The following is a 61,720-nucleotide window of genomic DNA, read 5'->3' as shown; positions in this document are numbered from 1 at the left end:
CGCATTGTATCACCTTACAATTACAATGAAGTATTCTACTTTATTCATAGAATAATGTATGTGATATACTCAGAGATCAGTTGGTGATTATTTCACTTTTATGCTGATTTTGCCTTGAAGATATGGACATATCGATATGATATGGGATCACAAGAAGAAAGTATTTGTATTTAATGTAACTGAGTTGTTTTTCCACCCTTAATACTGGAGATAAAATTGAATATAATATCGTATTCCCCGTGAAAAAGTCCTTAAGAAAGTTTTTATCGTTCGAAGATATATCGAAAATAAAAAGACGCCATCTAGTCTAGAAGTACCAGAAACAGCCAAAATCAAGCGATTTCGGATACCCTGTACGATAAAAGAATTATTTTCTAACTGGTGTGTTGAAATGAAAAATAAATGATGCTTGTTGTGGGGACAAATAATATATTCTACAAAAATTTGATATACCCTAGTTTGGAGATATTCGCTTTCGATGAAATCCCTCACACTACTGAAATTTTTTGCATAGAGATATAATATTCCACAATTTTTTATTCACCATAGAGATGAACAAAATATAATGTCTAATTTTTTCAAAATTTAATTTTATCAATTTGACACGTTTCGATGCTACTCACAATCGCGTTGTTCGGGAGTATACTGCTAGTCGCAGTCGATTTACGAACATAGGCGCCCGCAGGGGGGGGCCAGGAGGGGCCATGGCCCCCCCTGAGATTCTGATCGCCTTATTCTTTTTCAGCACAACACCTTCAATATTATCCTTTGTTTTGTGGAACTCATTGGTCAGCAAGATATAAATCTTTGCGAGTTTTCGCTGATAACTTTGAATCTATATTCAAAAAGAAATTTCAATGAATTCTTCAACAACAAAATGAGCTGCTCAGGTATGAGCTGCAATAAACTCTTTCACTTTTGTGGTTTGTTTAACGGTAGCAAGTTAATATTCAAATATATTGGAACCAATAGCAAATACAATACAAGATGTTTTTATCAATTTTGTAGATGTTCAACGTCACATAAATTTAAATATAGATATATGTGGAAAATATCGTTCCGATGATGCATGCTTCACAGTAATTTTTTCCAAAGCATCATCTATCGCTCAGAGTCTCAATATAGAGATTGGAAAAAAACGAATTTGCGGTAGACAACTGTACATAGGCTTGTGCGTAGAGTGGTTCCTAACGGTTGTGAACTGCAGAGCAAGCGCAAATGAATTTTCGTCCCCCTAAAATGGAATTGCGCTTGCTCTGTACAGTTCACAACCGTTGTGAACTCTACGAACAAACCTCATATCTAATTATGAAGCATCTTCAGCTGAAGCGTACTTCGAAAAATCTATATTCATCCAATATTTAGATCATCTCATTTCAGCCCTTGAAAAGAGATTCTCAAAAGAATATGAAATGATTTTTTCTTTGTTCAATATTTTGCCCAAGAATTCAAAATTACTAGATAATGAATCTTTCGCATCTAAGGTCGGCCATATTTATAACATGAAGATTTTATGGAGCTCGATACAGCCGTTCGGTCTTGACGATCATTTAATTGATTCCATCTTTTTGGAAATTTTTCTATAGACACCGTTAGAGTAATTTTTCTCTCAATAAATCTAACGTAGATGGAAATGTGATACATACTCTGAGAGAGCAACTCCTCTAGTTGAAAATCTGAAGATTTTATGCAGTTCGTTGCAGCCGTTCGGTCTTGACGATCATTTATTTGATTCCATCTTTTTGGAAATTTTTCGATAGTCACCGTTAGAGTAATTTTTCTTTCAATAAAACTAACCGTAAATGGAAATGTGATACATATTCTGAAAGAGCAACTCCTCAAGTTGAAAATCTGAAAATTTTATGGAGCTCGATGCAGCCGTTTGGTCTTGACGATCATTTAATTTGTTCCATCTTTTTGGAAATTTTTCGATAGTCACCGTTAGAGAAATTTTTCTTTCAATAAAACTAACCGTAGATGATATTTTGCCCCCCTGAGAAAAATTTCTGCGGGCGCCCATGTTTACGAAGTATATTCATTTAAATTCAGTGGAATCATGAACATCTGGTTTCCCCGTCTAAGCTTCCGTCCAAGCCAGAAATTCGAGAGTTGAAAGTTGAAAGCGTATATCGAAACAAGAGTACAACCCTGGCCAAACAAGCTGCGCCCCAAACTACACTTTCTGGTATCTTCTTGTCATGTAGCCGAGGGCGAAATTAAAAATACAGATATACGTTGCTAATCAGTAGGAATGATCACTTTGAGGATGGAAAAAGACTTGATTCGTACTAGAATTTTCCGTTCTACAACTTTTCTACGAAACTTTTTTTGATAAACCTCCTCATTTTCGAGAAAAACGTGACTTTCAAAACATTTTCACGAATTTTTCATAGTTCCTGATAATTCTGACCATGTATTTCTTTCACCGTCACAATCATGATATCAAAAATGCAGCTCATTCCGAGAAAAGTGATTTCAGAGCTCTGTTTACTGAACTATATGGGATGTAAGGTTTGTTAAAATCGTCTTGTAACTTGTAAATACTTATTAACTGAACTCTACTATTTTATTATGTGTGCTTCGTTTTTATTTAATAAATAATATGTATATATTTCAACCATCAAGTTTTTCTTATAAGAAAAATATTCTGAGCGAAAAGATCGTCATTATTTTGCTCAGATTTTCTTTGGAACAGTCCAGATATGTAGTTTCCTCAATCTGGATGTCGTAAATGAACAATATAGAGCAATCCGAACAGTTTGAGGTAATTGTCGAACAGGGTTTATGAAGATATGAAAGATTTATGCAGTAAAATTTTTAAAATTTTATTTACAATATACAGCATGTGTTGATATCTACAATAAATATAAGTATATATATATATATATATATATACATTAATATGAACTTTGCAAAGAATTCCCTCCAACTTTTTCAATGTGTTTCAAAGTAGTTGACTAAATTTCCATTGAATTTATATTGAATTTTAGTGTAATATAAATGCAATGACTAAAACACTAGATGCATCTTGGTCACTGCGTGCGATCTCACTTTTAGCTACCGAATTTTTTCTTCATCAATGCTTTTCTTCGTTTGTGCTCTTCCTCTAGTCTCATATCTTCAAGATCTTCCATTATACCCAATTTTGTACTGATTTGCTCTTCTTTCATCTGCTGTGAAAATGAGGACTCCATAATATCATCATCTTCTTCATCGACTTCCACATATTTTGACTTGTTATAACCAAATATTTCTCTGATATATTTAGAGTAATCCTCTTCTTCTTCGGGACCATCATCAATGAAGTCATCCATTTCAGAATCATAATCTTCATCATCATCATCATCGATCATTCTTCGTTTTTTCATTTGCATTTGCATTTTATTAGACATGGGTTTTCTCCTCACATCAGCTGGAGGAAATTGTTTTGGTCTTAGATCATTTGGTGGGAACTGTTTTGGTTTAGACAATTCTCTTTGTAGCATTTCTTTCTCCTTAATCTTATCTAACATTTTTTTGTCAGAGGGGCCTCTGCTGTTCACACTGATTTCTTTAGGATGCCTTTTAATGTCCTTTGAAGGCAAGCTATTCTTAGTTCCATTATTGCTTTTGGTGGCAATTTTTGTAGATTTTTCTGTATAATTTGATACAGATTTTCCCGAATCTTTCATGGGATTATTGGAGGCACTTGGGACTGGTTTTTTAGTGTCAACTGGGGCCTTTGTTATGATATTCATTTTTCCAGCTGATGGATGTTTAGGACCCCAATCAATTTTTTTCCTAATTTCTGGTTCAGGATTTTACATTTTATTATCAGCCTTATTAGAACTTGTTCGGGCTGTTGCTAATATTGACTGATTTGGCACTTTTGCTATTTTCGATTTGGCAGTTTCTGCTTCTTTATTAATTTTCTGTTTGGGCTCGCTTGGGTCAGGCTTAAGTCTTTCTTGTTTTCTTTCCTGCAACACCCTCATCCTTTCCATTTCTCTTCTCTGTTTCTTGGTAAGGGGACTTTCATCTTCTTTGCTTTTCTTCTCAATAACTATGGGTTCGAATTGTTTCTTTTCTGCTAGCTTGAGGAGCTCTGAAACAATGAAATCAATATTAGTTATAGCAAATATGACTTATACTAAAACATTATTTTTTTCTTATATACTAATCTACAAAACAGGTTATATGATGAAACAAACGAGGCCTTTCTTTAGAAAGATCACTTACATTCCAGATATTTGAAAAGATGAAAAAGTTTCCAATATCGTTCAGGAATGTCTAGAAAAAAAAATTTATATCAAAAAAATTAAAGTTAATATTACATCAATGAAATGGCAGATTGAAAAAAATCTTTGACTATGCCACTGCAGTCTACATAAAAAAGTGCCTGTAAAATGTTACATATGTTTTTCAATATCATTGAAACTTTACAAAATAGGGGCACAAACTTAAGGAGCAGAAAAATGAGTTTTCAAAGGAAGATAAAGGGATGCGGTCTTTGCCATTATCCATCATCTGCAAATCGATGGCAAAAACCTGCCATCCATTTTGGTGATGCCATCTATATTTTTCTAGCTCTCATGCTTTCAGATTCAATATTATCGATTTTTTTCCACCCTTTGCCCCACTTCTTAATATAGAGATAAAAGTTGAAATGACTTACCATTGAAATTCATCGGTGGAGGCATTTTAGGTTTATCAATCTTTGGTTTCTTAGCATCAGGTCTCTCATCAGCCATTCTCGATGGGGTAGACGGGAAGTTGTCATCTGGAGATGAGATGTCTTCTGGATTCTTATGTTTGCGTTTCCTCCTATGAGGCATCATTGCTTCTTCTTTCTCCTTTTCTAAAGCAGCTTGAACTCTATCTTTAGTTGAGCTCAGATTGGTATTAACTTTCTTTTTTTCTAACAAGAACTTTGGTGTCTTGTCTGGCATCTTACTATACTTTTCCATCATTTTATTATAAAAAACAGATGCTTCTTGTGAAACATATCCATAATCATCTTCATCAGGTTGTGCAAGTCCAACTAGAGTAACGGCAGTATTGTCAGAACCCACTGCATCTTGAATAACAGATTGATATGCAGATTTGGTCCGCTTAAAAAAAAACCGAATCTTGTTATCTCAAGTTAATTTGGTTCTACATCGTAGTATAGTTGAAAATGCACCTATGAACCTTTTCTTTACTTAATGTGTTTCAAAGTAGTTGACTAAATTTCCATTGAATTTATATTGAATTTTAGTGTAATATAAATGCAATGACTAAAACACTAGATGCATCTTGGTCACTGCGTGCGATCTCACTTTTAGCTACCGAATTTTTTCTTCATCAATGCTTTTCTTCGTTTGTGCTCTTCCTCTAGTCTCATATCTTCAAGATCTTCCATTATACCCAATTTTGTACTGATTTGCTCTTCTTTCATCTGCTGTGAAAATGAGGACTCCATAATATCATCATCTTCTTCATCGACTTCCACATATTTTGACTTGTTATAACCAAATATTTCTCTGATATATTTAGAGTAATCCTCTTCTTCTTCGGGACCATCATCAATGAAGTCATCCATTTCAGAATCATAATCTTCATCATCATCATCATCGATTATTCTTCGTTTTTTCATTTGCATTTTATTAGACATGGGTTTTCTCCTCACATCAGCTGGAGGAAATTGTTTTGGCCTTACATCATTTGGTGGGAACTGTTTTGGTTTAGACAATTATCTTTGTGGCATTTCTTTCTCCTTAATCTTATCTAGCATTTTTTTGTCAGAGGGGCCTCTGCTGTTCACACTGATTTCTTTAGGATACCTTTTTATGTCCTTTGAAGGTAAGCCATTCTTAGTTGTTCCATTATTGCTTTTGGTGGCAATTTTTGTAGATTTTTCTGTATAATTTGATACAGATTTTCCCAAATCTTTCATGGGATTATTGGAGGCACTTGGGACTGGTTTTTTAGTGTCAACTGGGGCCTTTGTTATGCTGTTCATTTTTCCAGCTGATGGATGTTTAGGACCCCAATCAATTTTTTTCCTAATTTCTGGTTCAGGATTTTGCATTTTATTATCAGCCTTATTAGAACTTGTTCGGGCTGTTGCTAATATTGACTGATTTGGCACTTTTGCTATTTTCGATTTGGCAGTTTCTGCTTCTTTATTAATTTTCTGTTTGGGCTCGCTTGGGTCAGGCTTAAGTCTTTCTTGTTTTCTTTCCTGCAACACCCTCATCCTTTCCATTTCTCTTCTCTGTTTCTTGGTAAGGGGACTTTCATCTTCTTTGCTTTTCTTCTCAATAACTATGGGTTCGAATTGTTTCTTTTCTGCTAGTTTGAGGAGCTCTGAAACAATGAAATCAATATTAGTTATAGCAAATATGACTTATACTAAAACATTATTTTTTTCTTATATACTAATCTACAAAACAGGTTATATGATGAAACAAACGAGGCCTTTCTTTAGAAAGATCACTTACATTCCAGATATTTGAAAAGATGAAAAAGTTTCCAATATGGTTCAGGAATGTCTAGAAAAAAAAATTTATATCAAAAAAATTAAAGTTAATATTACATCAATGAAATGGCAGATTGAAAAAAATCTTTGACTATGCCACTGCAGTCTACATAAAAAAGTGCCTGTAAAATGTTACATATGTTTTCCAATATCATTGAAACTTTACAAAATAGGGGCACAAACTTAAGGAGCAGAAAAATGAGTTTTCAAAGGAAGATAAAGGGATGCGGTCTTTGCCATTATCCATCATCTGCAAATCGATGGCAAAAACCTGCCATGCATTTTGGTGATGCCATCTATATTTTTCTAGCTCTCATGCTTTCAGATTCAATATTATCGATTTTTTTCCACCCTTTGCCCCACTTCTTAATATAGAGATAAAAGTTGAAATGACTTACCATTGAAATTCATCGGTGGAGGCATTTTAGGTTTATCAATCTTTGGTTTCTTAGCATCAGGTCTCTCATCAGCCATTCTCGATGGGGTAGACGGGAAGTTGTCATCTGGAGATGAGATGTCTTCTGGATTCTTATGTTTGCGTTTCCTCCTATGAGGCATCATTGCTTCTTCTTTCTCCTTTTCTAAAGCAGCTTTAACTCTATCTTTAGTTGAGCTCAGATTGGTATTAACTTTCTTTTTTTCTAACAAGAACTTTGGTGTCTTGTCTGGCATCTTACTATACTTTTCCATCATTTTATTATAAAAAACAGATGCTTCTTGTGAAACATATCCATAATCATCTTCATCAGGTTGTGCAAGTCCAACTAGAGTAACAGCAGTTTTGTCAGAATCCACTGCATCTTGAATAACAGATTTGGTCCGCTTCAACATGACATTCACACGCTTGACAGCCTTTTTATCCTGTAAAAGATTCATAACGAATTAGATATAAGCACAGTCAGGGGAAACTGAGAATAATTAAAAAAAAACCGAATCTTGTTATCTCGAGTTAATTTGGTTCTACATCGTAGTATAATTGAAAATGCACCTATGAACCTTTTCTTTACTTAGTTTACAGAGAAAAATTCTCCTCTCCTGATTCAAACATGTCTGCTTAAGAAAAGCTTTAACATGCCAACTGATAGGAACACTGTAACCTAGCCAACACCTCATAAATCTTTCCCTATGATCAACAAAACATTAATGTAAGGAATTTTATTTATGTATCAAGTTATAGCTTAGCAGGAAGAACTAGGTCGTTGACCCTTTGAAATTTTGTTATTAATTTATTCAACTAAATAAATGTTCATCACTACTACTACAAGTTTAAAAGTGAAAACAAAATGGCAAAAACAAATTTGAAATCACAGTATTCACAGAGGTGCTGTAATTAGGGCACCATACACATCTACATTTCAAAACATTAATATTCATTAAAAATTCAAACCAAATGAATGAGAGAAAATCATGTACTAACCTTCGATCTCAAAGCTAATAACTCTTCTTTTTTTCTTTGAGCTTCAAGCCTTTTTTGTCTCTCTTCTTCCTCCTTCTTTTCCAGAAACTTCCTTACATTGAGTGATAACCGTGATTTATCTTTCTGCTCCTTTTTTGGTGGAGCAAACTTTGTGCTATAATATTTAATCGGCTGCAAAATTAAAAAGATATTTAGTATGAGATATTTAGCTCCTTTAAAGGGAGAATAAACAATATGTTAATCTGTAATCACATACCTCCTTCATAACTTCTTTATTCTTTTGAGCATTGTATAACAACGTTCCAAAATCCATCTTGACCGTAATTTTATAATACCAGAGGAAAACTGAAACTAAGTTTGGCCCAGAATAATTCAGAATATAAATATTCAATCACTCTGTTATGTGTGTTCAACACTGTGGTTAATCACGAACTGTCAACACAAACACAAGAAAGTTTACAAACTGACAACTGACGTGACCACAGAACATAGATTATCTGTGGACGTGACAATTTTGCAGTGTTGCCAAACGAGTGCCAAACTCAACTCCCTATTGAGTTCTTCTTCAACCTTATTTTTAGGCCATATTTTTTTAATCCTCTGTTAATTTATTTATTAATATTATTATATTACTGTTTTTTCACAAGAAGTGAAATGTCCTAAGTAATCTGAGGTAACACCATAGACATATTAAACACATGTGTTTAATAGGTCTATTGCTAAAATTCACGGTATAAAAAAATAATCATGATGATAGCGTGAGTCGTAGAGGCTGGAATTATTTTCGAAGTAGAATTTATCTAGTAAGCGGATGTAATTTTGATATGACAACTGACTAGTTCTGATTAACTTTGATTCGGTTACAATTATTTGTTGATTATCTTGAGATTTTTGTCACATAATGATGATTGTGTGATAAACGCAGGAATGTTCGATATGCACTTTGTTTACGGTCTTTTTTTTCTGAATGAAAAACCGTGAATTTTCGCAAGAAACTACAAGAGACCTTATTTGTTAAGAATGGATCAAGCTATCCAAAATCAATTTTTTTATTGTGAAATGTGTATATGGAAAAAAGTTTCTTGTGGAACAATGTTTTGGGGTGGCTTTCAATCATAGAGGAACAGCACCGAAAACTTCCCCGCATAAAATATCTGCTTAATTTATTCATTCTTGTCAGTTTTTCGATTCTCAAGAAAAAAAACAAAAATTGCTTTTCGGGTGCCACCTTTAGGGAGCTGTAACTGAGCGGGAGGCTCAGAGAAAAAAAAATTTTACATTGAAGATCCATCCTATTTTTTGACAGAGAGTTTAATTTTTCGCAACTATTCCTACGCAACATGTATATATTTGCTACTTGTTTTTTTATTTGCTGTTTGTTTTTATATTTGATGATATTGTTGTTATCAACACTGCATGACTAATCCTATGTTGTGTAGATATCTATGGTGTGCCATACTTATTGATTTATAATGATAATAAATTCGATAATATTGAAATATTGTCAGATATGTTTTTACAGCGAAAATTAAACTGCAAATCACAAATATTCCTTATAACAGCTGACAAAATGGACCAGTTCATATTTTGAACTGTTTTATCGATATTCGATATCAACGCAAAACAAAATGAAACGAGTATCATTGGACTTCCTTTGGTAGAACCAAAGATTAGATATAGATACCTATATATATATATATATATTATATATAACCTTATATACCTTATATATACATATATATAAAATCTTTGGGTAGAACGAGGATAAAACGAAGCAAATAACATGGTGGCGCCGCCACGAAACTGATCCCATATCCCCGATTTTCTGAAATGTTGATGCTTGCAAAAAGTGACAAGTGCACACATCAGTGTTTTAGACATCTTAGCTGTGATTTAAGTTGATCCTCGATTAACTTGACAAAATTGAACGAAAATGTCAAAATTAATCTAGGATTGACTTTAATCCCAAACTAAGCAACAGGGCCTAAGTTTCAAACATATAGCTCATATTACAATTATAAAGATATACCTATTTTATATCACCTTACTGAATTTCAAATATAAAATTATAGCCCCCCCCCTCAAAATGATTCATGAAACCGCCACTGGAAATAGTGGTATTTACCTGAGCAACAAGAGGTACAACCATTAACCATTGTTATAGGTAATTGTAGGGATTAGGGATTGTGCCTGTATTGAATTTTATTTATATTTAACAACTGTAAAACGTATTCGATTTTCTTCGATTTCTCCGAATTCTCCGTTTCTTTTACAATGGGATTAAGTATGCCGCCGACAAACCGTCCCCGTCTGGAACTTTCACAAATTTCTTTTCTTCAATTTGATATTTTATTGTCTCGGGTCCTTCCTTATCGCAGTTATGACCCATGGGTGTAAACCCATGTTTTCAAAGGCAAATGGTACACATGAAATGCTTATTTTCGTTCCCCAAAATAATAGAAAATGCATGAGATTTTCGGTCAGAGAAATGAATAAAACCATTTAATCGGAAGGCAACAATAAAATATTTTTGTTTATCTTGTTGTCAAAGACCAATAATAGTAGATATCTACAGATGAAACATTTGTTTTCGTTCCTCAAAATAAAAGAAGGATTTTCGGTCACAGGCACAAAAAACAAAAAAAAACCACAACACAAAGATCCTCTCTAATCTGAATTTATCCTTATTATTGTATTCATTGCCTTTAGGCCTATTATAATATATTATTATAATAGGTCTATAGATCATTGTTTATTCTCAATACCAACCTGACTTCCGCAACACAAAATCTTATGAGCTATTAACAACTTAAATTATATTTTCCATAGCCACCCTTGATGTCAATAATTCTTGAATTGACTATAGTAATTTCCTACCTCAGATGATCAAACTCTCAAACTGACTTTCGCAGAAATGTCAATAAATTTTAGTATATTTTGACTGTAAAACCACAGTTCTTTAGAAGGCTGTGGTAAAACGTACCACTTTAATTGAGTGTAGATTTGAATACCTAAATATTACTAAATACCTACGTTTGAACAATAGAAGCACTTGGAGCATATCGATATATGTTGTTTCCTTTGTAAACTGGTTTTACAAAGATTAGAGAGGATCTTTGTGTTGTGGTTTTTTTTGTTTCTTGTGCCTGTGACCGAAAATCCTTCTTTTATTTTGAGGAACGAAAACAAATGTTTCATCTGTAGATATCTACTATTATTGGTCTTTGACAACAAGATAAACAAAAATATTTTATTGTTGCCTTCCGATTCGATGGTTTTATTTGTTTCTCTGACCGAAAATCTCATGCATTTTCTATTATTTTGGGGAACGAAAATAAGCATTTCATGTGTACCATTTGCCTTTGAAAACATGGGTTTACACCCATGGGTCATAACTGCGATAAGGAAGGACCCGAGACAATAAAATATCAAATTGAAGAAAAGAAATTTGTGAAAGTTCCAGACGGGGACGGTGTGTCGGCGGCATACTTAATTCCATTGTAAAAGAAACGGAGAATTCGGAGAAATCGAAGAAAATCGAATACGTTTTACAGTTGTTAAATATAAATAAAATTCAATACAGGCACAATCCCTAATCCCTACAATTACCTATAACAATGGTTAATGGTTGTACCTCTTGTTGCTCAGGTAAATACCACTATTTCCAGTGGCGGTTTCATGAATCATTTTGAGGGGGGGGGGGGCTAAGCAACAGGGCCCAAGTTTCAAACATATAGGTAGCTCATATTACAATTATAAAGATATACCTATTTTATATCACCTTACTGAATTTCAAATATAAAATTATAGCCCCCCCCCTCAAAATGATTCATGAAACCGCCACTGGAAATAGTGGTATTTACCTGAGCAACAAGAGGTACAACCATTAACCATTGTTATAGGTAATTGTAGGGATTAGGGATTGTGCCTGTATTGAATTTTATTTATATTTAACAACTGTAAAACGTATTCGATTTTCTTCGATCTCTCCGAATTCTCCGTTTCTTTTACAATGGAATTAAGTATGCCGCCGACAAACCGTCCCCGTCTGGAACTTTCACAAATTTCTTTTCTTCAATTTGATATTTTATTGTCTCGGGTCCTTCCTTATCGCAGTTATGACCCATGGGTGTAAACCCATGTTTTCAAAGGCAAATGGTACACATGAAATGCTTATTTTCGTTCCCCAAAATAATAGAAAATGCATGAGATTTTCGGTCAGAGAAACAAATAAAACCATCGAATCGGAAGGCAACAATAAAATATTTTTGTTTATCTTGTTGTCAAAGACCAATAATAGTAGATATCTACAGATGAAACATTTGTTTTCGTTCCTCAAAATAAAAGAAGGATTTTCGGTCACAGGCACAAGAAACAAAAAAAACCACAACACAAAGATCCTCTCTAATCTTTGTAAAACCAGTTTACAAAGGAAACAACATATATCGATATGCTCCAAGTGCTTCTATTGTTCAAACGTAGGTATTTAGTAATATTTAGGTATTCAAATCTACACTCAATTAAAGTGGTACGTTTTACCACAGCCTTCTAAAGAACTGTGGTTTTACAGTCAAAATATACTAAAATTTATTGACATTTCTGCGAAAGTCAGTTTGAGAGTTTGATCATCTGAGGTAGGAAATTACTATAGTCAATTCAAGAATTATTGACATCAAGGGTGGCTATGGAAAATATAATTTAAGTTGTTAATAGCTCATAAGATTTTGTGTTGCGGAAGTCAGGTTGGTATTGAGAATAAACAATGATCTATAGACCTATTATAATAATATATTATAATAGGCCTAAAGGCAATGAATACAATAATAAGGATAAATTCAGATTAGAGAGGATCTTTGTGTTGTGGTTTTTTTTTGTTTTTTGTGCCTGTGACCGAAAATCCTTCTTTTATTTTGAGGAACGAAAACAAATGTTTCATCTGTAGATATCTACTATTATTGGTCTTTGACAACAAGATAAACAAAAATATTTTATTGTTGCCTTCCGATTAAATGGTTTTATTTATTTCTCTGACCGAAAATCTCATGCATTTTCTATTATTTTGGGGAACGAAAATAAGCATTTCATGTGTACCATTTGCCTTTGAAAACATGGGTTTACACCCATGGGTCATAACTGCGATAAGGAAGGACCCGAGACAATAAAATATCAAATTGAAGAAAAGAAATTTGTGAAAGTTCCAGACGGGGACGGTTTGTCGGCGGCATACTTAATCCCATTGTAAAAGAAACGGAGAATTCGGAGAAATCGAAGAAAATCGAATACGTTTTACAGTTGTTAAATATAAATAAAATTCAATACAGGCACAATCCCTAATCCCTACAATTACCTATAACAATGGTTAATGGTTGTACCTCTTGTTGCTCAGGTAAATACCACTATTTCCAGTGGCGGTTTCATGAATCATTTTGAGGGGGGGGGCTATAATTTTATATTTGAAATTCAGTAAGGTGATATAAAATAGGTATATCTTTATAATTGTAATATGAGCTATATGTTTGAAACTTAGGCCCTGTTGCTTAGTTTGGGATTAAAGTCAATCCTAGATTAATTTTGACATTTTCGTTCAATTTTGTCAAGTTAATCGAGGATCAACTTAAATCACAGCTAAGATGTCTAAAACACTGATGTGTGCACTTGTCACTTTTTGCAAGCATCAACATTTCAGAAAATCGGGGATATGGGATCAGTTTCGTGGCGGCGCCACCATGTTATTTGCTTCGTTTTATCCTCGTTCTACCCAAAGATTTTATATATATGTATATATAAGGTATATAAGGTTATATATAATATATATATATATATAGGTATCTATATCTAATCTTTGGTTCTACCAAAGGAAGTCCAATGATACTCGTTTCATTTTGTTTTGCGTTGATATCGAATATCGATAAAACAGTTCAAAATATGAACTGGTCCATTTTGTCAGCTGTTATAAGGAATATTTGTGATTTGCAGTTTAATTTTCGCTGTAAAAACATATCTGACAATATTTCAATATTATCGAATTTATTATCATTATAAATCAATAAGTATGGCACACCATAGATATCTACACAACATAGGATTAGTCATGCAGTGTTGATAACAACAATATCATCAAATATAAAAACAAACAGCAAATAAAAAAACAAGTAGCAAATATATACATGTTGCGTAGGAATAGTTGCGAAAAATTAAACTCTCTGTCAAAAAATAGGATGGATCTTCAATGTAAAATTTTTTTTTCTCTGAGCCTCCCGCTCAGTTACAGCTCCCTAAAGGTGGCACCCGAAAAGCAATTTTTGTTTTTTTTCTTGAGAATCGAAAAACTGACAAGAATGAATAAATTAAGCAGATATTTTATGCGGGGAAGTTTTCGGTGCTGTTCCTCTATGATTGAAAGCCACCCCAAAACATTGTTCCACAAGAAACTTTTTTCCATATACACATTTCACAATAAAAAAATTGATTTTGGATAGCTTGATCCATTCTTAACAAATAAGGTCTCTTGTAGTTTCTTGCGAAAATTCACGGTTTTTCATTCAGAAAAAAAAGACCGTAAACAAAGTGCATATCGAACATTCCTGCGTTTATCACACAATCATCATTATGTGACAAAAATCTCAAGATAATCAACAAATAATTGTAACCGAATCAAAGTTAATCAGAACTAGTCAGTTGTCATATCAAAATTACATCCGCTTACTAGATAAATTCTACTTCGAAAATAATTCCAGCCTCTACGACTCACGCTATCATCATGATTATTTTTTTATACCGTGAATTTTAGCAATAGACCTATTAAACACATGTGTTTAATATGTCTATGGTGTTACCTCAGATTACTTAGGACATTTCACTTCTTGTGAAAAAACAGTAATATAATAATATTAATAAATAAATTAACAGAGGATTAAAAAAATATGGCCTAAAAATAAGGTTGAAGAAGAACTCAATAGGGAGTTGAGTTTGGCACTCGTTTGGCAACACTGCAAAATTGTCACGTCCACAGATAATCTATGTTCTGTGGTCACGTCAGTTGTCAGTTTGTAAACTTTCTTGTGTTTGTGTTGACAGTTCGTGATTAACCACAGTGTTGAACACACATAACAGAGTGATTGAATATTTATATTCTGAATTATTCTGGGCCAAACTTAGTTTCAGTTTTCCTCTGGTATTATAAAATTACGGTCAAGATGGATTTTGGAACGTTGTTATACAATGCTCAAAAGAATAAAGAAGTTATGAAGGAGGTATGTGATTACAGATTAACATATTGTTTATTCTCCCTTTAAAGGAGCTAAATATCTCATACTAAATATCTTTTTAATTTTGCAGCCGATTAAATATTATAGCACAAAGTTTGCTCCACCAAAAAAGGAGCAGAAAGATAAATCACGGTTATCACTCAATGTAAGGAAGTTTCTGGAAAAGAAGGAGGAAGAAGAGAGACAAAAAAGGCTTGAAGCTCAAAGAAAAAAAGAAGAGTTATTAGCTTTGAGATCGAAGGTTAGTACATGATTTTCTCTCATTCATTTGGTTTGAATTTATAATGAATATTAATGTTTTGAAATGTAGATGTGTATGGTGCCCTAATTACAGCACCTCTGTGAATACTGTGATTTCAAATTTGTTTTTGCCATTTTGTTTTCACTTTTAAACTTGTAGTAGTAGTGATGAACATTTATTTAGTTGAATAAATTAATAACAAAATTTCAAAGGGTCAACGACCTAGTTCTTCCTGCTAAGCTATAACTTGATACATAAATAAAATTCCTTACATTAATGTTTTGTTGATCATAGGGAAAGATTTATGAGGTGTTGGCTAGGTTACAGTGTTCCTATCAGTTGGCATGTTAAAGCTTTTCTTAAGCAGACATGTTTGAATCAGGAGAGGAGAATTTTTCTCTGTAAACTAAGTAAAGAAAAGGTTCATAGGTGCATTTTCAATTATACTACGATGTAGAACCAAATTAACTCGAGATAACAAGATTCGGTTTTTTTTTAATTATTCTCAGTTTCCCCTGACTGTGCTTATATCTAATTCGTTATGAATCTTTTACAGGATAAAAAGGCTGTCAAGCGTGTGAATGTCATGTTGAAGCGGACCAAATCTGTTATTCAAGATGCAGTGGATTCTGACAAAACTGCTGTTACTCTAGTTGGACTTGCACAACCTGATGAAGATGATTATGGATATGTTTCACAAGAAGCATCTGTTTTTTATAATAAAATGATGGAAAAGTATAGTAAGATGCCAGACAAGACACCAAAGTTCTTGTTAGAAAAAAAGAAAGTTAACACCAATCTGAGCTCAACTAAAGATAGAGTTAAAGCTGCTTTAGAAAAGGAGAAAGAAGAAGCAATGATGCCTCATAGGAGGAAACGCAAACATAAGAATCCAGAAGACATCTCATCTCCAGATGACAACTTCCCGTCTACCCCATCGAGAATGGCTGATGAGAGACCTGATGCTAAGAAACCAAAGATTGATAAACCTAAAATGCCTCCACCGATGAATTTCAATGGTAAGTCATTTCAACTTTTATCTCTATATTAAGAAGTGGGGCAAAGGGTGGAAAAAAATCGATAATATTGAATCTGAAAGCATGAGAGCTAGAAAAATATAGATGGCATCACCAAAATGCATGGCAGGTTTTTGCCATCGATTTGCAGATGATGGATAATGGCAAAGACCGCATCCCTTTATCTTCCTTTGAAAACTCATTTTTCTGCTCCTTAAGTTTGTGCCCCTATTTTGTAAAGTTTCAATGATATTGGAAAACATATGTAACATTTTACAGGCACTTTTTTATGTAGACTGCAGTGGCATAGTCAAAGATTTTTTTCAATCTGCCATTTCATTGATGTAATATTAACTTTAATTTTTTTGATATAAATTTTTTTTTCTAGACATTCCTGAACCATATTGGAAACTTTTTCATCTTTTCAAATATCTGGAATGTAAGTGATCTTTCTAAAGAAAGGCCTCGTTTGTTTCATCATATAACCTGTTTTGTAGATTAGTATATAAGAAAAAAATAATGTTTTAGTATAAGTCATATTTGCTATAACTAATATTGATTTCATTGTTTCAGAGCTCCTCAAACTAGCAGAAAAGAAACAATTCGAACCCATAGTTATTGAGAAGAAAAGCAAAGAAGATGAAAGTCCCCTTACCAAGAAACAGAGAAGAGAAATGGAAAGGATGAGGGTGTGGCAGGAAAGAAAACAAGAAAGACTTAAGCCTGACCCAAGCGAGCCCAAACAGAAAATTAATAAAGAAGCAGAAACTGCCAAATCGAAAATAGCAAAAGTGCCAAATCAGTCAATATTAGCAACAGCCCGAACAAGTTCTAATAAGGCTGATAATAAAATGCAAAATCCTGAACCAGAAATTAGGAAAAAAATTGATTGGGGTCCTAAACATCCATCAGCTGGAAAAATGAACAGCATAACAAAGGCCCCAGTTGACACTAAAAAACCAGTCCCAAGTGCCTCCAATAATCCCATGAAAGATTTGGGAAAATCTGTATCAAATTATACAGAAAAATCTACAAAAATTGCCACCAAAAGCAATAATGGAACAACTAAGAATGGCTTACCTTCAAAGGACATAAAAAGGTATCCTAAAGAAATCAGTGTGAACAGCAGAGGCCCCTCTGACAAAAAAATGTTAGATAAGATTAAGGAGAAAGAAATGCTACAAAGAGAATTGTCTAAACCAAAACAGTTCCCACCAAATGATGTAAGGCCAAAACAATTTCCTCCAGCTGATGTGAGGAGAAAACCCATGTCTAATAAAATGCAAATGAAAAAACGAAGAATAATCGATGATGATGATGATGAAGATTATGATTCTGAAATGGATGACTTCATTGATGATGGTCCCGAAGAAGAAGAGGATTACTCTAAATATATCAGAGAAATATTTGGTTATAACAAGTCAAAATATGTGGAAGTCGATGAAGAAGATGATGATATTATGGAGTCCTCATTTTCACAGCAGATGAAAGAAGAGCAAATCAGTACAAAATTGGGTATAATGGAAGATCTTGAAGATATGAGACTAGAGGAAGAGCACAAACGAAGAAAAGCATTGATGAAGAAAAAATTCGGTAGCTAAAAGTGAGATCGCACGCAGTGACCAAGATGCATCTAGTGTTTTAGTCATTGCATTTATATTACACTAAAATTCAATATAAATTCAATGGAAATTTAGTCAACTACTTTGAAACACATTGAAAAAGTTGGAGGGAATTCTTTGCAAAGTTCATATTAATGTATATATATATATATATATATATATATATATATACTTGTATTTATTGTAGATATTAACACATGCTGTATATTGTAAATAAAATTTTACTGCATAAATCTTTCATATCTTTATAAACCCTGTTCGACAATTACCTCAAACTGTTCGGATTGCTCTATATTGTTCCTTTACGACATCCAGATTGAGGAAACTACATATCTGGACTGTTCCAAAGAAAATCTGAGCAATATAATGACGATCTTTTCGCTCAGAATATTTCTATCTATGGGATGTAAAGTTTGTTAAAATCGTCTTGTAACTTGTAAATACTTATTAGCTGAACGCTACTTTTTTATTTGTGTGCTTAGTTTTTATTTAATAAATAATGTGTATATATTTCAACCATCAAGTTTTTCTTATGGGATACAAATAACAAAAAAACAACATAAGACAGAATACCAGAAGCTCTCTACTGTTTGCTTATTTCAGGATATTTTCATAAATCTTGATAATACAAACAATCTGTGGTCACATAAGTAAAATATCTGTCTGGTCTTGGATGCTATTGCCGAACGCAGTAATAGTAAATTCCATATGGGTTTAACACTTTGAATATTGATCATAACAAGAAGAAATAACTCAATTATAAAAATTTATATACAGTACATTACGATCAATTCCACACTCTATGATGCAGTACATGAGTCTTTTTTTTCCTCTGTCAGCCTTATAAGATTCGATCTAAGCTCCTGGCTGATTTCATCAGCTTCAGGTTTCTCTGAAAGAACCCAAGAGTCACTAGTACTTTCCAATTTATCTCGACAAATTGGACATGTATGATGTTCTGAACTCCTAGAAAAATATGAGTTCATACAAATAAATTAAAAGGCCTATTTCTTACCATTCTTCTATACATTGTGAGCAAAAGCTGTGAGCACAAGGTAATGTAAGCTCTACTTTCCTTTCTAAGCAAATTGTACATTCTGAAGACATAACAGGATCATTGTCAGCATGAGATACTATCTTTTCATAAGTGATACAGGCCTTTTCACTGAAATTTTTATTCATTCAATTGTTGACTTGGTAAATGGATAATATAAAACAAATACATAGTTCTAGCATTAGATGACACTTTGAAATACCTTTGATCTTTAGCAGCATTTTGATATTTTAATGAATAAAATATTTTCATTAATTCAACCAAAGATAATGTTCTGTAATTTTTTACTTCACTTGAATCTGGATCAATTTTAATACAAGCAATTTCAACCACAGCTTTCCATAATATACATTGATCAGATCCTTGCCGCACTGCAAATATCATTTGCTTTCCTTCATTATCAAAATAGTCTCTAGAACTGATACGACATAGTATAAGGAAATCTGACTGAGTAAATTACCTACAAGGAATTCAATTCTGAAATAATTTCTTGAAACTTTTCCCGGTCCATTTCTTTTATTTCTTTAGCTATTAAAGCATTAGGTTCTTTATTGAATAATTCCGAATAAATATTAGGTAACAGCGATTGAATATTTGAGCTGTTTATTTGCCCCATATTTTTCTTGATCCTCTTTATTTTCAAAGACTTTACATGTTTTTCACTAATTTTTAAGTTTTTCCGACTTCTAAATTAAACCAAAAAATTGTCTCAACCATAGAGAACATATCAATGTATGTTTTTGTTTTTTTATTCTCAAAAATTCCCGTCCTCCAATGTACCTTCCACCAATTCTACCGTAAAAATTCAGCTACTTGTGTGTTTAATCTTTAATCAAAGGTAGAACGGGTGAATACGAAAGAAATTAATTTTTTGTTTTTGAGACTTTTTAGCTCTGTGGTTCGAAACAAAGTTTGAAATGTCAATTTTGTTGAAGGTTGAAGGAATGATGGTCGTTACTTGTTTCAGAATTTGTCAAAATGCGGTAATGAGGAAATTATGTTGTAAATTCTCTCTGAAATCTGAAGTTTCTTATTTAAACGAAATGGATTAGCTTCCAAAATATGGTAATTAATAAACAAGATATCGTATTAATAAACCTTCCATTAATATCATGGTCATGTTAACCATAAATAATCATTTTGATGAATTTATGAAAATTTTCTTCTAGGGTGCGAATATTTCTCAGTTGGAAAGAGATATAGGTTCTGAACAATTTCCTTCAAATGAGCGTTACTTTGGTCTCGTAAATGTATAGTAAAATATTTTTTTTGCATTCTGAATCTGAAACTGATTTTTTTACAGTTTGGTAATACATGTTATAGTAATTCTGTTCTACAAGCCTTATACTTTTGCAAACCATTCAGAGATAAAGTTCTTGAATACAAAGCTAAGAACAAGAGAACTAAGGAAACTCTCCTTACATGTTTAGCAGATTTATTTTACAGTATTGCAACTCATAAGAAGAAAGTGGGTTCTATTGCCCCCAAAAAGTTTATAGCTAGGCTAAGGAAGGAGAAAGGTAAGAAAGTTATACTGCAAAATTAAAATTATAATTGTATGTGAATATTACTTTTGACCTTATGAAAACATCAAATAATAATAGTTGTTTCTAATTTAAATCTAACTGGCTGTACCCTGATTTTAAAATTCTTCCAGAGGAATTTGATAATTATATGCAACAAGATGCACATGAGTTCCTCAATTTTTTAGTAAATCATATTAGTGAGATAATTTTAGGTGAGTTGATTCAACTTAACATAAATATTCTTCTTAACCAATTACTTTTCAGCTGAACGTCAACAAAATTCTACTTCTAATAATATTAATAAAACAAAAGGTATAGGTGAGAATGGGACAAATCATTTACCACAAGAACCTACATGGGTTCATGAAATATTTCAGGTATTCTTTTTCTTTTTGATGGGAACTTCATTATTAAAAGCATTATTTTATTAATTTCCTTTTATAGGGTATTTTAACAAGTGAAACTAGATGTCTGAACTGTGAGAATGTAAGCAGCATTGATGAAGACTTTTTTGATTTGCAAGTAGATATTGAACAAAATACAAGTATTACACACTGTCTACGATGCTTCAGTAATACAGAGACCTTGTGTAGTGATAATAAGTTCAAGTGTGACAACTGCAGTAGTTACCAAGAAGCCCAGAAAAGAATGCGAGTTAAAAAATTACCAATGATACTTGCTTTACATCTCAAGAGGTTCAAATATATGGAACAGTATAACAGACATATTAAAGTATCTCATAGGGTAGTTTTTCCTTTAGAACTGCGACTCTTCAATACAGTGAGTACAATTTTGAAACAAATATTTCACAGTTGATATTCGATCAAGTTTGGATGATTATTTGTTATTGAAAAGTTTTTATTTCAAGAATTGCAAGAACTGAAATATCTGGGAAACTGTTGATTTTTGATCAGGAAATTGGCTCAAACAACAGCAAATCGTCGGCTTAAGGAACAAATGGCCTAATGCCAAAATCTGAAATTGTTCAGGAGATACAAAAACTTCCCAGAAGCATGAAAAGTAATTGAGCAAAATTAGTTTTCAAATTATTTTATTTTTCCTGTTGCTAGAACATAGGGAATGATTGGTGTAATATTTAGCATGTGATCGTGTAATTTTTGTGGGGAGTTAGGCCAATTGCGTGTTGTTATAGAATAAGCGAGAGATAGGCCAGTTTCGACTTGCGTTTTTCAAGGGCAAATTTCAACATTTCAGTTTATGGCGTGTTTGCGCCGACGCGGTTATTTTCAAAGAACATGACCAAGTTGAATTGTTAGTTTGAGTTAAAATTGGAGTTAGGCCATTTGAATCTTAAGGGTGCATCTCCAAGGTTCAAGTTTAATTTGACCTGTATTTTAATGATGAAATGGTACGGCACTTTGAAGCAGTTATGAATCAGGAAATGAATAGTATTGATGATAATAGAATGATCGGATGATCAACAAAAACTTTCAATTGCTCAAAAAAAAAATAAAACTTGACCAACTAAACAAGAAAAGACCAGTATTTCCTGATTAAACAAGAGATGAGAAGGCCAGAGCCAATTCCATTTTGTTAAATTTTTAACTTGATTGACTTATTTGATATTGCTGCCATCAGATTGGATCACTACTATCTAGAAAGCAATGAGTGTTGAAAAGCTGTGAACAATAATGAATGTTTCAAATTAAATTTATTCCAAAAATTATTACAGACGGTAACAATAATAGTCATGTAAGAAAATACTAAAAGGAAAACAGTAACAAGAATAAATTAATTATAGATTTTTACTTCCCGAAAATATCTGACATGATTTCCTCAATCGAGTAGTAACATTTTGACGTAAAAAAATGACAGAGGCGTTTTTTAAAACTGTTCGTCTGTTTCATTTCTCCCGGACGTCGATTATATAATTCAATTGCTAAGTAATTAGTAGCTTTCTGACTTTTTCTCATTCTGTAGTACGGCATACACAGATCTTGTCTGTAACATGTGGCATATTGGTGGAATTCACCACTTTCCATGTATTTATGCTTATTGTCATGCAGATGCAGGAGACAAGCATAAATGAATTGGGTGTAAAACGTCAGAATTATGAACTTTCGGAAATAGTCTTTGCAGGAGTTGGTGCTGTTCATTCCCCCGATGTTTACACACCATATAAGCTAAAGAACTAAATTGTTCCACTTTGCATTGCATGTATGAAGTAGCAGTACCGAAAGTATTTCCCATAAGGTCCTTCAACCCGTTCTCAACAAGTACAAAAAGTTACAATACTCAATTAAATTATAATTGATATAATATACCTACATATATAATGTGTACATAAAGTAACATAACTTGCTAATATTTCGATTCCTATTAGTTTCAAAAAAAAAAATGTTTAGAGTGTTTTAGAGTGAAACAATAGACTTGGATACTGTCAAATAAAAGAAGGAAGACAAGTTGAACATCTAAGTAAATAAGATTAATGTTATTCGTTGCTGTTAATTATTTTGAATAAAAACATTCCCGTAAATTATTTCTCGATAAGTCTAAAATAAATAAGGTTAGAATTATGCAGTCACAGTTGTACTATTAAACAAATTTGTTTATAAGTTATTTTGGAGTGATGGTGCACTCTGTATACTTTAAAACATTATTTTTGTAAACCTAACAGAAATCAAAATATTAGCAAACTACATACTTCATGTACTCACAGTATCATAAATATAAATAATATATTGAATGGATGATATATGTAAAAGAAAGGAATGCACATCAACAGTTTTGATTGAGAATATTGTATTGTCCAATATTTTTTTCACACCCATAGTGTTCATCTATTAAAAATTACTGTAAAACTTGTTTTCATCTGGCACTATCTTAGACAAAATGAGTTTCGCATCAATATTATAAGAAATTAATTTAGAATATCTAAGCTAATAAACGAGACTTTTAAGACATTCATGAACTGTTTTAGGCATCTGCAGATTCTCTGCAAGTTGTAGGGTTTTTTATACCTTGTGTCTATGTCACAGAACAAGGAGTTCATTTATATGCAACTGTCGATTTTTTTTTTATTAATTAATGATATTACTGAAAAGTAATTTTCATTTCAGTCAGATGATGCTTTGAATCCAGATCGATTGTATGATCTAGTGGCAGTTGTAATACATTGTGGTAGCGGACCCAACCGTGGCCACTACATAAGTATAGTGAAGAGTCACGGCTTCTGGTTGTTGTTTGATGATGATCAAGTTGATGTAAGTATCTTTACTCAGTTTTTTAAAATTTGTAGCCCAATATCAGATGGATTAAAAAAATAATATTATGTAGCCAGTCGAAAATTTCCTTAAAATAACATCCCATGGAAGTTTTCAACGTCTTCAACGGATTATTTTCTTCAGGAAAATAATATACATATTAACTTCCTAACTTGTTTCCATTTCAAAGCATAATTGGAGATTTTAAAGAAATGCAAATAAACAATTAATTTGGCTGCCCCTGATTCTTTCCTGCGTGAAAAAATAGGAGTTGATAAATGGTTGTGGCAACGTCTTTTTTTAAAGGCATTTCAAGGGTACGAACCTTACTCCCTTTTAGTTACAAAATCTTCAGAAAATTATTCCATGGCCAACCAACTTCTTTTATGAAAGTGAATAGAGTACAGCTACATTTTTTTTGTAATTTATTCAATGTGTATATGGCTCTGGTTAGTGGAAATAGGAAAAATATGAAATGACATTTGCGACTTTGAACGGTTAAATGGTTTAGTCCTTATTACAGTGACTATATAGAGTCACTGTAGTCCTTATTAGCTAACACTGCCACCTGGCTCATTTCAAGTTTCATATATTTTTCAAATGAAACACTTTTCCATCGGAGTGGGGGTTGTGTTTCTCTGATGAGTTCAAATAATATGGAAACCATGGTTAGGTTAGGTTATATTATACGGAAACCATGGTTAGCATCTACTCTTCTTTGATGGGAACAAACATCAATAACTTCTCAAGACCAATGACATAATCACTAAATCATTTGAATCAAAATTTTGGCAATTAACAATGAGAATTGACTGTCTGTATGGTATGGATTTCAAGGGGTGTGTTCATAAACTTACTCCGAGAGTAGAGTATGAGTATGGTCATACTCAGCGAGCATACTCTGAGGAACTAAAAGTACGTTTGTGAAAGCTTCGAGTAATCAGAGCTTACTCAGAGTAAGTTTGTGAACGCAAGCAAGAAAATAAATCTATTTTAACCTTTATATGCTGTAATGAAGTCCAGTTTTCTGAGGAAAATTGGAATTCATTTTAGTGCATTTCTTTCGTTTTAAATTTCCGTCTTTGAAAATATTTTAATTCTCGAATATTCCGTACGTTCATTCCGATAGGCAGAGTAAATGTAAAAAACCGCTTATCTGTGTTTCGCGTTGTTTTTCTTACATGCCGTTGAAGATTTCGACGTTTTTCATCTGTTGATATGCGATAAACCGGAGCTGACGACGTTTTTCATTCTTGTCGCATTCTGGAATTTTCAGATTTTTACCGTGAGAGGGGATTTGCCTATAAAAGCAAATTTTCCCCCGCGACGGTCACTTTTACTTTTACTTCAGTTCTTCGACTTACCTTTTAACTTTGCTCGGTTACTTCAGTATTTCGACTTTCGATTTTTCGCCCTTAAATTTTTCAGTTTTAACGTGGTGACTTCTGTTTTAAATTCAGTTCTCTTACTTCAGTTAGTTTTCCGTATTTTCTGAATTTCGCCGTTTAAGCAGTATTTTTTTTTTGTGTTGCATCAGTGCTATTTAGAATTAATTTTTTAGTTTTCTTTTCTTTCCTTTGAGTTTCCGCGAGTGCTTGAAACGAAGGAGGTAGGTCCCCGTCTGTACCGTTCAGTTTGTTTGTTAGACCTACGCCGTTACTTCTTTAACTTTGACACTGCTGTACTGTATCGCTTTCTGTTGTATTTTATCGTTCTTTACCCTGTTTCGCGAGTCTGACTTTTCCCTTCGCTATCAGTCATGGCGCGTAAGCCCTTGGGGTACTCAAGGGAAAGTCCCGTCAACCCTCCTGTCCGCGTTCCGCGTCATAAGTGTTGAATCCGAAATCGCTTCTTTTCTGTCAGTCATGGCGCGTTATAGCCCTTGGGGCAGAGAATAAGAGATACCGCTCGTAGTCAGTGAAATCCCGTAGTTGCGCTAAAAAAAATAGACTTTTTCTTCGCTATCAGTCATGGTGCGTTATAGCCCTTGGGGTAGCGAATAAAAGTCTCGCACAGATCCGCCCTTGTTGTGTTTCATTTCCGGAGAAATACAACTACATACCGATACCGTATAGCAAGTCCTTAGCATTCGTTCCGTCAGTTCTGGTTGGCGCATTTTTGTTGAACCTTTGATTTTTCACTACACCCGGTATAAATTCCATAAAGTGCTCGTGACCGGATAGGATTTCCCGAATGTGTTTTCGCTTATAGAGTCGCTCATATTTCGTGCCCACACATATCTCCCTTGTACATGTAATTAGTTTCCGAAGGTGTCAATGAACTTTTGCATAATTCGATTTTGACTTCTTCGTTGTCGCTACCACCCTAGACAACAGCGAGCTCTGTCTCCGGCTAGCAGCTACTCTGGTAGGTTTGCTATTCTTCCTATTGAAAAGAATTGCTGGCGCTCGAGATTAGGTTTCTCCGAGTAACCACGTTACAATGCTCATTGTATGCAAATATATACATGGTGTTTCATGCAAAGTCTCCACTAGAGAACCGAATGAGATTTTTGTTCTGAAAATTTGTTGATCGCAATGAATGTGCAGGATCTGTTCAACTAAAATATTCTCATCTCACTGAGATGAATTTCCCCATACCCAAATCTCAAGGTTCTGGAGATAAATTCATATGTCTCAAATCTGACCTAAACATAGTCTTGAGATTCTGTTTCATATCAGAGAATCTCTAGATTCTACTCACTGTCTAAGTTATTCGGAATGTTTCTTGGGGAAGTTAAAAAATTGACTAGATGAAAAAGTTGATTTTTAAAATGAAATTCTCTATTTTAATGGACCGTTAGATGGGACGCAAAAATCTGTATCATACAATCACACTAGACTAGCTTTACGTCAAAATTAAAATAATAAATTAATATATCAAAAACCTCGAGGAAGAAGTTCAAATAAACCAAAAATTTAGTGAGAATCAAAAAATGTAATAAATTATATGGTGTCAAACTTAGTTTGGTCAACTTCTGGTGTAACCGGAAGTACATCGAAACGAGTATATTTGAGTTGAATAAATCCCTGTCAATCATTATGATACACAAATTTTCAGAGAAAATTTTTATTTGGTTCTCTAGATACTTCTAGTTGACACTTTGCGTGAAACATCCTGTCTTTAAGTAAGTGATTTTGAAGAATGTTCAATAAATGATAATGTATGTTGTACCAGAAAATCGACGCATCAACTATCGAAGATTTTTATGGCCTAACGTCGGATACCCAAAAATCATCAGAAACAGGATATATATTATTTTATCAGTCAAGAGAGAGCTTATGAAGCATGTTCTGTGCCTTCCAGAGACTAGGAGCAAAGTACAGGATCTCATCAGTTCTAAAGAAATCGCAAAATATGGATATGAACTTAACAAAATAAGTGATTTCCTAGTTTTGCAAATGAAAAATAATTCTTGATGATTTCTTCCAATTTTGTCTATACTTTTTATATTCGAGGGGTAATTCCATTTATGTTGAATTTTTAGCCAAATAATTTTACTATTTTTAAAAAGAATAGGGATTTATGAAATTTTCATTCCAATTACCAATTTAATATATATCGAATTTTTAAAAGCACATTGTTTAACGAAATGTACATATTTCAAAATATTAACTATTGTTGCTCTTATTAGGAAAGTGAAATATAAAAATTTTTCATTGTACATCATTCCTCATATTATGAAGAATACTTGCGAAATTATTTTTTTCATTATCTTATTCTCCGAGAGGATTAGCTATCAGCTGTGTCAAATTGTATTTTGATGGTATTAATTATGTGCTTTTGAAATTGGTCTATCTATTCTTTTTCATCAACTTGTGAATAGTCATTCTGTTACATTCTTGTAAATATTAGTCAGAATATTTAGTGAATTTTACCGAATTTCTGCATACAAAGTATTTGAGTAAAAGTTTATTTGAAAACAGTTGATTTAATCATGCTCAGAATCATTTTTGGGTTGAAAAAAGGTTATTGATCTTACATAAATTCTTCCTCCCAGTCGTTCAAAGAGCCTGTCAAAATATATATGATTTTTTCTTGAAATATGTTGGAAAAATTTTCTCTAAATGTTTCTTATTTTTGCATTCGAAATAGCATTGGATGATGAAACATTTCTTTGCATTGTCTGTGATAAGTTTTGAGGAATTATTAATTTATTTTATGTGTGAGCATGGAAAAAGTAAACATCAGGTCATTACGTGAATTCTGTTCAAGGCATTTGTCATCAATTTGTTATTTTTTTTCCTTCAGATGTCACATATAACACCCACTTATTTTAATTACATTTTCCAGTAAGTTGCCTGAATAATATCGAATCAGTACCATATAAATTTTTTATATGGATTATTATAAAGAGAAATTGCAATAAATATATGAGATATGGTTTATGCCTTGTATATAATGTACATTGTTATTTGTATATGTAATGTATTGTAATAGAGCAGTAAAATTCACTTTATGAACAGTTTGTTACTTCTTTTCTCTATATATATATAATTTCGAATACACGAGAGAGTTATGATTGGATATATACTGCTAAGATGATTTTATTTTTATTGTGTAAATAAATGTTAGATTTAATAAAAAAGGATATAGATTTTTTTCTTTGATATTTGACAAGAAAGGAAGAGGAAAGAAAAGAGATGGCCGACCAGCTAAGATCTCAAGTAAGACCTACAGGAAGAGCAAAGATTGAATAATTTTATCGAATTTAATAAGACAAGTGCCTGTGATAACTATCATTTGCTGTTGTGGAAGTAATTCTTTACAAAATCGGCTATAATTAACGAGTGAATTAAAAATGTCATTTAAATATTGTTTCATGCGGGAATTGTCAACTACGGCGACGAAGCCTAGGCCAGCAAACAGGTGAGTACTTACTTTCATAAAAGTATGAGGTCAACGGAAAAATGCACTCGTAATATGCACCTTGGCAAAAAATTGTCTTTTGTCTTGAGCTTTAAGATATATTATTTCTATTCCAGATGATCTCAGCTACTTGCCTTTCAACATAAAAAAGATGAAATTTTCGGGAACTATTTTTTAAGCCATGTTGTGCGATTTTCACTGTGATCCTGATGAAAAATTTTTTGTAAATTAAAAAAAAGCTGAATTTTGCTCGGAGTTTCCATCAAAAACTTCCTTAATTGAAATGGGAACCCATAATTTTTTTTTCAATTAGGATTGTACTACTCACAGGAGACAAGTTTTTTTCCTGAGCTTTTGTATCATGCACCAACTTGTATGGTACATAACACAGAGAATCCCATAAAGTTTATAGTGTTCACTGCTAATATTCATACACATGATATGTTGTTGGATATCAAATGTATTGCTAATATTCAAGAGAACATTCATCGAAATATTCAACGAATAATGAATGAGAAACGCAGCAATCTTATTATCAAAAAAATTCAATATTGGAAATGGTAAGCATTACGTCAATGAAGATTAGTTGAATCTTGAATGAATGATGAGTGCAATCGTGTAGTTGATAGAAAAAATAGACCCTCGATAAAGAATTATCGAGTTCAATGATTCGTTACCAAAGGTACCTCTCAATGAAGAGTCTAATTTTCGGAAAAGGCTAGGAAACTAACGATGGCGAAAATATCGATATTACAGATTTGTCGCATTTTTATGCAAAGCCGGAATATTCAAAAAATGACGTTAGGAGAGAGATTTAAGCGAATGGGTTTTTACCCGATGCCCCGAATTACACAGACAATGTAATACATACATAATAATGGGATGTTTCGGTTCACTTTCGCACCAGAAAACAACCGGATGATACTTTCGGGTTTCGGCGTCGCTTATCGCCGTCTCGCTGATAAATCCATAAATTAACTACATAATCCACATTGAAATATGGATTAGCACTGGAGCTTTCATACCATCAGGTTTTATCTGTACACTTCAGTTGTTATTCCTCTTTTAAAGATTTTTACATTTGCTAAATTCAAGAATGTGGAATTTTTGAAGCTTGTTTATTCTTTCTTCTGATCTGATATTTGCTGGGCAAGCTTAGAAAATTCGTCTCTCATTTGCCATTTTCGCGACTCAAGATGTAGCGGTTCGCTCACAGATAGCAATTTACTAACACACTAAATGCTTATTTTCCCCTTATATCTCTCACTCAGTGCTTACGAAATTAGCATACACCGATTATGAATAAGCATGAAAATTTTGTGAATTGAGGCGCACATGGCACGAATCCGCGCATTCTCATATGTACGACAATGAAAACAGAAAAACAAATTTTTCATCAAATGCCTGTGTCATGCATTTGTTAGATCAAGTCAAAAATACACTTCATAACAACTATGAAGAATGCACATTTAGCCCTAAAATTAAAGTTTACCTGAAATAAACATAAGTAGATATAGAGAAAGAAATTTCGCAAATTGTATCATGAAATGTCTGAGTTAATAGAACGATTTAAGAATGTTTGAAAATTGTCATATTTGGGAAAATATGCAGTTGGAAATACCAATTGAGTATTCTAATACAAATAGATAATTTGATGGATATAATAAGCAAAGGTGATTCGTCAAATGAAAAGGTTTGGGAACTGAAACACAGAATAATTTAGAAACTTTTTATTACTAAAATTGCATTTTAAGCAATAAATTCATAAGGAATTGGTGCTAAACAAACTGCTGGTACTTTACCGCTGACAATGTGACTTGGTCTGGGTTGTTCAGGTTGTCTTCTTAGATTTACATGCACTTTCTTCTCCTTAGCTTCTCTCCTCAACTTCTCATTGGTTTTTACTCTCGTCAAGAAATCTTCTCGGCATTTTGAATGGTTCACATGTTCAATACGGATGTTAATTCTTTTAGGGATGATTTTTCCTCTGACCCTTTTGTTGACGATAACGCCAAGTGCGTGTGGAGTAACATTGAAAACACGACCAGTTCTTCCATGGTATGCTTTGTGGGGCATACCCTTTTGGACGGCACCATTTCCTTTAATGTCTACAATGTCTCCTACTTTGTAGACTTTCATATATGTAGACAAAGGAATGACTCCATGTTTCTTGAATTTCCTAGAGAACAAATCTCTAGTTCCTCTACGGTAACCCTTAGAGTTAGTCATATTTGCTGAAACATAACACGTGTATTAATATAGGTTAACAATGGCCATCACATCAACTATTAGTGTATTCAATAGAATGAAACAAATAAATAAAATGAACACTAATATCTTACAGATTACAGTTTTATAATATTACAAATTACGGAAAGTAAGATAACTGACTATTACCTGCTTCAACTACACTAGCTTTCAGCGAAAGGAAGAATTGACAGAAATATGGCGGATTCTTGATATTCCATCCACAGAAATATCGTCATCACTAAAATTATACTTTTTTCACGGTATAATTATTAATAATTAAACACGATTGCAATTTATCAACAAATTTAATATCAGGATGTGATAATGAAGAACGATTTATAAAGATAAATTGACAGTTTATCCAATGATCGACGTATAAATTTTAAATAACCCGCAACTCTGGTTAAGTGATACTTATATTATTCGAATTAAATCATTGGATCCTAATATGAAAAAAATGGTTTTCTTTAAAGAAAAGTATTTTTTGCCTTCTGTTGAAAACCAAGAATGTTTTCTTGGCAATTCAAAGCTTTCTGTGGAAAGTATTTTATTTTTATGGTTTTCAATTTCGAACATAGAGGAGAAGAAAATATAATTTCTTGTTGTCATTGTCATAACTTTTATTGATATACTTGTGTCATAATTCTTATTGACCTTATTGGTATTCTATTTAATATTTTAATATATTTAAATGGTATAGAAAGCAGAATGTTACATCGAATCGAATCGCACCAAATTGAAGTTTAACATTTGTTGATTCACTACCTTATATGATGGATAACAATCATCAAGAGCAGGTATTTCAATTTTAGATTGAAAGAATTTGTGAACTTAGATCTCCCTATTTTTGGTAGATGGGCCTGCCACAGGTAACACCAATTCCAGAGAATATCCCTGAGAGTTTACCCCAGATCACTTGTATTATAATGGGATCTTCTGTTGATAACATACCACCACCAAAACCTGATTTTTATGCACCACCGCCATATGAAATAGTGACAAACCCCACTAAGTTGCCTACCTATGAAGAGGTTCAAAGAGAGAAACATTTGGAGGGACAACATATGCCAATTAATATCAACACACCAACTATTACTGTAAGTCAGGTTTAAATATAGGACTAATTCTAATGTTTTCTAATATATTCTTGGACACCGCACTTGCATTGGCAGGACTGACTATTCCAGTGGCAGGTAATAATCTGTAAATAGTTCTTTCATTTCAACTTACTACCTGTACAATGCATTCTAATTGAATAGTAAACATACATAAGTATTGAAAATGTGAAAAAAATCTGTATATATACTGTTCATTCTTGCTTACATTTGTCAAATATCAAGAAGAGATAAAAATTAAAGTTCAACATACAATAATTATTAGAGATGTGAATGAAATGCAAGTTGAGATGCTGGATCAAATATAGGTCAGCATGTGTGCATTTTACATCTAGATTGTGCCATAGACTTTCAGAACTATTCAGATAGAACTTACTCAATAATGATCATTTTTGTCTGCCATCTTCAAATTTGAGCTGAAAATGGTCTTAACTGATTGTGTTTGATTCAGTGATTGAGATTAAGAATTTGTGGTCAAATCCAATTATATCTGTCGGTCCTGCCAGGCGTTCCTAAACAGTCTTGACCTGTCGCTATTCAAGGGGACCTTATTTTAACTCATCTTAAAACCTATAAGAGCCGCTAACCTCTATGCTAAATTCAGTACTGAAATTCAATATTAATTTTGAGCTGTGTATATTCCAACTTTCTGTGCTGATTACAGAATTGAATTGAGCAAAGGGGCAAGCGGCTCTTATGCTAAAATTTCATTCCAAATCTGTGTTCAAGATTAGGCTAAGAACACTTTCTGTGGGAATTTAGAAGTTGGTGGGTCATGTTCTGACTTTACGCTTCCTTGTCTTTATTGATGGTTTATTATGACTTTAGCCTTGTGGCTTCCACACTCCTCTCCAGAGGAACACTTATCTCAGATATTAAAAAGATTGAGCTCTGTTGGTGCCCTTTCCCGGTTTTCAGTCTCATGGTGGTGGTCGATTCTGGGCTGCTTATCAACCCCCTGATGTCGATCGGGATATAATTATAATTGCTATTATTATTTGAACTGGGGTCGTTGTGGCTTGGTAAGCATTTCGGGAACTGCTACCATGTAGATCTTTTGTTCTCTACCCTACTCATTAATTGATGGTTTGGTTGCCAGCATTTCTGATTTTAATGATATTCAGCATGCATTTGCTGAGATTAATTTGACCCCCATCTACGGAAGGATTAATCTTTTAGGGTTATGGCCTGATTGCACTCCTATTGAAACCATGAATTTTTTGTGTGGATAATAAAAATTCCCAGAGGTTAAACTGCACTTGAGTTTCATTCAGATAGAGTGCGGGATTTTTGGTGTCGAAGATTATGGTAGTTACTTCACGTCTTTCTGATTCACTAATTATTGTCCTTTTGGTATGAATTCTCTAATCAGTTTTGAGCTAATTTACGGCAAGCATGTAAATATTTTAAATAATTGCAAAATACGGATAATATGCAGAATTAAAAAATATTTATAAATCTGGTTTTGTGAAAATAAAGAATCACTTGGCGATTGACCTCTAGGAAAGGTTATTTTCCCAACTACCATTAACAAAAATGTAGGTTTATTTCAGAAAACATCAAATTCGAATTGAATTTCAGAAATAATCATTTGATATTAAGTTTCTGAAACCGTCGATTGTAATTCAAATTAATTAGGAGTATTTCATAGTCAAGTTATGATTTATTAATTTTTAATCTGTCAAATGATTTTTGAGAGTGTTGAGTGATCTTAACACCAAACGAACAAAAAAAGAAAAAATCCCAAGTCCTTCAAACAGGCATGCAAGTTTCAATTTTCGACCATCTTCGACTATTCCAATAAATGGATCTGAGTTGCGAATGTCGGATTCTGAAATGCATATTAATAATCTTATTTTCAATAATTATTGATCATTTCCGCAATAAATGTGACTTAAATGAGTTCCAAATGTCCCCGTTCTGAAATTAAATTGACTAATCTGATATACAAATGACGAGTTCTGAAATATACTTGACAAAATTGAATTTTTTTTTATTTTATTTGAATTACACCTGAAAATGGCGTAGTATTGGATGTGAAATTAATAGTGACTATAATTATTGGTGAGACTTATTTGAGGGGTTCAGATCTGAAGTGAACCAAGTCCATTCAGCCTAAGTTTGAGATGAATGGCTTAGAAGTTGTTTATCACCAATTAATTCGAAAGTGACTTCTTTATTTATTATTATTCTTATGTAAGCATATGCTTACATTCTAACCTTTTAAAATCTGAAGAAGTCACTTTTGAATTAGTGGGTGATAAACATCTTCTAAGCCATTCATCTCGAAACTAGGCTGAATGGACTTGGTTCACTTCAGCTCTGAACCCCTCATTTTGTACTACATTAGGATATTTTGAAGTAATGTACCTACTCATTTGATATCATACACTCAATGAGTAGGTACTCAGTTTAACTAATGAAGTTTGCTATAACAGCGAATTCTATTGATAAAATTTGCTTTAGATCTTTTCGAATTATTAGCCGATTTCAAGCGAGTAACTGGTTATCATTAGTATTCACCAACTGGTTTCAAGCAATTTTTGGTTATAATACTCGAGAACTGGCTCAAACGAATTATTGATGAGCGATGTCAGAAGTTGTGAAAGGCGACAATAAGGCTAGGCGCAAATAGAAACGCAGGTTGGTGAGGTGACGCAGGGTGACGCAGCTTTTTCCTGCGCTGCACGTACTATTTGACAAGTCACTATCACGCTTTATTTGCGCGATATTGGCCTTTTCTATGTTTTACAAAAACTCACGCTGCGTCACCTCACTAACCTGCGTTTCTATTTGCGCCGGGCCTAAGGGACATAACCAAGTGCAAAACCACCAATAACCGCGGTAATAAGCGATTATTTATTTATTTAATACATAAGACTACAAATCATCATTAGAGTGATGTTCTAGTAGAATCATTAAATTTTGAATAAAATCAAATGAAATAAACAAACATTAGGCAAAATGTGTCATTGCAAAATCTTTAACAAATTTATTGAACAATTTGAGAGATTGTTTCCGTTTTACATGTTCAGGTATGTTGTTATATACCATTGCAGCCTGGTAGTAAGGTGAATTTCTGGCTCTATTTGTTCTGATATTATCTAGATGGAAATTGTTAATTTGTCTGGTATGGTAGTTGTGAATATTTAGTCTTTTTTTCGTTTCAGTGTTGAATTTTAGTAGGCCATGCTCGATTTTGTACATTAGTTTGCACTGCTCCACGAATTTTGTGATCTTCATGTTGGGTATCTTCAAGGTGTTATGTAACTCAGTTGTTGGGGTGTCATTTGGTAAATTGTATATAGCCTTCAAAGCTCGATTTTGCAGTCTTTGAATTCTCTGTAAGTTATTGATTGATGTGTTGGACCATATACTAATCAGGTATGTAAGCACTGAATGAATATTCGAGTAATAAATGGACCTTCTTGCTTTTTCACTGAGATAGGGACTGACTCTTCTCAATGCTCCAATCAAAGGTGTGAGTTTTCGTGACAAATAATCTATGTGCCCAGTCCATTCCAGTTTTGTATCGATTTTCAATCCAAGGTATGTGTGCAAATTTTTTTGGTTGATTTTTATTCCATTAAGTGTGATGTCAAGTGGCTTTGTGGGCTTATTTTTCTGACAGAAAGCAGTTTGGAATCGATTATTGTGGGTTGTGGGGACTTCAAAATATGCACTCAGTGCACACCAGGTCTCCAAATGAAATGGACGAACTCAGAAACGCTAGCCCACCTTGTAAATGCACGAAAAAACTCTTAAACGTATTTCTTAAAAATTCTATTTGTGCCTTTCTCTTGCCTTCATCATTTAACAACCCTTGGAATTGTACCGGCTATTAAATCCAAGCGATGATTGTACATTTATATCGTGTGTTCGAGGAAAGTCTTAACATTATTTGGGAGTTTCTTCTGGTTTTGTTCCTACTTTTATGGTTTTATAACAGAACACTTTTGTGACGAAAGTAATGAAAAGTACCAAACGTTCCTTGAAAAAATCCATACAAGGAAGAAAAGGAGTGATACATTATTAGTAAGTGTGTGGCACAATGCCCAAGTCCATCGATTTCTGGTAGAGAAATTCCCTATCTTAACAGATATAACATTATAAAATGATTGTATGAAGTGTTCATGAGGAGGATAGCTGACACATGGGTAATTATCCTTCTCCGTCTAAGGCAGTCGCGGTTTAAATAAATACCTGGGAATTACCCTGGATAATGAGCCTCTATTTAATTAACATGTTGATATCACTACTAGTAGAGCATTTGGGCTCTGATGGTGTTCTGAAGTCTATCTGGTAAGACAGGTGCTATAACCCTAAAATACTGCTTTGGTTGTACGTCATAATCGTGAGTCCAATAAGTACTTATGGGACCGTAGTCTGACATGCCAAAGCAGATCAGGCAAGCACTAGAAAAACTCCCGATAACGTATAAAGGCTGGCCTCTGTGCGCATCACAAGAGCTAAGAGAATGTGCCTAAATAGGGCATTTGAGATGATTATAGATTTCACACCTCTACATCTACACACAAATTGATGGAACCAACCGTATAAAATGTCCCCCTGCGAAGCAAAGTTTACCTCTTTTTGCATTTTTTCTTATTTTGCTGGGTCGAGATATTAAGGGTGGCACCTTATAAAATTGACACACTGTATGGTCGGCACACATTGGTAGCTTTATAATTACTGATATTCGGTCTATAAGACCGTGCCTTTAATGAATATGTGTTGGTATCAACTCATTATCATATCTCATTGGCTTTTGAAATCAGGAGTTATTGAACCTGTCTTTCAGCAATCGGAAGAAATTCAAACATAAAATGATAGATTGAATATTTCACACATTTGTTGTGCTAAACTATCGCAACAGTATCTCAGAAAAAGGGAGGAAATTTCATCGCCCCCCCACATCGTTTTTTTTTCGGTAATGAGGGCAGTTCCCTGACGACTTCGTCGGCAGAAAATGCACAAATTGAAATATACACTCAATGCTCGTAGCGAATACTATGTTAGGTTAGAGTTTGAAAATCCAACACTTCATAGTTCTAATGATATTCTCGTATTTTTAATTCCGTTCTAACATATTTGTTTCGATATTAGACTGATGGATGATAGGATGATGTGGGTCAAAACAAAAATTATATCTAAATTGACAAGGATAAAACTGCGTTTTTTTAAATTTTGTGGACAATCTGTGGGGGACACCGTGAAATCATTTTATAATTTATTAAACCCCTATATAAACGTGATAAAAAATTATGTACACAGACCGGCAAATTCAAAGGAACGGAGATGAATTGTATTATTTTTCCTTATAAATTTTTTCTGAGGCACATTTGAAAATAATCATTCAACAGGGAAATTCAACGGATGGTTTAGTTGATTTCAATTTGTTTTGCAAAGCTTCATGCGCTTTTGGAGCCTGTCTAAAAACTTAAAAATCTGCCACGATAAATGGGGCAAAAGGTATCACATGATCTCGCAGAATATCCCCTATGTACCTATGTGCCGTTAAAGCGCCGTCATCAGTAACCACCAACTCTAAGCGTGCCCCTAAACATATGCCACTCCACACTACAATTGAGCCTCCACCGAAAGAGACAGTAGGAGTAAAATTAAATTGTTCGTTTTGTTCTCCTGCAGGACAATCTTTCCCTCCCATCTATTGAATTTACACAGAAACGGCTCTCATCCGTGAACAAAACTTTACCCCAGAGATCATTCCAATTTTGGTGTTCTCGAGCAAAAGCTAGTCGCGCTAATTGATGACGTCTCTGGAGTTGTGGTGTTTTTTATGACCTATATGCCTTCAAACCAACTTCTTTGAGTCTTCTCCTCACTGTACGCTCACTTTTAGTGGTTCCACGAACTTCGTTTCATGCTTGAACTGAGGTTCGAAGCCTATTGCAGAGTGTTTGCAATGTGATAAATCAGTCATCTAATCTATGGCCGTGGTTGAGCTTTTTCTGCCTTGACCTCGTCTCCTCACACACTCTCCAGTTTGCTTTCATCGTAAGATCGACCATTTTCGATCATTGCTACTGCCCTAGCGATTTCAGGTGGTGCTAAATCACTCATTATTTACAGTTTCACAATCAAAGTGATGATTGTAAACATACACCAACTAAACTCAAACAATTACTTAAGACAAAACTAAGAAATCTACAAAGAAAATACGCGTTTCAAATGTAATGTAATGTAATGACAGATATTTTTGCTTTGATTTGGCTTTGACGTCGACTTAATTGATAAAAATGTGCAAAATGAATGACAATTGTATAAGAATGGAATGGCTTCCAGATCTAGGCAGCACAAAAATCAAATAGAGCAAAAATACCTTTCATTTGCGAAAGTATATCTCCGTTCCTTTAAATTTGCCGGTGTGTGTATTACATAATCCTAACCCTTATTAACTCAAATTAGACTTTTGTTTGTTTCCTATTTGAATCTACATATAGCCATACAATATTAATATTACGCAATAGTGCACCTGCATCCTTATCTCTTTTAAGATAACCCAATGTTATAAATATCTATTCATTCAGGATGCAAGAGGAGAATTAATTCAGAAGTCTTTGTCTCATTACATAGAGTAGTCTCTAGTCACTGTTGTAAATTTCCAAAATAAAGTTTGTGTTTTTAAAAACGGAATTTTCATCGTAAAAAATATAATTATATGTTACCGGCAATGTGTATAATCCGGCATTCTATACAATGCCTAGGTACTGTATAAAATGCCTGAAAAGGTCAGGCAATGTATGAAATATTATTTATTTCATACATTGCCCAAGTATTCTATAGAATACCTAACACCTAGCAGGCAATGTGTTAAGGTAAGATCTCATTGATGAGGGAAGATGTTGACGATTTAAGGAGCGCAATCGTTCCTTGCGAATTCATTAAAATGGCGGCCAATTAACGAGCGTCTCTGATGTTCATTTTAGATAAAAAGAAAATATTAAACATATCATATCATATTCAGAATGGCTTTTCAGAAATGTCTCTATCTCGTAAAATCTCTATCAAAAGAGGAAATGAAAATTTTTACGTAGAATCAAAAGACGGGCTCAAAATATTTTCTAATTTCGAAGCAGTAAGCGAACTTTCGTTTTTTTAAATGCAAACTTTAATTGAATTTGTTATTTATGAATTGGAAGAAATCTTTTGTCAGTAGATTCTACGTATAAAAGTGCCTCATGGGTTCAAGTTTCAGATCTGTAAGTTCAAAGACAGAAAAGTTATGAGAACTTTTCGAAATCGTCAAAATCTCATTTTTTGCTAGTAATTCAAAAACCACGATTCCCACCATTCTTTTTTCTCTGAAAAAGAGTTAGGAAATGTGTCATCCGTTTTCATCTAGCTCTTATACCTAGTTCTCGAAATCCCCTCAATAGAGAACGAATTGTGCCCATACTGCCCATCCTGTACATACCCATTCTGATAAGAAATTCACACCTGAAACATTTCACTTCACAAATTCCCGACCAATCAGCGGGCATTCTATAGAATACCTAGGAATTGTATACAACGCCTAAGTAAAGTATCAAATGGACAAACGCATTCGAATTATATATTTCATACATTGCCTAGAAGACTAAGGCATTCTGTACATTGCCTAGGCATTGTATAGAATGCCTGAATTATACACATTGCCGGTAACATATACACAGTTTAAAAATCCACATAACTAGTGTTTTCTTATTTTGTGGTCATTTAGAATAGTTCAAAATTATCTTCACAATCTCATATTCTATATGAATTCCTGTTCCTGTAAATAAATAAAGGTTAATATATGTTGTTAATTTTTTATTTCATAGCCTCCTGTATTTGCCAGACCTCATAATCAGAGAGTTATAACAATCACTAACGAAGGCGCAGATGATACAGACACGAGCCTTCTTGGCACAGATTTCATGTTTTATGTGGCATTCTTCGGTAAGATTAATTATAATGCCAATTTCCATCATAAATTATCATTAAATTTACAGTGGCTTTTGTATTCAATTGGATAGGATTTTTACTCCTACTGTGCTTCTGTCACACAATCGCTTCACGCTATGGTGCTCTTGCTGGATTTGGATTATCTCTAGCCAAGTGGACCTTTATAGTACAGCATTCTACAGATTTGGCATCTAAAGATAATAGTTGGCTATGGTGGTTGATCATGACTTTTGGTGAGATTTCAATTGGATATAAAGACAATTTAATCTATTCTATAAATATTTTCAGGTTTGATAATTTGTTTGAGGGCCATTTTGCAATATTTGAGTATAAAGAGAGGCTGGCATATGTTGTCAGCTAGTCATCAAGAGCGCCTTCTATTTTTTTATTAGGATATGAGTCTCATGTAGAATATTTGGAAATTCCCATGTCCTGAATAATGTGTTGATTATTCGGAATATTTCCAGGTTGAAGAACATTTTTAGAGGAAATCAGTAACAGGCCATATTTACTGCACTTCTCCGAATGGGTATGTTCACACTACATTAAAAGTCAACTCGATTGACATGACATGATAGGTGAAATTTTATCACTTCAATTGTTAAATTCCCTTTGTTTCACTATCGCTATATACCAAATTATCTGGGTGATAAGAAACCAGTCACTTACTTCTGAGTCATTCCTAGAGTAATAAATGTTATAAATATATTTAGATTGTTGAATTCTCATATGCAGATTATGTGATTTGTGGAATAACCATCAAAATAGCAAGATGTAACAGTAAATATTTAGTTTATATTTATGTATATTCATTATTAAATATCTACAATTGTGTGTAGTGCATAATGTTTCGAAAAGAGTGTTTCACGTCCTGTAAAAGTATTAAAGAAATTTCAATGGAATGCATTATTACAGGAGTTCCAGCTGAAGAAACTATGGGTTGTACTGGTTGTAGTATACTATAGGGTCTCTAGGACATGTCACATTTGTGCAAATAAGAAATATTTCATTGTTATTAAAATTCAGAGTATTTAAAATCTAGAGTCTGATAATGAAATACTTTTTACAATTCGTATAATATAACATCCGATTTGGCAATATGGAGAATCTTGCTATTTTTGCACAAATGCTTTTTAAGATTATTCTATTTTTAAAATTAATTCCTTTTTAGGAATATTTATTTGACTGTAATATTTTAGGTGTGATATCAATGTACAATATGAAAAAAATATAATCCATGTACAGTTTATTATATTCTTCTGGTTGACCCTTATTTTTAATTTTTCCGGCTTAGTTTTCACTTTATCGGAAAACCTGCAGATAATTCGGCTGATATCGGTATTTTTCCAACGCTCTCGAAATTGTGTCAAATAATAGAACACTGCCTGAAAGCTTTTGGCGTAACCAAACCTCCAAGTCATTTGTCTGACGCACTATCACCAAGACTTGTATCTGGACAGAGGATAATTTTAGCTTTACTTTAATATTAATAAATGATAGAATTCGCATTACTTATATATTGGACATTTTTGCTGGAATGTGATCCTTACCCGCAGCTTTTATTTCTGATGAAAAATGTGCTCTTTACAGCATAGTTTTCTAGCGGATATTTCGGGAAATGTAACAGGTTAAAGAAATACGAATTTACGCAAGAAACGTGACTGCTATTTCTAGGCAAAGTTATAGCAGGAACTAGGATCGTAAATTAGTGATAACAAAGTAGGCCATAAGGAATTGTAATTTTTTTTTTTCTGGAACGTTGCGCGAATCTTTCGGTAATTGGAATTTTTTAGTTTTCTTCATCGTGAGGTTTTTCTTCACATGCTAATTAATTTTTTTATGTTTATTATTAATTATTATTTCTTTAAGATTCCATTTTTTCATAGTGAGGTTTGTAGATTTCCTACACATTTTCCTTATTTAATTAACTATCATTAATATTGAATGAACTTTTCAAGAAAAAGAGACAAATAAAATAATTTTCAACTATTTATGGCATTAAAAATCTTGGAAAATAACAAATGTTTTCTTGGAAAAAGTAAACATGAATGGTATTAGACTCATTATGGGTTTTGCATCTATATCTTCACTTAATTTTGATGAATTGTGATTGAAAATCATATATACCGACAGACTGCCCAATCCTCTCGTCATATTCAACCCATTCTTTCTCTGCCAAATTTATGTCCTCAAAAAGTCTACCGCTCTCTTCAATTTTAGCAATCCATCCATCTGTAGGAGTGAACTCCACTGGCTCAATTCCTCGACAATCGAAAGTTACAATGGACTTAAACCGTCCTTGGTCATCGTTAGTGTATTTTTCTTGAACATAAGATGAAGCGAGTTTTAAGTATGATACATAATTATTGCAAGTGAATGATCTGAATTGTACTTTTTACTAGGCAATACTTACCATTTGTTCCTTCGATAATTGAAAGGCTATTTTCTCTTCCACACAGTTTGCATTTTGCCGAATAATGTGTATCCGATTTACCAGTCTTAGAAGGGTACGTCTTGGATTCAATAACATCATGCCATACATCAGGACATTCTCCACAGCTCAGACATTTGAGTTTCAGTAGAAATGCATAATGTGGATGGTTAGTGTACAATTCTTCTACTTGCTCTAAAGTGGCATTTATTTGTAAACTGATTTTTACCATCTCTTATACAGTTTTGTCTAACCTCTAACAATCTGAGATTGTTGATTTTATTATCAAGCGACAACCTAAAAATATTCCACTGTTTTCATTAACTATTATTATTATTATTTATTATTGCCAAAAGTATAGACTTACAAATAATATTAATAATAAATAATAAGTCTATGGCATATATTTACTAACCTAACAGAACAGTAAGTTATTTTAATTCTATGAACACAGTTAACAGCATTGAACTAAAAAAAGAAGTTCAATGGTTAACAGTAGTTAACCAAACTAATTATTTGACATTTGACTGAAGTGAATAACAAGAAACAAGAATATTGTTTACCTTTGACAATAATTGAATAATTAGTTATAATTAATGGTAATTATGCAGTTTTAATCTTTAATAATAACTGCAGCAACTTTCAATAATGGAAAACTATGCATCAAAACTTGTATCCTCAGCTAAAGAATCTGTGAGGGCAGCTTGTAAAAAATGTGGATATGCTGGACATTTAACGTATCAGTGTAGAAATTTTCTGAAGATAGATCCAAATAAGGAAATCGTTCTAGATGTTAGTAGTACTAGTAGTGAATCAGAAGAAGATTATACAACCCCTCTAACTGAATTACGTAAAGAAGAATTACTTCAGAAATTGAAGGAAATGAAGAAGCACAAGAAAAAGGCGAAGAAGAAACGTAAAAAAAGGTGTAGGTCGAGTGATGAAAGCAGTGAGAGTGAAGAAGATAAAAAACTATCTAGAAAAAGGAAGCACAAAAAAAAGACAAAATCTCGAAGAAAGTCTTCCAGCTCTGATTCAGAAGATAGTTCAGATCACTTCCAAAAAAAAGTCAAATCAAAGAAATCGTCAGGTTAATCAATTGAAATATTAATTTCAACTTTTAATTGAGAAGTATTGTATTGTATAGAATTTCCTGTTGAATGACCATCTCAAATTTTACCTTTTATTTCAATGGATTTCTTTTTCAACAGATTTATTCAATAAACGGTTTACTTTATATAATCGTATGGTTCTCTCAAGAATAATGTAATAATATTCTTCATCATTAAAATATTATTATGGTGATATCAATAACATACTCTTTTTGAATTTTGTAAGCATCAGCTTTTGCTCTATATTGTAAAATCATTGTCATAAATGATTGTCGAATTGCAGTTGTCTTCTAATAATTAGGAGCTGCTCCTCAATAAAGAGTTTTGAACTTAATGTCATAGTACATATGTTATTATATAATTGACGCCCACTACGATGTTACAAACATTTATATTGTATATTAACTGGTTGAATTTAAAGTTGGGGAAGAATCATTGAAGATTTTAGAAATGCGTTATTTAGCCTATTCAGAGTTGTTAGTAGTACTTGACTATTGATCATAGGGATTGAAAGTCTGAGACAGTTCCCGGGTTCAGCATAGTTATATAGTATATAGCAAAAATTATAGAGATAGAGACCTAACCTAACCGAACTCTATAATCTTTGGTATATAGAAACAATTTTCTGACTAACAAGTCACTGTATGCAGGACAGTGAACTCTAAAAAAGGTCTTTTGAGTTCACTGCTGCAGGAATACACCGATACACCCTAGCGACATCTGACGGGAATCGAAGATCAACTCAGTTCACTTTCTCACTCTCAATGGAGATGACACTGATGACAGCATAAATCTTCAGTGACTTTATCAAACATGTTCAATAAAGTCACTGTACATAAATCCATTTGCCCTACAGTGGCTCTAACAAGTTAGAGTCACCTTATTATACCTGGTATATAAAGTCACTGTAATTTGCCCAAACTCTCAGATTGCAGGAATCATACTTTCACGTAACCCAGCAGAGAGAGAGGGTATTAGAAAAGTTCGAATTCTCGACTGGCTGGATTATGGGGAAAATACGATTCCTGCAATCTGCTGGTATAATGGTATCTAGCGACATCTGAAAGGAAACAAAGGCCACTATTTCCTACAGTGACTATCGATAAAGTCACTGTACTCTTTTCTAACTGTCTAGTGAAGATGGCTCTGTAATCTGTGAGATGGCCGTACAGTGACCAGTGTTGCCAATGGTAATTTACGGAATAATCCGAAATATCTGACGAAAAATCCGAAAAAATCCGATGCTTCCGTAACTTAATCCGAAAAAAATCCGCTCGTTCATCCAACAATTAAATAATTAAAAAAAAAGATAAAACAATTTTCTATTCTCAATATTCCAATTATTTTTTCAATGTGAAAAATCTCCACTACCCTTTTGAGCTGCGAATATGATGCCCCCTAGTGGTAGCTGAATTTTGTACCAGGTCTAAAATACGGAATACGTTATTTATTTCGTTACCTAAACATAAACAAATACTTTTTCAAAAATCCCCATCGATCCCGCTTGTACAGTTTTTCATTTGAGGTCAAAGCTCGCACATTTTCGTAAACCTCAAGAAACTTTGCAGATCGTACAATTTTTTACAAAAAAACATTGTATTCGTGAGAAAGTCGTATTTCAAATTACATGCACACATTTTCGCTCCACTCCTTAAGTAGTGTTCTTGGCGTTTTTTTTAACGTGGTTTCTCCAGTTCCCAATAGGAATATTCCACGAAGCCTCTACTATTGATTTGACTTATTCAATCATCTAGTGGCAAGAGCCTCAATAATTGATTTGAATAATTCAATTCCTTCAGAAATTCTTTGAAACTGTATAACATAAAAAAAATCCGAAAAAATCCGAAATATTTTTAAATCCGAAAAAAATCCGCGAGAGCTAAAAAAATCCGCAATTCGGATAAAAATCCGCCGATTGGCAACACTGCACGGGGGACACGTTTTTAGAATTAGGTTAAGAATTTTTGGAATCCCGTCGGAAATGGCGCTAGTGTTTGGTGACCAGTTCAAGAACTAGTGGATATGGATGAAAGAAATCTGTAATCTATGACAGAACTCAAGTCAGCTGATTTCCGTCAATCCGTCTGAGTCTGAAAGTTAGAGTAGGTATTTCGAGATTTTTGTTTATTCCTCGAAGAAGAAATTGTTTGCTTTTGAACACATGGTGAGTTTTTGTATATATTTCTATTTCTATAATCAATTAAAATTATGTATTGCTTGATTTTACAAAATTGCGAAATGTCATTCATTTTTTGGATACCAAAATATAGAATATTTTTTCAGATCCTATGCCCAGAAGAAACAAGAAAGACTCAAATGGCTTTCAAGTCTGGATGGCTTCAAACAATAAATGCCACACAAAAGTTGTAGGGACCAGGGATTCAAGTTTTTGAGAACTAGAAGTCTCAATCTAGGGGATCCTCCGGGAAATATGTTTGCTGCTTTTCGAACTGTTATTATTACATCATATAAAACTGCAATAATTTGATATTTGACCATTTCTAAATCTAACAAGAGTTATGAAAATGATGAGAATGGCATATTGTACCGCCATTTGGACATATTGCATCGATAACCCCTAAGTTGAAATTATTTTTAAAGTCGCATGTAACATTTTTCTGGTTTACATGTGAAGAACATGTGGACTTGGTTGTTCATGATTAATTGGAGTATGGTATGTATTTCTCTAATAATTGTAAGAAAGTATTACGATAATATACAATATGATATGACCACATAGAAATAAAGCCTGAATCCATCAAATTCAGTTATTCATGTATATCAAAGTTCAGTTTTTGTGTTTAGTTTGGCCCATATTATTTATCCATTCAACCCTTTACAAGATCAGTTCCTTTATATAATGTATCCTGTACAATATTGTAATTATAGTTGTTATTGTCAAATATTTCTATTATATATTCATTTCGGTTAATTTTCTGTATATTTTTTCTATACAAATGTAATTTTCTAATATTTTCATGAATATATATTTATTTCAGTTGATTTTCTATTTTATTACACTATTTCATGATTCTATAATCTATAATTACCAAGTTCGAAAAATACACTCCATCGACTCTCTCTACTCCTATCGTTCTTTTAATCGAATCTTTCCCACTAAACAGAAAGAACAGTAGGAGTAGAGAGAGGCGACGGAGTGTATTTTTCGAACTTGGTAAATATTATTTCAAAAACGAGGCCGTTATTTGAATTTCCCGCGCAAATTTTTTCGGATTAGTTTCTCCAGTAGCCAAGGGGGGCGCCACTAAACGTGTCGCCCATGAATAACACTGAATTGACTACTCTCCTCTTTCCCTTTCTCTATGGACCACATTTAAGCTGCGTCTAGACTTTCAAGTCCTACTGGGATGTCAATCATTCTTGAATGAACTATAAAAGAAATAATTATTTGTCAGTCGGTGATTCCAATCGCAGAAGGTTGAGTTCACCTAGGATTATGTGGAGTAGGAGTTCCGAACCATAATGCATTTTCAACGGTCGCTATGGTTACGCCAGCCTACTGAAAATTCAACAGTGGATCGAAAAGTAGGAAAAAGTATTGATTTTTTTTTTACGTTAAATTCATGTGAATAGCGACATATGATACATTTTTGAAATCAGCAAAAAAATTGCAGCAAGATGAAGGAACTTTCAACTATAGTTTACATTTGAAAAATCAGAAATCCTTGTCGTATCTCGAAAATTACTGGATCAAAAAATCAAAAAATTTATTGATATCATATTCGAATTCCTCATAAAAAAGTGCCTGTAGAATGTAACAACAGATTTCGAATGCGACTTCAAATAAGCGAGTTATTCAGCTTCATTAAAAATGACAATTTCTCAATTTTCGTTCATAACTCAAAATCCATTAACGTTAGGCTGGATCTGTTTTCAGTTTTGGATTAGTCAAGGAAAAAGAGCTCGAGAATGTGCCGTCCGTTTTCTTCTAGCTGCTATAGTTCTCGAGATCCCCTCAGTAGACAACGAATTTTGCCCACCCTGTACAGCTACTGCATTCGACTTACAGTCACAGTACAGTACTGCGTAGCTGCACTTCAAATACAGCGATGATATTGCAATCACTCTTGAAGATTTTCAAAAAACAGGGAATAACTCGAAAACTCACGAGATTGCGAGATAGCAATCTTTAATCCATGAAGTATTTGTACCTATATATAGCAATCTCGTGAGTTTTCGAGTTATTCCCTGTTTTTTGAAAATCTTAGACCCATCAAGTATTTGTAAGAAACTGTTTATTACTTGGAGCGTAGCACAACTTCAGATATGTTTCATGAAATTGGTATAGAAGGTAAGAACAAAGTGTTCATACTTGAAAAATTGATTTATTGCCTCTTTCTGAAATCTAACTTTGACAGTTCGCGTTGAACCTCCTGTACCTAAGTAAATCAGATCATAATCTGATTAGATTATATGATGCAGCTTGCTGTACAGTTTTTGAACATTCCCTAGGGAATGCTGCACAAAATAAACGAAATATCTGAAAATGCAATATTACGGGGTGTTCTATTTGAGTTATAGGCAAGTTAAAATTGATATCCATAAATAAGTCATAAATCACTGAAAATATCTGAAGAAAAATTCATTTGCCAAATGTTTTTGTGAAAAACTTCTAAATCAAACAGATCCTACATTCTACATACATATATTTCTCTGAACACATCTAATATAGATAGGCACACACGTTAAGACACTTGTATATTCATTCACTCTTAGAATCTGCTCTAAAACTGATGAATTTAACCATGGAAATACTGTATAATGGGTGGATTCCGCTATTCCGCTTTCTTCCAACACTGTTGGCTTGTAGCATTGAGCTGAATACTCAAAGCTGGTAGAGAATGTATAGATATCCTTAATATGTATTTATCTGACAATTTACCATTACAAGCCTGTTCCCAACTTGAATGAATTCTTAGAAACCCTGAAATAAATTGAACGTTGGTGAATCATCATTCAGCGGTTTGCATCTCTGGGTGGTATTTAGATTTGAAAGTCATTTTTATAACGGCCGAAAAAAAATCAGAATCAGAAGGTAAATAGCAAGCAAAAGTAGCTATCAAGCGTAAATCAAACCAACGAACCAAGCGTAGAACGTAGGGAATTGCTAGGAATATGAGTATAATATGACACTTCGTGAACAGTAATGGTGAGTTTACGCAGACTTTAGAACTACGTAGAGTCTACCCTCCATAGTTAGAACTAACTCCTAGTCCTAACCAATAAAATTGGCAAATACTTATCACTTTTACGCCACTTCCAACAAAATAGTTCCGTTATTATTAGGTCTTTGGTTTTAGGAAACTCCCCAAACCTACCATTTGACTAATGACTACTAACACTAACACTGCTTTAAGATTCAATGACATAATGCATTATACCTACATACAGGGTTTGGATGAAGTATGGAACGAAGTAAATACCTATACAGGGTGTATTTGAAGGTGAGGCTTTTTTTCACAACATAAGGTAGAACTGGTCAAAATGAAGCGTTTCACCAAAAATCACCTATAAAAAACTTTCAAAATGACAAAGTTGAAAAAAAAAATTGAAAATGATTACTGAAATAGATTATTATACGACCCTAGACCGTTTATTAATTAAATGAAATGGCTCATTTCGATAGCAACTGACAGAAGAGACTTTGAGATACAAGTGTAAAAAATAGAATAATACTTCAAAATCTCACCAATAAAATTCATCTAAATTATTCACGAATATTTTCACAATGGGCATCATAATCTTCTTGTTCGAACATTCCAACAATCGTCGTAAAAATGGGATGAAATGGGGAAACATCATAGCACTTTTTCAACATAACTAACATATCCACTTACAAGAAACTGTCTCGATTTTCTACCCTTTTTTTACCCTTAATTGCACGATACATCAATTATGATTCTCTCGAAAGTGACCTGATGCATCTAATCCGATGAACTTGGTACTGAACCATTCATCGTCCAGCCATAGTTTGTGTTTTCTTTTCGTTTTTGCGATGCCGGAGTCACCTTCCACACTCCCGTACTTGAAATTCAATGAAATTTTTGTCGAACTTCTAGGGGTTGTATCTCAGCTCAGCCATCTTGGTAATTTATGTAGACAATTTTTGGTTAAACAACTTATTTTGATGAGTTCACATCAGATTTTGCGCCTCAACTTACTTGAAAACGGCGCATTATACATACAAGAAAATATAAAGAATACTTTTATTCCACAAAACGTTCAAATTTTCATTAGATAGCGTCCAACTTAATTTCAAGAGTAGGGTTCTTTGAATTTTTGGTATTTACATGGTACGTAATGGTCATAATGAGAAAACTTGAAGACGTGGGTGATATCTTGTGTTCGAAAAAGATCCATCAAATAAATGAAAAACAAAAACTATTATATATTATGAAATTAATTTCATTCGATAAAACCATTTTTAGGATGAAACTAAAAATAATTTTTTTTATGGTTTTTTCAAACCGAGCCGATTCGACAAAAATGGCAACGGAAAACAATGTTTATTTTGACCTCAAGAATATACTGAAATATTTGTACAAGTTAAAGATTCACCCTGTATAATTATTTTTAGCGAGAATACATGAGAAGAATCAGGTAATGAAATGATACTTTAACTCAAGCTAAAAAAATAATTGGATAAGAAAAATTATAGATTTTAGTTTTTCTGTTTTGTTGTACTTTCTGTATACGAAATTAACATTATTCTTATTTTCCATTTTTTATTTGATGTAGTGCTATGACAAATTGTTAGGATAATTTTTTTACGGATTTGTGTTTGGAATTGATAATAATAATTTATTTACCCTATAACGGACATGCTCTCTAATTTTTCAATAAGATTGGGATCCAGTAATTAGGAGAATAAAAAAGGACGAATTTTCTGTCACCTGATTAACGAAACATCTAGATTTGACTCAAGTTTGAGAGTGAAAAAATTTATGTGGAACTGCACAACGAAATACAACATTGAATCCTACTAATTTTTTTCTGGTCGTTCCTAATTTCTGAATAAAATTTTAAAATATTAATATACAGGCTGTTGTTTCGCCTTGAAACCTTACTCATTAATTTTTTTAATGCTGGAATAAGACTTATGTTATTATTTTGCATACTCTACTATGGACAAAGAATTTACGGATTACGGACCCAACTGGGTGGGGTACCAGTTTATATGTTATGATTAATTAAATAATTGAGTAAAAGCAATAAAAAACCCCGTATTTTGTTGAAAATAGATCGAAAGATCTATAAAATATGGGTTATTTAGAAGCACGTCGGTGTCCTCTATCTACCCTGTTTGCAAAGATTATAGAGTATTCTCTATCTCTCTCTATCTCTATCTTCTCTATAATCTTTGCCCTGTTTGTACTTATATTATCAAGTGCAATTTGTGTTGTCCACAGGAGTTATAGCAATAACTAATGGCTGCTGTAAATCCTCCTCTTAATAGTTAAAATTCACCCCCTTCGTCAAAAATCTTTGATCGAATTCTGATAGATATACGACAACGAATTGAAAGTGGAACAATCCAAACTTATGAAACTTCATCTGAAGGAATGCGAAGCAGAGTGAATGGTATAATGAGATGAATAAGCTACCCAAGAATGTTCCCAGAGTTCGAATGCCCCCAGGAAGTTTGGATATACAGAGGTTGATGACTAACTACGATAATCTACACACCGATCATGATCAACGGTTGCCTAAATTTGAATTACCGCCATGGGTTCCAAGAAATTTCATTCATTCCTGGTATCAATATATCAACCGTTCCATTTAATCTAGTTTTCAATAACACACTTTTTATTCGGAACCAATCGGCAGTTTTCCTTAAACTTTAAAATTGAATCGAAAATTATTTATGGAAACCAATTTCCATTCTAGATATAGGTTATCCGCCACGTGAAAGATTAGACTCGAAATTCAGTTAGAAAAAAATAGATCGTTTGAAACTTAGTAGTTAAACATTCAAACATGTAAAATTTGTGACGAAAAATGATTTTACTGGATTCTAGTATCTAATTTTTGTGGATTCGATAACAGTGGAACCGATCTATACATTTTCAAGTTCAAATTGGCGCTAATCAAAATGACAATAGTCAAAATCAAATTGACAACATCATTTTCAAACTGGCAATAATCAGAAGAACATTGGCATTAATCAAGTTCAAACTGGCATTTATCAATTTCAAATTGAAAACAAAATAAAATTACAACAGTAAAAATCAAAGTTCGAATTGAACTGAATCAGTTGATCACACAGATCAACACAGCTTTCCAGCTCTTTTTCTTTGTCTTTTTCCTTTTTCGATCAAAACTTATGAGTTTTGCTGGTTGCAACACACAACACACGAAAGTATTAGTTAGTGTAGATATTCGGAGTCTCTCAAATGCATAGTTTGCTAAAATGAAATAAATAATATCCAAATGCCCCAAATGGATATGGATATCAATTGTAATAAACGTCGATTCTGAATATTCTGTCTGAAACACAATGAGGGTCTGAAATCATCTCTTTTTATGATAACTCATTGAGAAAACTCACGATTGTGGTTATCTTCCGTTTCTGTTTTGTAAATAAAACGAAATGGTAGAATCCAGAATTTGCAGAGATCATATTATTATAATATCGTTCATAAAAATATAGGCAAGGTAAAATTTGTTAATTGTGCAAAATTAACCGCTCATCTCGAAGGATTCATTCCTTCTGCATTGGATATGCAAGATATGCATAAAAAGTGCAGTACTTTTCTACACTCGATTTGATTTAGACCAATGTAGAGGAAGTGTAGTATATCTACACATAGTCAAAAGGAGATGTAGATAAACTACACCTCCTCTAGACTGGTGTAAATTCAATCAGCAAACGAATACTAAAATCGAGTGTAGAGAAATGCTACACTTTTTATGCAAACGAAAGGACCTACAGTGTTTTGATAAAATTCGTTATTCTCGAATGGTTTTAATTAATTACGTTATTCACTGTTTATTTCAGTCAATGAATTTTTTTATTAAATAAATTTTATTCCGATGAAGAATTCAAATTCAGAATTGCCAAATGGATTTGGTTTATTGTCAATTTGCAATTGACTAATGCCAAGTTGAAATTGGTTATTGCTCATTTGCTCTGATTAATGCCAGAGTGAAATTGATGTTGTCAATTGGATTGAAAAGGTATATACAGGACTTTACATATTCTTGAAACCGATTAGGTTTTATGCCATTGTTTGTTTTTCTTGGTCAAATATGTTCACCACACTCAATAATTATTAAGTATTAAGCGATCGCAGTAACTTTGATGACAGTTGTTGACTCAATGAACTGCAATCAGATTTTCGTATGAATACAGACAAAATACAATATGTTGAAATAAAAAAAAAGTATTTCACGATACATACCTATATTATTAATTAGAGATATGAGGATTTCAATGATATATATTCTGACATTTCGGAAAAGAGCCAGTAAACGCTTTTGTTGACAATTATTTCAGAAGAAATAAATTTCAGAACAACTAGCGCTGATTCGATTTTATTTAAATAGAAAAAGCAAAAATTTTTCCCTGTTTAGATTACCACCCAATTTTTTTTAATGTCAGTACCTGTGCACTGAAAAGGGTTTTTGTTGAGCGGTCCAACTTCAATTGAAGAAATTCTTCGTTTGCCACATTATGAGGGAGTTTTATAGTTATGATAAACAAATGTAAAGAAAAAAACTCGGTTGTGTTATTTTCGGAAAAAAATTGAAATCACAAGAAATCTAGTGGGAAATTTGACGATTTTGGTTTTCACTAAAGAAAAGGAAGAATCCCTTGCATGAAGGTTTTGTTCATTCATTAATCAATTTGTATATTGTGTCATAAAGAGACCATATCGTGTAGGAATCATAAAAAAGAATAAGGAAACTATAGATACTGACGGGCTAACATATACAGGTCTTGTATAACTCTCTAAGGTATTTTTCAATTGTAGTTCTGAAAATTCTGTAACTAATATGTAAAGAACTCAAATGTGTAGGCTATGATGATGCTATGATGGCATATTGAATATTAGTTCATATTAATTTCTGATATGAATTGTACAAATTCAACTAGGTGTATCAATTCAATACCATGCATTGCACAGAAAATAACACCTTTGAACTTAGACCTATAACAGATCACTATAAACTTTTGTGTGGCGCCCTCTCATTGTCAAATGTAGCAAACCCAGGCCAAAATGTAGTCGGTTTTTAGTATTAGAGATATGAGGGCGTTTCCTACTATGTACCTAATCTTTGAATCTTATTAAATTTATGGATTCAGATTCTCTTCAACCTTGAAATTCAACAACTCTTTATTCATTAAAACAAATAGCATTACAAATCTTAATTATAATGAGTTTAAAAGAAATGTTAAAAGCTTATTGCTGAAAAAAAGCTATTATACTGTAAATGAATACCTGAATGATTGTATTAGATGGCATGGGCAAACTTCTTGAGAGGAGGGCCAGATAAAATGAAAAAATACCTCGGCGGGCCGAAAAAAAAATGAAAAATACACATTTTTACAAGTGATTAACTTTATTTCGATTTTTACATCAAACATGACTTACATCCTAGAAAAGTAAAGAAAAATTACAAAAATTTATTATTGTTCGGTAGGATACGAAGGAGTATGTGAAAAATGAAACTGTGATCGAACTTCTAAGAATTCTGGTAGAAATTGGCAGTGATGATGCTAAAAGCTGGTCACTAAAGGTGCCAACAGATTACTCTGACGTGACGTGGGCCCAAGTCATAATGCGCATGATTCAAAAATCTAACATAGGATTTTGGCCGGAAGCGTTAAATTAGTCAGACGTGACGTTGACACGTGTATTTCCATATTCCCACATTGAACGCTTCCGCGCAAAATCCTATGTTAGATTTCTGAATCATGCGCATTATGACTTGGGCCCACGTCACGTCAGAGTAATCTGTTGGCACCTTATAGTCGGTTGCTCACGCTGCTATTCATAGTTTCATAGTGGGAAACACCTGTTCACATAACAATATGCAGTTGTTCCCGAGATATTATGATTATTCATGAATATGCCTACGATACCCCGTCATATTTGGTGCTCCTCCCTCCAGTAGTAATGTTGTAAATATTGGTCAAAGGTACTTTCAAGGAAGTGATTGTTTGTTTCTTGAAATTTTTAAAAAATGTGTGATATTTTATTGCTCTCATCAATGAAAATCGAAAGGTCAAAAATTCTTCGAATTACACAGACGTTGACAACGAACCAAACGAATATTTAAATGCTTGATTCGTTACTAACCACCGTGAGCATAATATCATCATCCCGTGCTGTTGACTGATATAACTCGAGGTCCCAAGACTCCCAAGCAAATCCAAAATAATTTAGTTTAGAATTGAGAGAACTAGAACACTACACCTATGCTAGGTTGCAAACATTTTCATTCAAAAGGAAACCTTTACTTAATCGATTCAAACTACGCAGAATCGAATAATTGAATAAATTTTCGTGTATTAATCACACTTGAATACTGCCTTTATGTTTGGAGCTCAGCAACAAGCCGTTCGTTGCAACTTTTGGATTCCATGCATCATTACTTGTGTTCTGTGATGCAGTCGTTGGAACATCGAAGGAGATTTGGCGACTTTTGCTTTTTCTGTGGATACTATCGAAGTCGATTATCTGCACAGTTACAAGAAATAATACCAGCCGCCGCCAGATGCACACGCAGTACTAAGGCTGAACCTCGAGCACAACTCTATGCAATTTGAATAACAAATTGGTGGTCGTCTTCGATGTATAATCATCAACATTTTAAGACGGTAATAAACAGGACGCAACTTACGCTTTGAGACAATGTATTAGGTGACATTGGTTTCCCTTATCTCAGGCAGTCAAACTTAGAAAACAAAAATACTGGTGATTATTTCAAGATCTTGACGCGGGCCAGATTAGACTTTCACGTGAGCCGGACCTGGCCCGCGGGCCGTACTTTGCCCATGCTTATATTAGAACCTAGTTCTTTTGTTATTTTTGACTTGTCCTATGCATGTATACACATCTCCAAAAGGATCAATACAATTATTATTATGACTTTAGCTTTGCGACTTTCATTCATTCATTGCTGTATCCCGTTACCGGGAATAAATCTACAAAAAAAAAAAAAAATAAAATCGAACAGACTTGCAACTTCTTAGTGCTAGTTGCGACTGTGTGCCCTCCTGTGACTAAAGAGACCCAACCGTGACCTGCAGATCCTTCCACACTCAGGGCATGGATAGTCTCCAACCAGATCTGGCCGCCGCTGTATCCTTCTCGATTCTCCATTATAACTGTGTACCAAAGACCTCCACTGTGACCTGTCTAACGCTAGTTGTTCCCAGTTATGATTGGCATTAACTGATTTCAGGGATTGATGTAGTGTGTCCTTAAACCGCTTATACTGGCCTCCTGGTTTCCGGGCTCCCTCAGTGAATTCGCCATATAGAGCCATTTTGGGGAGTCTTGTGTCTTGCATCCTCAGAATGTGGCCGCTCCATCTGAGTCGGGCCCTCGTTACTTGAGTCTCAATTGTTGTACAACTCGCGCGTTGCAAGACTTCTGCATTCGAAACTTTGTGGAACCATCTGATGTGCATTATCTGTTTTAGATGATGTTGTTGCGTTTGTTCAAGCTGTTTAATATGTCGCCTGTAGGGCGTCCAGCTTTTGCTTCCGTAAAGAAGCGTTGGGAGGACCACTGCTCTGTAAACAGCTGTCTTGGTCTTCAGATTGAGGTCGTGATTTTGAAACACTCTGTCCTTCAGCTTCCTTGATTGTTATTCACGGGCCTTTTCTTGTAGCTGTCGCAGTGTAAAAATTAGGTCCACCGTACCTCGATTTGGTCGAAAGCCGCACTGGGATTCAGGTAAAAGCTTCTCTAAGAGTGGAACCAGCTTTCACACTCCTCTCCAGAGGAAAATTCACTTATCCCAGATATCTCAGATATCAAAAGGATTAAGCTCTGTCGGAGCCCTTTCCAGGTTTTCAGGCTCGTGGTGGTGGTCGGGTCCGGCTCGCTCCTCGCCTCCCTGCTGTAGGTTGTTATTATTATGAAAGAATAACAGTATTTGATATTCACGGTTTTATATTTTTATTATTATTATTAATTGACAACACTAAAAATATATATCAAACTTGACATATATCTAATTCTACAACTTGATACTATAATACTATTTGAAATATCAAATTCATTTTTACATATCAACTTCAACACTTTACCTTGATATACAAAAATGAATATGGAATAAAAAAATCAATTCATCTCACTCAATTTTACTGGATAAAATGGCTAATTTCGGTCTGGCTCATCGAGCGAATATCAACTGAGAATCAGCTCGCAGATCTTATGACCAAGCCATTGCTTGGTCCGGTACTGACGGAATTGCAGAATCTTCTTCAGTGATAATTCCAATACTTTATGATTTGAGCAGCTTGAAGTCGACGCTCATAACCACAAGAAACCTGAAATGATATTTAATTTAGAAGAGTTTATCGCCGAAGTAGCAAATTTTCTTGATTCACTCCGTTCTATAGCGTTCATAGCGACCAGTATTATCAAGTTTAAAAGTATAAAAATCTATTCAAAATATAAAGCAGTACTGTTTTTCGTCTACAGGAATATTACTCGTCGAAGAAATGAGATTCTTAAATCGGCTATAAAGCCTTGTTATATAGAAATAAAAAAATAGTATCAAAGTTTCTCAATTTCAATATTCTCTATTCTCCGCACACCTTTATTTCTTTATTAACTAACTTGCTCGATTTGCAAGACTTATTTTCTTTAATTTACTTACTTTCTACAAGATGGTTACGTAATGGTGGGGAGTTGAAAAGTAAAGTGCAAAGTTACTTCAGGTTACAATGCATGTGTAACCTAAAGACTTCCTTGGTGAGTCCTCTTTCCAACAATCAACATTCGTAAACGACATATATTATTCTAGTCTCCTTGGTAATTCGAAGTCTCTGATAATACTTACAAATGTAAAATATAAAAAAATGCTCGTTCAGATGAGCGCCTCTCGAAGTATTTCGAGATGTTACTCCTAAAATTCTAGTTCCAGAAATTATTGTCATCTCCGTTGGCTGTAGGAAATCGAAATTATGTTGTTAATATCTCATTCAGGTAGGTATTCGATTTGCGTAATTCATGTTGGTGCTGGGAATAACACTGACCTATAGACCTAATTAACATAGGTCTATACACCGACGAAGATATTCTCTATTTTGTGCTATTATTATGTTCTTTGAAAGAGGTGAATTTTCCATTGAAGATGATGACCGATCGGGAAGGCCAGTTTCTGTGTCAGTCCCCGAAAATATCGATGAAGTTCATGATATGATTTTATCAGACCGTCGAATTGGGCTGAGACGGATATCTGAAGCACTGAATATTTTATACGAACGCGTTCATCATATAGTTCAACTTGAACTGTTCAAGTCAATTTGGACATGATAAAATTGCTGCAAAATGGATCCCCAAATGTTTGAATGTTGACCAAAAGCGTGCAAAGGTAGAAGCATCGCGTTCGATCTGTGCTCGATTTGGATTTACGGTGATTTACGGTTTAAATTACTAGAACACCCCCCTTATTCACCAGATTTGGCTGCATCCGACTATAATCTCTTTCCTCAACTGAAAAAAGTTTAAAAGGTCGTAAATTTTCTTCCAACGAGGAGGTAATAAGGCTGTGGAGGGTCTGGTTTGCAGAGCAAGAAGAAACATTTTTTTGAAAGGTCTAGAGACGTTGCAGGTTCGCTATAATAAATGTATACAATTTAGAGGAGAATATGTTGAATAATAAAATATTTTGACATTGAAATTTTCTTTGGTTCTATAGTAGGCTGAGAATTTTTCAATATATACTCGTATATCATTTATTTACGATGCATCTGGTTCATCTTAGCACCTGTATTTTTCTGATGGAACATTCATGACAAAAAAGTTTTCATGCTTTTGCCTTAGAGATATACCTCACTTTTTTCATTGAAAAACTACGAGCGAAATTTGGACCAAAACAATTTTTTCTTTTGTAATTTTGACATCTTGTATCTCAGTAAAAAGTCGAAAGAATTTTTCCCTACTGAGTAGGAGTAGAGATCAGATTGTCGCAATCAAACCTCAGGTTTTAATAACAGTAAGGTTCTACTGGAGCAATAATTCAAACTCTAGACCCTCTACTATGTAGCTGAATATCTTCTCAGATAGCAAATATCAACCTCTGTAATCTTAGGAAACACATTCAAACGATAGGAGTTTTTCAGACTGAAACCATCATGCAGAGAATGTGTAAATAAAAATAATAAGGAGGAAATGACCACCTCCCATATCATCTTCAAGTGCGATGCTTCATCTGCTTTATTCCGATGGAGGCAGAACAATCCTCACGTAATCAGGAGGTGAAAAATATTTTTTGTTACTAGTGTAGTTTCATAGGAAAGTAGAACAGACATATTTTTTATATAATCCAAGACCATGAAAAATCATCGAAGCTACGACATTTCTCTGAAGAAACATAAATCACTGTGTATAACTGTAATGACTACTTAACCAATATTTGTTAGTCGGATTTACGTTTACCTTATTGAGTTATACCTGTTTGTCACTCAAAACATCCTATATTCCTACACATTGTATAAAATTAGCAATTGGAGTTAAAGTTTGGAACAGTCATTCGGGGTAACTGAGCGCAGAGGGTAAGTGTGCGCAGTGAGTATATCTCGACTATGCATTGTATGAAAGAGGGGTTCATTTGGGTGAAGCAAGGGCGCAGAATCGCCGAAGTAGTTTTTCATAGGAGTGCGCCGTGCGACGTTTCGTTAACTTTTTATTTGCAATCAATCAAATTCTCTACTTTTCTTCTTAATTTTTAGCATTTCTGCAAATTCTGCCAGGTCCAAGTTCCAAGTCCGACAGTGTTAAACAATATTTTATTCGATCATGCGCATATTAATCTAAATACATATATAATAAAAAATTTTAGGTTCTCTTAGCTGCTCAACTCTATAAGAACGTCAATTCAAGAAAAAATATACCACTTTGTTTTATTCTCATCTTTCAATCTTCACATTATTTAAAAACATGAGCACATTCTGGAATACATCTTTTCTTCTCATGAATCTTTCCATTTGGAATATTTCATATCCTTTTTTGATCTAACTTCTTTGTCAAGATTCTGCCAAGAATTTGGTGTGTACTGAACTTTATTATGAAATGAATTTGAATCAGTTTTCGAAGATATCCACTTCCACTTTCTGTTTTTAGGTAGAACACAATACATAATCCAGTGTTATGTAGGAGTGAATAGTCCATTCAAGAATGATTGACATCTCGGGTTGCTATGGAAAATCGAATTCAATTTGGTAATACCCATATATCTATTATACCAATATTGGTAACACGCGTTCTAGACTACGACAAAAAATGACGCCAAATCGTTGGGAGGAATCCACTTGTACGCATGCGCGAATTAGAAGTTCGAAAATGACAATCAAAATATTGGTTAGGTTGTTTTCATATTTGACGTTGAATGATTGAATGAATTCGAATGATGATTTATTTCAAATTGTTGTACAAATTTTGAGAAGAATTTTATGTGAGGCGAAAGTTAATGAATATTAAATTCATCGAGTATATATCCGTTTTTTTCAACTTTCAGATGAATCAACGAAAAGAGATCAAACCAAATAAGTGCATAAAAACTATTCAACCAATATTATTATGATTGAAATAATAATTAAGTGCCGAAAAGGAATAATATTGTCCATACTCAGTAAACTCAAGAATGACATAATAACAAGTGCGTTTTATATTACTGTTTCATACCAGTATCAATTATTACGTGTACGTGTAAACATCATACTTATCTCACCTCCTGAATTTCCCCTCTTGTAAATCTACTCAATACTCAATAAAAAATATTTTCGGGTCAACATTTAATGTAATATGTAGTTATATTATATATAAAAGTACATAGTGCTCATTGAAAGAGCCATGCTTCAATAGAACCCATACAATAATCAATTTGGCAATAAGAATATTTAGAAGATGAGAAACTGGTAGATATTAGTAACTACAGTTGAGCTTTAGAGATATAGATGTCGATTTAGATGTTTCACTATTTCAGTGCCGAAAAAAACAATCATAAATTGAACTAGAATTATTACCTCAACTCCCAACTGAATTTCAAGACAATAACAGACTTATCTATACTTCATTCAAATTTATTTTAGCAGTCGGTTGGCCATGAAATAGTTTTTGTAACTAGAACGGAGTAAGGTTGGCACTCATGAAATGTCGTTAATGTCATAACGCCGTTGCCACAACTAATATCAATTTTTATTACGAACATGCCGAAAGTGATTGAAAAAAGAGACAGGGTTTCAGGAAGTGCTATTTAGAATTCAGGTCCGCTCATTCAAATAGTTATACCCTGATATTCTAAAATCCACAATACGTCAGACGATAGCGAACATATTCAATGTAAGAGAATTTATATAATGTTTCATCTGAATCTAAAAGACTTATATTTCAGCTGAATATTTCCACAATCAGAAAGATTGTGAATGAGTATGACAAAGAATTTCCTTCTATTGGGAGACCCAAAAAAGTGGTGGCATTTGGGAATTTTATGTTTGAGTGAATTAATGCGAGAAGTTTACTACAGGATTTTCGATAAATGTCATCGAAGAATAAGTTCCCTAAAATGGATTTTTCTATTTTTCATTTGACTTGTCCTATACAATGTAAATGTATTAAGGTAATAATAAATACCTAATTATTATAATTACATCAATGTATTAAAATGAATAGCCACAAATACGCGCAAGTTGCCCTGTTACTTGTTTTTTCATGTGAAATTTTTGTTCAACGGTGAAGTTGCATCTTAACTTGAAACTTCCTTCAACTCCTTTTACTTATATTGATGCAAGATGATTTTTGTTGAAGAATTTAACATTCTTGTAATTATCTGTTAATTCCTTCGGTAGATACCCATTCCCAACCACTGCATCATATGCATTTCATCTTCGGGTTAATATTTTTGAAATCTACAAAGGATGTAAGC

General features: G+C 33.4%; 9 protein-coding genes and 2 long non-coding RNA genes across 13 annotated transcripts; 6 read left to right on the top strand and 5 right to left on the bottom strand.

Moving 5' to 3' along the window:
• Window positions 1-2,800: 2,800 nt before the first annotated feature.
• On the bottom strand, window positions 2,801-5,273 carry LOC123310373 (protein SPT2 homolog). The gene is made up of 4 exons (XM_044893840.1): window positions 5,265-5,273; window positions 4,655-5,090; window positions 4,219-4,269; window positions 2,801-3,799 (listed from the first exon to the last, which is right to left on the bottom strand). The coding sequence occupies exons 1-4, from the start codon at window positions 5,271-5,273 to the stop codon at window positions 3,054-3,056; spliced, it is 1,242 nt and encodes a 413-aa protein (XP_044749775.1). The 3' UTR covers window positions 2,801-3,053.
• LOC123310372 (protein SPT2 homolog) lies at window positions 5,244-8,352 on the bottom strand. The gene is made up of 5 exons (XM_044893839.1): window positions 8,173-8,352; window positions 7,917-8,087; window positions 6,898-7,360; window positions 5,724-6,327; window positions 5,244-5,672 (listed from the first exon to the last, which is right to left on the bottom strand). The coding sequence occupies exons 1-5, from the start codon at window positions 8,227-8,229 to the stop codon at window positions 5,300-5,302; spliced, it is 1,668 nt and encodes a 555-aa protein (XP_044749774.1). The 5' UTR covers window positions 8,230-8,352; the 3' UTR covers window positions 5,244-5,299.
• Window positions 8,353-14,992: 6,640 nt separating this feature from the next.
• Window positions 14,993-18,099, top strand: LOC123309691 (protein SPT2 homolog). The gene is made up of 4 exons (XM_044892916.1): window positions 14,993-15,169; window positions 15,255-15,425; window positions 15,982-16,444; window positions 17,015-18,099. Exons 1-4 carry the CDS (start codon window positions 15,113-15,115, stop codon window positions 18,040-18,042), a joined length of 1,719 nt encoding a protein of 572 aa, XP_044748851.1. The 5' UTR covers window positions 14,993-15,112; the 3' UTR covers window positions 18,043-18,099.
• A 394-nt stretch (window positions 18,100-18,493) lies between these two features.
• LOC123309693 (RING finger protein 141-like) lies at window positions 18,494-19,897 on the bottom strand. Of its 2 annotated transcripts, XM_044892918.1 has the most exons (4): window positions 19,582-19,897; window positions 19,320-19,535; window positions 19,079-19,228; window positions 18,494-19,029 (listed from the first exon to the last, which is right to left on the bottom strand). In XM_044892918.1, exons 1-4 carry the CDS (start codon window positions 19,731-19,733, stop codon window positions 18,864-18,866), a joined length of 684 nt encoding a protein of 227 aa, XP_044748853.1. In that variant the 5' UTR covers window positions 19,734-19,897; the 3' UTR covers window positions 18,494-18,863. The 2 variants fall into 2 exon arrangements, with proteins under 2 accessions (XP_044748853.1, XP_044748854.1); XM_044892919.1 differs by lacking the exon at window positions 19,320-19,535.
• Window positions 19,898-20,021: 124 nt separating this feature from the next.
• On the top strand, window positions 20,022-28,464 carry LOC123309692 (ubiquitin carboxyl-terminal hydrolase 46). The gene is made up of 8 exons (XM_044892917.1): window positions 20,022-20,182; window positions 20,287-20,367; window positions 20,421-20,637; window positions 20,775-20,855; window positions 20,908-21,020; window positions 21,088-21,423; window positions 23,724-23,867; window positions 27,045-28,464. The coding sequence occupies exons 1-8, from the start codon at window positions 20,180-20,182 to the stop codon at window positions 27,150-27,152; spliced, it is 1,083 nt and encodes a 360-aa protein (XP_044748852.1). The 5' UTR covers window positions 20,022-20,179; the 3' UTR covers window positions 27,153-28,464.
• Window positions 28,465-30,451: 1,987 nt separating this feature from the next.
• Window positions 30,452-31,278, bottom strand: LOC123309274 (60S ribosomal protein L21). Of its 2 annotated transcripts, none has more exons than XM_044892298.1 (2): window positions 31,134-31,278; window positions 30,452-30,970 (listed from the first exon to the last, which is right to left on the bottom strand). In XM_044892298.1, exon 2 carries the CDS (start codon window positions 30,963-30,965, stop codon window positions 30,486-30,488), a length of 480 nt encoding a protein of 159 aa, XP_044748233.1. In that variant the 5' UTR covers window positions 30,966-30,970; window positions 31,134-31,278; the 3' UTR covers window positions 30,452-30,485. The 2 variants fall into 2 exon arrangements, with proteins under 2 accessions (XP_044748233.1, XP_044748234.1); XM_044892299.1 differs by having other exon boundaries at window positions 31,079-31,175.
• Window positions 31,279-31,585: 307 nt separating this feature from the next.
• Window positions 31,586-41,315, top strand: LOC123309903 (NEDD4 family-interacting protein 2). The gene is made up of 5 exons (XM_044893203.1): window positions 31,586-31,783; window positions 31,841-32,083; window positions 39,925-40,042; window positions 40,096-40,281; window positions 40,337-41,315. Exons 1-5 carry the CDS (start codon window positions 31,757-31,759, stop codon window positions 40,438-40,440), a joined length of 678 nt encoding a protein of 225 aa, XP_044749138.1. The 5' UTR covers window positions 31,586-31,756; the 3' UTR covers window positions 40,441-41,315.
• Window positions 41,316-42,024: 709 nt separating this feature from the next.
• LOC123309443 (UPF0587 protein CG4646) lies at window positions 42,025-42,834 on the bottom strand. Its single transcript, XM_044892570.1, has 2 exons — window positions 42,462-42,834; window positions 42,025-42,370 (listed from the first exon to the last, which is right to left on the bottom strand). The coding sequence occupies exons 1-2, from the start codon at window positions 42,709-42,711 to the stop codon at window positions 42,135-42,137; spliced, it is 486 nt and encodes a 161-aa protein (XP_044748505.1). The 5' UTR covers window positions 42,712-42,834; the 3' UTR covers window positions 42,025-42,134.
• Window positions 42,835-43,076: 242 nt separating this feature from the next.
• Window positions 43,077-43,925, top strand: LOC123309442 (protein SREK1IP1-like). The gene has a single exon (XM_044892569.1). It carries the CDS (start codon window positions 43,128-43,130, stop codon window positions 43,572-43,574), a length of 447 nt encoding a protein of 148 aa, XP_044748504.1. The 5' UTR covers window positions 43,077-43,127; the 3' UTR covers window positions 43,575-43,925.
• A 1,772-nt stretch (window positions 43,926-45,697) lies between these two features.
• Window positions 45,698-46,594, top strand: LOC123309565. The gene is made up of 2 exons (XR_006537271.1): window positions 45,698-45,755; window positions 45,875-46,594. It is a non-coding gene; the product is annotated as an uncharacterized LOC123309565 (long non-coding RNA).
• Window positions 46,595-60,200: 13,606 nt separating this feature from the next.
• LOC123310470 lies at window positions 60,201-60,561 on the top strand. Its single transcript, XR_006537360.1, has 2 exons — window positions 60,201-60,250; window positions 60,314-60,561. It is a non-coding gene; the product is annotated as an uncharacterized LOC123310470 (long non-coding RNA).
• The last annotated feature ends 1,159 nt before the right edge of the window (window positions 60,562-61,720 follow it).

The sequence above is a fragment of the Coccinella septempunctata genome, chromosome 3 (assembly GCF_907165205.1).
Source record: "Coccinella septempunctata chromosome 3, icCocSept1.1, whole genome shotgun sequence".
Taxonomy (NCBI): Eukaryota; Metazoa; Arthropoda; class Insecta; order Coleoptera; family Coccinellidae; genus Coccinella; species Coccinella septempunctata.
Note: the sequence above shows the minus strand (reverse complement) of the source record. Positions and strands in the feature narration are given on the sequence as shown.

What these genes read in the sequence shown, in the direction of transcription:
- LOC123310373 (XM_044893840.1), bottom strand. An exon ending in TCCACCGATGAATTTCAATG is followed by an intron (nt 4,270 to 4,654) that starts GTAAGTCATTTC and finishes TTTTTTTTCTAG; the next exon opens with ACATTCCTGAACGATATTGG. An exon ending in TCTTTTCAAATATCTGGAAT is followed by an intron (nt 3,800 to 4,218) that starts GTAAGTGATCTT and finishes ATAAAATGTAAA; the next exon opens with ATCCTGAACCAGAAATTAGG.
- LOC123310372 (XM_044893839.1), bottom strand. Translation starts at nt 8,229, where the DNA reads ATGGATTTTGGAACGTTGTTATACAATGCTCAAAAGAATAAAGAAGTT. An exon ending in ATAAAGAAGTTATGAAGGAG is followed by an intron (nt 8,088 to 8,172) that starts GTATGTGATTAC and finishes TTAATTTTGCAG; the next exon opens with CCGATTAAATATTATAGCAC. An exon ending in AAGATTAAGGAGAAAGAAAT is followed by an intron (nt 5,673 to 5,723) that starts GCCACAAAGATA and finishes AAATGATGTAAG; the next exon opens with GCCAAAACAATTTCCTCCAG.
- LOC123309691 (XM_044892916.1), top strand. Translation starts at nt 15,113, where the DNA reads ATGGATTTTGGAACGTTGTTATACAATGCTCAAAAGAATAAAGAAGTT. An exon ending in ATAAAGAAGTTATGAAGGAG is followed by an intron (nt 15,170 to 15,254) that starts GTATGTGATTAC and finishes TTAATTTTGCAG; the next exon opens with CCGATTAAATATTATAGCAC. An exon ending in TATTAGCTTTGAGATCGAAG is followed by an intron (nt 15,426 to 15,981) that starts GTTAGTACATGA and finishes AATCTTTTACAG; the next exon opens with GATAAAAAGGCTGTCAAGCG.
- LOC123309693 (XM_044892918.1), bottom strand. Translation starts at nt 19,733, where the DNA reads ATGGGGCAAATAAACAGCTCAAATATTCAATCGCTGTTACCTAATATT. An exon ending in ATTTCAGAATTGAATTCCTT is followed by an intron (nt 19,536 to 19,581) that starts GTAGGTAATTTA and finishes ATGTCGTATCAG; the next exon opens with TTCTAGAGACTATTTTGATA. An exon ending in AATGCTGCTAAAGATCAAAG is followed by an intron (nt 19,229 to 19,319) that starts GTATTTCAAAGT and finishes TAAAAATTTCAG; the next exon opens with TGAAAAGGCCTGTATCACTT.
- LOC123309692 (XM_044892917.1), top strand. An exon ending in GTTACTTTGGTCTCGTAAAT is followed by an intron (nt 20,368 to 20,420) that starts GTATAGTAAAAT and finishes ATTTTTTTACAG; the next exon opens with TTTGGTAATACATGTTATAG. An exon ending in GGGTTCATGAAATATTTCAG is followed by an intron (nt 21,021 to 21,087) that starts GTATTCTTTTTC and finishes TTCCTTTTATAG; the next exon opens with GGTATTTTAACAAGTGAAAC.
- LOC123309274 (XM_044892298.1), bottom strand. Translation starts at nt 30,965, where the DNA reads ATGACTAACTCTAAGGGTTACCGTAGAGGAACTAGAGATTTGTTCTCT.
- LOC123309903 (XM_044893203.1), top strand. Translation starts at nt 31,757, where the DNA reads ATGATGGATAACAATCATCAAGAGCAG. An exon ending in TCAACACACCAACTATTACT is followed by an intron (nt 32,084 to 39,924) that starts GTAAGTCAGGTT and finishes TTTATTTCATAG; the next exon opens with CCTCCTGTATTTGCCAGACC. An exon ending in GTTTTATGTGGCATTCTTCG is followed by an intron (nt 40,043 to 40,095) that starts GTAAGATTAATT and finishes TTAAATTTACAG; the next exon opens with TGGCTTTTGTATTCAATTGG.
- LOC123309443 (XM_044892570.1), bottom strand. Translation starts at nt 42,711, where the DNA reads ATGGTAAAAATCAGTTTACAAATAAATGCCACTTTAGAGCAAGTAGAA. An exon ending in AATTATCGAAGGAACAAATG is followed by an intron (nt 42,371 to 42,461) that starts GTAAGTATTGCC and finishes CTTATGTTCAAG; the next exon opens with AAAAATACACTAACGATGAC.
- LOC123309442 (XM_044892569.1), top strand. Translation starts at nt 43,128, where the DNA reads ATGGAAAACTATGCATCAAAACTTGTATCCTCAGCTAAAGAATCTGTG.